At 39.8% G+C, this 72,089-nt stretch overlaps 1 protein-coding gene and 1 pseudogene across 1 annotated transcript; both read right to left on the minus strand.

The window, feature by feature from the left end:
* Positions 1-15,656: 15,656 nt before the first annotated feature.
* LOC145065048 (5S ribosomal RNA) lies at positions 15,657-15,774 on the minus strand (annotated as a pseudogene).
* A 4,268-nt stretch (positions 15,775-20,042) lies between these two features.
* LOC145061865 (MADS-box transcription factor 23-like) lies at positions 20,043-39,030 on the minus strand. Its single transcript, XM_079009444.1, has 9 exons — positions 38,922-39,030; positions 38,441-38,664; positions 24,052-24,130; positions 21,283-21,344; positions 21,014-21,113; positions 20,892-20,933; positions 20,727-20,810; positions 20,504-20,628; positions 20,043-20,413 (listed from the first exon to the last, which is right to left on the minus strand). Exons 2-9 carry the CDS (start codon positions 38,620-38,622, stop codon positions 20,407-20,409), a joined length of 681 nt encoding a protein of 226 aa, XP_078865570.1. The 5' UTR covers positions 38,623-38,664; positions 38,922-39,030; the 3' UTR covers positions 20,043-20,406.
* Positions 39,031-72,089: the final 33,059 nt, after the last annotated feature.

The raw sequence follows: 72,089 nt of genomic DNA on the forward strand, positions 1-72,089 counted from the left end.
GATCTCATGATTCGATTTAAAAACATTCACTCATATCTCTATGTAGATCATGATTTTAAAAAGCATTAAGTCCTATGGTTTTGTTAAAAATGCCCTAACACGCGTCTATGTTAAGTTTAAGCGAAATAACGAAACCGCACATTTATATTCAAATGATATCACAAATAAAGCTTCTCTCGAAGTCAATATTGCATGTAAATATGAAATTCAAACCAAGCAAGATAACCCTAATTGACGTTGATCAAGTGCTAGCCAAAATCAAAATTACTCGTCAAAATTCATATTTTTTAAATAAGCACACATTTGAATATGTCATTGAATTTCAACAAAATTGGGTTAAACAAAATCAACTACATTAAAATTATCATCTCACCCTAGTCAACCAAACCCCACTAAATTACTACTCCATTAAACAAAAATTGATAATATGAAAATAAAAGCTAAACATGTTTGTTCACTAATTATCTGATTAAAACAAACGAAACGAAGTGCCTAATTGCATATGAAAATAAATGAAAAGCATAAAAAATAAAAACAATAATAATAATCAAGGAAGAAAGCATCGGATCACGTTTGCTTATGAATGTTGTAGCACGGTCTCATCATCTACTGGTTTAACTTTGAATTGGTGCCCCTCATATTTAGCTTTAGAAGCAAGGATGACGAGAGATGATCGCTGCTACTTTCTGCCATAGGGTTTCTTAGCATAGGTTTTCTTCTTTCGTCGTATCCTCCGTTTTTGTTGAAGAGTAACCTAGATTGTTAGTTGGCATGTTAATGTCGGTTAAATATGTAAGTTACTGTTAGTATTATAAGTTAGTTCTGTTAAGAATGGTAGTTACATGTGAACCATTGTATTGGTTCATGAAACGTTGTGATGGGTGGGTTACACCCAACTGTTTCTGGTATTGTATATATATTAGTCATATGTATTAGTATGGGTGTTGTACATATTGATCATATTAATAAAAAGTCAAATTTGGTGTGTATCTTATCTTCTATTTGAAATCCTTATCTTTATCCCCAACAGTTTTTTCTCTAAAGCACACGTAAATAACCATATATATATAAAGCATAAGTACAATCTTGCCCCTCCAACTTTCATCTATTGTGTAGCCTTAACCCAAAAGCCTTCAACTTTTCAACCTGGTACAACTTTAGCCCTTGATCTTTCAACTTTAATTCAACTATTACTTTTAGCTTTTGATTTTCGTTCAGAAAACTAACTTCAACTTCAACGTCTATTATGAGTAGGAAAACGACCGATTCAGCAAAAACTCAAAACTTCAAACTTTTAGATAATTGTGTCTAGTTTCCGAAACGTCTTGAATCGCCTAAATCGGAGTCCCGAGGAGCCGGATATGATGAAAACACTGAGACGTGGTCAATCTGCCAAACATCTTTTATTCACCTTAATTTGCTCGTGATGAATTTATCTTCTTTCGAATCCGTAAATTCCTTGCCGAAACCATTTGGACATTATAATATGAGTCCAAATCCCACCAAGACTCGTTTAATAAGTGGTGGGTACCTAATAAGCTTAGGCAATCTTGTATTCACAAGATAAAATCCGTTAATTCCTTTTAGATTTTTGAACTTCATAAGAGGAAGTCCAACTCCCACCAAGACCCGTAGACTAAGCGGTGGGGAACCCATGAGACACAGGTTGCACTTGCAATAACAAGTAAAATGAATACCTCAATTCCGATGCAAAGCACAATGTGCTATATTATGGATTTCGTGCAAGAAAACCATCTCCCACCAACCTGTAGAATAGGAGGAGGGGACCTAAGAAGCTTAGGTGAACTTGTAAAAACAAGTTAATGAGCCGTTAATTCCTTTAAGAACTTTGGACTTCATAAGAAGAAGACCAACTCCCATCATCCAATAGAATAAGAGATGAGGAACCCATGCAAGACAGGTCAAAAACCCAACTGAATGGGCACAAAAATACCAACCGGGAAACATTAGGTCTATTATATTCATTAACATAAATTTATCTTTTTAAGCTCAAAAAATGATGTAAATTGTAAAATTCGGGGGCAATAAGTAAGTTTTTAGTTCATTTAGTGATCGACAAACGAGCACTAAACAGGTATACTGGAGATCTTGGATGAGAGGCTGGGAGCCTTCCGTACCGAGATGATGGCTTTTATGGGAGCGCGTACTTTGACATTTCGAGAGTTCAGGGCTTGCGGGGCACCAGATTATCATGGGGCTAGGGACCCCATTGCTAGCAGCAGATGGTTGGCTGATGTTGCCAACGCTTTCCGTACGATCCGGTGTCCCGAGGCGGACAAAGTCAGACTCGCCTCCTGTTTACTGAAGGACAGAGCGAGGGATTGGGGGGAACAGATTGGTCATGCTTTGGGGGATGATGTCGCGTTGGACGCGATGACATGGAGTGATTTTTCAGATAGGTTCAGGGCTGAGTTTTCACCGATTATTGAGGTGCAGCAGTTGGCACGGGAGTTTTGGGATTTGACACAGACCACTGAGACTATAGCGGAGATCACCGCCAAGTTCAGGGAGAGGGCCCTTCTTGTACCGCAGTATGTCGCGGAAGAGGAGATGAAGAAGGCCCGATATCACGAGATGTTGAGGGCTGACATCAGGGAGTCCGTGAGCAGGTCTGGCTGTAAGATGCTGGAAGATATGATTTCTCGGGCTAGAGAGAGGGAAATTGATTTGGAACAGATCCGGAAGAGGAAGCTGGATAAGGTTCAGGTAGCCACAGGTTCAGGCAAAAGGCCCAAGCGACCAGATTCGAGATCGAGGGATTATCAGGACCGCAGCCGGTGCAGGAAGTGTGGCAAGGCGCACGGGGGCACGTGCAGGAGTGGTAGCGGTGGTGAGTCTGGCTGTTTCAAGTGCGGTCGGACTGGTCATTTTAGCAGGGATTGTACTGTTACCACCACACAGGGATCAGACTTGATATGTTTTCACTGCAATCAGCAGGGCCACAAGAAGGCTCAGTGCCCCAGTTTGCTTCCGGCCGGACGGGTGGTGGCACTTGTCCCTGCAACTTTTAGGATCACAGACGGCCGTCAGGGCCGTCCAGAGACGCCTGCGGTAGGAGGTAGGGCTTTTTCAGATCACTACCTTGGAGACTTGAGCAGCGTCGGACATTGCAGGTATGCGACTTCCATTTTCAGTTTTTATTTATGCATGATTATATTGTTATGGTTCTGCATCATTATCGGTATGAGTATTTTAATTTTGTGCGGCTTGCTTGCGATTGAGTTATATGCCATCTACATACCTTGGATATTTTAATGGTAGTTAGAGGATGTGTTTTATTGGAGAAGGTTACTAGGATGCAGTAATTGTAGCATGCCTGGGAGGGACTCGGTATGTCTCGTTAGATCGGAGCTGTATAGTTTTAGAGATGGACTGGTTAGATCCCTAGCTATGGTAAGCTTGGGTCCCTCAGCAGATTGATTATGGAATGGTAGCAAGGATTGGGATTCTTTACGAGCATTGAGCGGCGAGGTGTAAGAAGGATCGAAGTGGGGGAGAACCCTCCGAGTGTACAAGGGTAAGAGCACGCAGATCCAAGATGAGTGCACGACCTCTGAGGAGGAAATGAAGTAGCACCGTGATTGATGGATTGAGGAGCTCAGCGTTGGGAGTTTGAGAAACTCCCCATCAGTTAGTGCGTGTAATGGTGATGGTTAAGGCTTGGTTGGGAATTCAGGATGGAGGATCGCCTGCAGGACTCCAGTGAGTCAGAATGAAGATCTTAAGGACAGATAGCATGGAATGCTTTCGTGTTAGTAGACACTGGCAGAGGAAGCATGTAGAGCATGGTAGAGTGGCGGGAGAGCCGCAACTTTCTCCAGCATCAGTCCGTGGTGGAAAGTGTTGTAAGACTACGGGGCAGCCGTAACATTCACTAGCAGTCAGTGGAGGGAGTGTTGTAAGACTACGGGGCAGCCGTAGCATTCACTAGCAGTCCGTGGTGGAAGGTGTTGTAAGACTGGGGGTAAGCTGTAGCATTCCCTAGCAGCTAGTTAGCGGAGTATGGGCGGAGGCCCGTATCTCCTAGTTAGCGGAGTTGGGGCGAGGCCTTTATCTCCTAGTGACCAAGTTAGGGATCAGGAATAGGTAATGGTTGAGGATAGTAGGGAGCTTGCCTGTATAGCCATAGAGAGGTGAGACCTTGGGAGAGGCCGCTCCAGGATGTAGTTGGGTGAGACCCGTGGGCGAGGACCGTATGAGAGTAGTAGTATAGGTGAGACCTGAGAGTAGGGTTGCTTAGTAGCATAGTCTGGTGAGACCCGTGGGTGAGGCTCGTGAGTTTTAATAGTACAGGTGGGACCTGGTAAGGACCTTAGGGTCAAGTTGGGGGATCGAGGATCCCTGGACTTCTAGCGCCAGAGTGGCAGAGTAGGGGGCAATATTAGATAGCCTAAGTTTCTTCGGAAGTTGCTAGGAGCGATTAGGAGGTTGTGTTGAGGCTAGCGACCGGTGGGAGCCGGTAATCCAGATATTGATAGATCAGTAGGGACCAGGGTGGTATCGGTTCATCCGGAAGGCAAATAAGGGACAATAGAGATTTTCAGTCAGTGGCAGTGGAGTTAAGAAGTGGATACTGGCTGTAATGACCCGTACTGGAAGTAGCGGGGGTGATGGAGTTAGTGAAGGATATGACCTTCACAGTGACAAAAGAAGTAGTTAGTTATGGAACGTTGCCTTGGAAAGGCCAGAAATCGCACAAGGAAAGAAAGGGGGTGAACCCCCAGGGTGTTCAACATAAGTACTCAGGGAGTATCAGAAGGTTGTCAATTGAGTAAGTTGTATTTCCAGGATGACCAGGATAAGGGTGAACCTGGGGATACTATTCGTAAGGACTAAGGGTCGTCAGGATGACCGGGCGGAAGGCCAGCGAAGGTAGGCAGCTGGTGTTGGATTAATAAGTAGAGTATAGAAAGCAGATTGCAGGGCGATTGGCCGTAGAGAAACTTCGAGGACGAAGTTTAGTTTAAGTGGGGGAGAGTTGTAACACCCAAAATCAGAAAGACCAAGAAAGGAAAGAAAACCCTAAGTCAAGGGGGTCAACTCGTCGAGTCCAAGGAGGAACTCGATGAGTTCGAGCGGGTTCCGGGTCAAGGAGTAAGTGACTGACTCGGCGAGTCCGGTCTGAAGAGGGAAACTCTAAATCCGGGACTTTGTGCACTATTTAAGCACCTCATTCTCTTCCTTAGGGTTCCTTTACAACTCCTCTCATCCAGAACATCGAACCCTAGCCACCATATCCGCTTTTGAGCAATGATCTAGCCTTGGTGTTGCGATTTGAAGCTTGGAATAGAAGGAAGTTCATAGTGGTGCAAGAGGAAGCCTTGGATCCAGAGTTGGTGTGGCTTTTCAGAGCATTTGAAGGTAAGAAGTCATTAACTTCACTCCTTTGCTCATAGTTTCCTTTTTGTCATGAGATTTGGGGCTTTTATGCCATGTTCTAGAGCTAATTGGAGTTAGAAGTCCAGATCTGAAGTTGCTACTTCAGATCTAAGTGTATTCTGGCCTAGAGAGTCATAAAGAATCAGTCTTAGGGGTGTAGGTGAAGCATGGTTGTCTTAAACCCGAGTATGGAGTGTTTTGGGCCTAGATCTCCTTAGCTACACGTAAAGTTTGCAACTTTACGTGAGGAATAGGCCTTGGAAGAGTGGATCTACAGTTGGAGTCCCTGCATGACTTAAAAAGCCTATGAATGTATGAAGGACTGAATAGACTCGATGAGTCCTTCGAGTGGACTCGGCAAGTAGTATGAAGATTAGGAGGAACTCGACGAGTTGGATGAACAACTCGGCGAGTCTATTTAAGTTTGAATTGGACTCAGCGATTCTGTTCTTGGACTCGGCGAGTCAGGTTGCGAAATCCCAGACCCTTCGAGTTAAGACTCGAATCAGTGAGTCGGGTGGAGACTCAGTGAGTTGGACAAGACAGGACTCGGAAATCGGTGGACTCGGTGAGTCATGGGCTGACTCGACGAGTCGAGTTGCCAATGGAAAGACTCTGAGCATATGAACTCGGCGAGTCAGTAGGCAGACTCGGCGAGTAGGGTTGACCTGGAAGGTTGAATTTGACCAGGACTTTGACTTTGACCAGAGTTGACTTAGTTGACTTTTGGGGGACAGTTAGACTAAGTGTTATATTGATATTGATAGCTCAGGGAGCTAGTGGAGCCGCAGTTCAGAAGAGTTGTCGGGCAACAACAGAAAGGTCAGCAAGTTCAGCAAGTGCAGGTGAGTTTCCCCTTGTGTGAATGGGTCTACGGCCACAATGCTGACCCATGTAGTTATGAGTAGGAAGAACCGAGGGTTAGCCCTAGGCACAGTATCCTAGTATGATATTCAGGACGAGGTCCAGTGTAGCGGGCGGGTGCCCAAGGAACGGATTGCATTATAGTTATACTTGTTGTCTGTGTGATACATGTATGTGCCTAGTAGAAGGGTGAGTATGGGCGAGGTTCCGTATCTCACCAGCAGCAGAGTATGGACGATGTTCCATATCTCATTAGCAGCAGAGTAGGGGCGAGGCCCAGGTCTGGGAAAGGGTGAGTGTGGGTCTGGCCCGTATCTCACTATCAGTAGGAGCGTGGACGGGGTCCCATGACTCATCAGTTGCAGGACATGTGCGAGGCCCAAGATAGGCGAGGCCTTGAGAATAGGATTCGGTAGTATATGTTTAGTTTATGTATTGTGATATGTTATATGTTAGTATATATTGGCGGGCGAGGCCCAGTGACAGGCGAGGCCTAAGCGAAACATATATGTATCTAAGCGGGGCTCGAAGCCAGGCAAGGCCTGGAGCGGCGGGGACGTTGTAGCGGGCGAGGCCCGAGGTAGGTGGCGAGGCCCAGAATAGTGGGCGTGGCCCAGTATGTGCTGTGTGTGGTTATGTATGGTATGTGGTAGGGTGGGGAGCTCACTAAGCTTCGTGCTTACGGTTTTCAGTTTTGGTTTCAGGTACTTCCGGTAGCGGAAGGAAGAGTTTGGGATGATCGCATGGCACACACCATAGATTAGACAGCCTGGGATGTTTTACTCTGATAATGAACATATGTTTTGGAAATTAATACTTTGATTATGCTATTGGTTGATAATTCTGTTATAAGTACTGTTTTATAAAAGAAATTTTTAGTCTTGAATTTTGGAACGTTACACTTCGGTACACAGCCTCTTGGTGTAGTCTCTTTCTCCGCCACTAACATGTCTCAACAACCATTCATTGGACAACAAAACTTTTATGGACACTAAAGCTTAACTGGACAACCAACTTTTCAGCAACAAATGAATTCTCTAGCTTTTGGCGGTCATGCAAACTCTCCATAATTCACTGATCTGTCTTCCGTGTTCTAGTCTATGTTAGTTCAACAACCTCTGGATAACAACTTCTAGATGGACTCGGGTGCAGGTTCATATATGTCATTCACCCAAGGTAATTTGCTATCTCTAACACCATGTAAATCTAAATAAATTATTGTTTGTAATGGTGCTATACTTCCCGTTAGTCACATAGGGCAAACATTTTTTCTAAACTCCCACAACCGTATGTTCTTAAATAATGTTCTTGTTTCTCCTCATATGGTTAAGAATCTTATCTTTTTTTGTCGTTTCACTATTGATAATTATGTTTCTGTTGAGTTTGACCCTCTTGGTTTTTCCATGAAGGATCTAAAAACACGCACTCTCCTTCAAAGGTGTAATAGTATTGGTGAATTGTACCATGTCCTTCCCTCGACTACTGCTACTACTTTTGCTGTTGTGTCTCTACCCACCTAGCATCAACGACTAGGCCATCCCGGATCTCCTGTCTTAAATTTTTTACAGTCTCATCATTTTATTTCTAGTTCTACGAATAAATTACCCATGTGCCATGCTTTTCAACTTGGGAAACATTGTCGTTTGCCTTTTTCTTCTTTGTAAACTAAAACAACTCATGTGTTTGAGTTGATCCATTCAGATTTATGGAAATCTCCAGTAACTAGTATGAATGGATTTAAATATTATGTTTAATTCTTAAACGATTTCTGTCATTTTATATGGGTTTTTCCTTTACGTTCCAAATCTGATGTTTATAGTGTATTTTTCAATTTTCGTGCTTACGTTCAAACTCAATTTAAAACTGACATTCAACTATTTCAATGCGATAACGGTCGTGCATTCAATAATAAATTTATACTAAATTACTTTCAAACAAACAACACCAAAGTTCGTTTTTCTTGTCCATATACGTCTCGTCAACATCATTCACACTTTCTTATTTCAAGCCTCCCCACCTCCCATGTTTTGGACAAAAGCTCTACTCACCGCCATTCATACTATCAATCTCCTTCCGGCTACCCAAACAATTCTTCTATGATTCAACACAAGTTGTCTCAACGCTCTTCTGCTTGTGTTTATCTCGGCCCCTCCATAGACCATCGGGGTTACAAATGTCTTGATCTAATCATTCAACGTATCATTATCTCTCGACATGTAGTTTTTGATGAAGAACACTTTCTATTTTCTGATTTTCATACTGCTCCAACTGATTCTAATTATGACTTGTTCACTCCTGATGATTCTCCTTCCTTTGTCTCTATTCCTATGGTTAGTAGTTCTTCCCTTTCTCTTGTCATCGAATCGGTAACAGTTAATTCCTTGACATCTACCAGCTCTCCTCTTGCTGCTTCTTCCTTTCCTTCTCTCAACCATCCCTCTCATGCATCTTCTTCTCCTCCTGCTCCCAATGATCCATCGCCAATAGCTCCTACTAGTCATCACATGACTACCAGATCTTGCACTGACTTTCTAAAGCCTCGCCGAATTTTCAATCTTTCCATTGCCTCTAATATGTCTCCTATTCCTCGATCCCCCGTGCAAGCCATGTATGATCCTAACTGGAAATCGGCCATGGATAGTGAAATGTCAGTGCTTAAATCCAATCATACATGGGAGCTTGTTCCTGCTCCTCCTCATGCAAATATCGTTGGATGTTGTTGGCTTTATCGTCACAAATTTGACAGTCACTGTAAACATGATCGTTACAAAGGACGACTTGTTGCACAAGGTTTTTCACAACATCCCGTTTTATACTTTCATGATAATTTTAGTCTTGTAGTTAAACCTGCCATCATTCATGTAACATCCCCCTCTGGCACGTATCACAATATTGTCCGCTTTGGGCCACTCGGCACGAGGACTTCCCAGGGGGTCACCCATCCTGGTACTACTCCCGCCCGAGCACGCTTAACTGCAGAGTTCTTATGGGATCTGCTGCCCTCACGACTTTAAAACGCGTTGTGACAAGGAAGGTATCCACACCCCTTTATAAGGAAATGTTTCGTTCTCCTTCCAAGCCGATGTGGGATCAGATCTAACCCACTTTCACCCCTCATTATAGGGTTCGACGTCCCCGTCGAACACATCGACCTGTGCCCTAGCTCTGATACCAATTGTAACAACGCAAATTTTCAAACAAATTTTTCATTTAAAATAAAGTGATTTTACTCAACCAATAGCATTTATTCCATGTTTCATATCAAATACATATATAAAATCCCCAAGATCTCAAATAGCAGCAGTGTGTATGCATCATGCCGGCGCCTTCCCACGGTCCTCGCTAGTACCTGAAACACATACATAACAACTTGTAAGCATAAATGCTTAGTGAGTTCCCCAGTATACGACTTACACATATACGCCTTTCCAGGCCCTGACCTTCCGGTCCACAATACATTGCCTTCCGGCCCGTAACATAATCGCCTTCCGGCCCATAACATATTGCCTTCCAGCCCGTAACATATTGCCTTCCGGCCCATAACATATTGCCTTCCGGCCCGTAACATATTGCCTTCCGGCCCATAACATATTGCCTTCCGACCCATAACGTTTACGACACATAGTACATTTAATCTAGCACACATAGCACATATATCATACATCATACCTGACCTTTCTGTCACATAACATATCGTCTTCCGGCCCGTATAAACATACATATCATGCATAGCAACTACCTTTCTATTTATAGCATAAATAACACATATCATATTCGACCTTCCGGTCTCACAGTCAAACCCTTCCGGGTGTAGTATAGTGAGAAGACTCACCTCATGGTAATGAAAACTATCAACTCTTGAAACCACTCGCACTCGATCCGCCGATCTGCAGACTCCCTATAATACCATATACCCTTATTAATACTCTTATCATCCAAGACAACTGACCCTAAGAAATTACATGCAGGTCAACTCTGGTCAACGGTCAACTTGACCGGACTCGTCGAGTGCAAAGGCGACTCGACGAGTCTAGACGTCCTCCCCAACTTTCCCTGTTGTTCCCTTTCTACTCGTCGAGTATCCCCCTTGACTCGACGAGATCCACGTGGAAGAATCGCGGGGCCACCCTGACTCCACTCGCCGAGTCTGAAGAACAACTCGGCGAGTCCCAGTAAATCTTCAAGCTACTCGCCGAGTCTGATCATTGGACTCGGCGAGTCCATGCCATGCAGACGAGCAACTGCTTCCTGAAATACGTATGGTCCCGAGATATACAATCATGGGACTTTCTGGACTTCTAAACATCTTATTACTGGGGTATAAACGTCTGGGTAACAACATAATAACCAATCTAATCACTAAATGGGTTTCATAAACCCTAGATTCGTATACACATCAAAATAACAGAAATGGTCCGAGTATTACTTGAAAACGCACTCTCTGTGTCCCCAAACCTCAGGACTCGATCCTCCTTGATATTCCTTTGGCCAAACTCTTCTTCTTCTTGCCTAACAAGTTCCTCCAAGTTCCAATAGCTTTCTCTCCTGCTCTAGACGTCCACAACGATTAGGGTTCTTCTCAATCGGCCAAAAGACGGACAATGACGGCCTAAGAGGCGTTATATACGATCCAAAACCAAACGGCTAGGGTTTCTGCTGAACAGCGTCGACTCGCCGAGTCCATATCTGGACTCGTCGAGTCCAGTCGCGAACCCGTGACCAAGTCTGCGGTCCTACTCGGCGAGTCTGGCTCCAACTCGCCGAGTCCCTTCCTAAAATGCCCTCAAAAATAGTTTTAAAGCAATACCTGAAATTCCGGGCTGTTACAACTCTCCCCCACTAGAACTAGACTTCGCCCTCGAAGTCTTACTCTGCGAATAACTCCGGATGTTGCTCCCGCATCTCACGTTCCGGCTCCCAAGTCATCTCCGATCCCTTCCGGTGTTGCCACTGAACCAACACCAGAGGTACCTCCTTGTTTCGCAGAACCTTGATCTTCCGATCCCTGATAGCTACTGGTCTCTCGGCGTAATTCAGACTCGCATCCACCTGAATATCCTCTAACGGAACCACTGCCGATTCATCGGCTATACACTTCCTCAACTGTGATACGTGAAAGGTATTGTGAATCTGTCCCAACTCTGCCAACTTCTCCGCTGATGAACTCTCGCTAATGGCAAGGAAGTGTGCACTCTTCGTCAATCTATCCACAATCACCCAAATTGCATCGACTCCCCTGGCAGTTCTCGGCAATTTGGTGATGAAATCCATAGTAATCTGTTCCCACTTCCACTCGGGAATCTCCAAGGGCTGCAACTTACCATGCGGTCTCTGGTGCTCGGCCTTAACCCTACGGCAGGTCAAACACCTCTCAACGAACCATGCGATGTCTCTCTTCATACAAGGCCACCAATATTCCTTCCTCAAGTCCAAATACATCTTCGTAGCACCGGGATGGATCGAGAATTTCGATCTATGAGCCTCCTCCATCAAAGTAGTACGCGTACCGCCCACGAATGGTACCCAAATCCGACCTTGGAACGTCAGAAGTCCTCATCCATCCTTAACGAACTCTGAAATTGACCCAACGACCCGCTCTTTCTTCTGCATCTCGGGTCTCACAACCTCGGCTTGCGCCCCACGAATAGCATCCAATACCGGAGTCATCACCGTCAGTCTCAGACATACATCTCGCAATGGAGTGCTCTCCGCCCTACGACTCAATGCATCGGCTACCACATTAGCCTTGCCTGGGTGATATAGGATCTCACAGTCATAATCCTTAACCACGTCCAACCATCTCCTCTGACGCATATTTAGGTTGGGTTGATCCATCAAATACTTCAAAATCTTATGGTCCGTGTATATAGTACAACGAACCCCATACAGGCATTGACGCCAAATCTTGAGAGCGAACACTACTGCCCCCAACTCCAAGTCATGCGTGGGATATCTCGCCTCGTGAGGCTTTAATTGCCTCGATGCATAAGCTATCACATGGCCCCTCTGCATCAACACTGCACCCAGCCCCGAAATCGATGCGTCGCAATATACAACAAAATCTTCCATCCCTTCCGGGAGGGCTAATACCGGGGCTTCGCACAGTCTCTGGCGTAGTGTCTCGAAGGAACTCTGTTGCTCGGGTCCCCATGAGAATGTAACACCCTTCCGGGTCAATCTGGTGAGCGGTACTGCGATCTTGGAGAAGTCCCTAATAAACCTCCGATAGTACCCCGCCAACCCAAGGAAACTCCTGATCTCGGAAGGTGACTTCGGTGCTTCCCAACTCATCACTGCTTCCACCTTGGCCGGATCGACCAATATCCCTGACTGATTAACAACATGTCCAAGAAATTGGACCTCCCGCAACCAGAAGTCACATTTGGAGAATTTTGCATATAGCTTCTCCGACCTCAGTACCTCAAGGACCTCTCTCAAATGTCCCTCATGCTGCTCTCTAGTTCGCGAACACACTAGGATGTCGTCGATAAATACAATCACAGACCGATCCAGCATCAGCCTGCATACCCTGTTCATGAGGTCCATGAACACTGCCGGGGCATTGGTGAGCCCGAAAGGCATCACCACGAACTCATAATGCCCATACCGCGTCCTGAATGCTGTCTTCTGAACGTCCTCATCCCGTACTCTTACCTGATGGTACCCTGATCTCAAATCGATCTTGGAAAACCAAGATGCCCCTTGCAACTGATCGAATAGATCATCGATCCTCGGTAACGGATAGCGGTTCTTGACCGTCACCTTGTTCAACTCCCGGTAATCAATACACATCCAGTGTGAACCATCCTTCTTCTTGACGAACAGAATCGGTGCTCCCCACGGCGAGCTACTCGGGCGAATAAATCCCTTCCCCAGCAACTCCTGGAGTTGCGAGGACAACTCTTGCATCTCTGGAGGTGCAAGACGATAAGGCACCTTCGCAATAGGCGCAGCCCCCGGAATCAGATCGATACCAAACTCCACTTGCCTCGCAGGAGGTACTCCCGGCAACTCCTCGGGAAAAACATCTGGAAACTCACGCACCACTGGAACCTCCTCCACTATCCTCGGTCTCTCGGAAGCCTCCCGCGTATTCATCACATACGCCACAAAACCTTTACATCCTTGCTGTAGGCATTGCCTCGCCCTAGCGGCCGAACAAAAAGCTGATCCTGAACGGGTACCCTCGCCGTATACCGTAAGAACTCCCCCACTAGGGTCTCGTATAGTCACCAGCTGGCGCTCACAGTCGATGACAGCGCTGAATCGGCTCAACCAGTCCATGCCCACGATGACACAGACATCCCCCATCGCAATAGGAATTAGATCAATCGGAAACGCAACCCCGAAAATCTCTAGTACGCATCCCCGAAGAACCTCCGTGGCACAAACCACCCTCTCGGCCGCTATAGAAACGCTCAGAGGCCGACTTAACGGCTCACGACTAATGCTGATATGCTGACTAAAAGCTAAAGATACAAAGGATCTACTCGCACCCGAATCAAATAACACTAGAGCAGGCATAGAGTTCACAAGAAAAGTACCTACACATACATTAACATAAGCATAACATTTCGACTTTAAAGTAAATACGTGAATTACAACATACCTGCCACAACATCGGGCGCAGCGCGGACCTCCTCCGCAGTCAGCTGAAAGGCTCTCCCGCGAGCCCTCGGGGCCTCGACCTTCGTCGGTCGGGTCTCAGTAGTCCTGGTAGTCGGTGTAGATCCCTAACGAAGTTGCGGGCATTCGGCCTTCCGATGGCCTGTCTGGTTGCAGTGAAAGCAAACCATAAACCCCTTAGGGCAATCCCTGGCAATGTGTCCCTCCTTACCACACTTGTAACAACCACCAGCTCGACACGCCCCCTCATGACTCTTGCCGCACTTTCCGCAAGTGCGGCCCTTCGGTCCTCCCATCCTTGAATCAGCGGACTTGATCCGCTTGGCTGCCGGCTGAGACTGAGCCGGCCGCCGATCCACCTGCCGAGACTCGGCCTCCTCCCTGGCCTGGGTCTCCAACTCGATCTCGCGCTTCCTGGCGTTCGCCTGAAGCTCAGTGAAAGTACAATAGGTGGAGTTTGACACAAACTCCCGGATATCCCTCCTCAAAACGCCTAAATACCGGCTCATCCGTGACTGCTCCGAAGACACCAGCTCTGGGCAGAACATCGCCCTCTCGTGAAACTTCCGTGTGACCACCGCAACGGAATCAGTACCCTGCTTAAGGGTCAAGAACTCCTGAATCAACCGTTCCCTCTCCACTGGGGGAACATACTCGTCCCTGAACATCTCAGTAAACCTCTCCCATGTCACCGCTGTAATCTCCGCCAGAGTGAAGTTCGCTGTCACGAACATCCACCAATCCTTCGCTCCCAGACGGAGCTGGTTCAAGGCGAACCGTACCCTCAGATGCTCCGGGCATGAGCAAGTGTAGAAGCATCCCTCAATGTCGGCGATCCACCTCATCGCAGCAATCGGGTCCTGCGTCCCATCGAACTCAGGGGGTTTCGTGTTGCTGAATTCCCGGAACAACAACGAATCGCCCCCTTGCGGCCTGGCAGCGGCCACAGCTGCGGTAGCGGCAGCGGCTGCAGCATCAGTCAGTGCGGCGTACCGCTCCTCGAACGTCTCCATCAATGTGGTCTTAATAGACCCAAACATCTCCGGGATCTCGGCCCGGATCGCTGCAGCTACCTCCTCCTGGATCATCTGACGAATATCCTCGTCACTCACGGTGCTCGAACTCGCCCCATGACGTGTGATAACCATGATGTCTCTGAAATACAACATAAAATTATCAGAGACTCCATCAAGTACTATTGTACTCGATAACGCAACCCTACTCAGTCTCCGATATCCAGGGATTCTTACTTGGGTCTTCCACCGACCCGGTGCCTTCGGTAGTACGGGCCCAATACTACCGACCACACCGTATCAGTATTCGTCCCAAATCTTCCTCCCCAAACCCCGAATAATGAGTACTCTACTTCTAGTATGCACTATCTACTTGCACGCTACCGAATATCTCATATAAGTAATCTCCCTAGACTAAGGCATCACAAAACAGGCCATTCTAGTCCTATCATGTATACCTAGTCTTCTAGCATGCATAACAATTCATAATTCAGTGCATAACATAACATTGTAAGGTATTCTAGGGATCTTTACCGTTCGGGCGCTGGCTGATCGTACACACTGCTCCGTTCTTGTTTACCACTTTACCATTTATAAAAATTTTATGTCTTTATTATTTTTAAAAGATTTTTCCTCAAATCCTCGGTTTGAGTTCAGTTACACCCGAAGGTACACCCGAATCCCTCAAACCAAGGCTCTGATACCATTTGTAACATCTCCCTCTGGCACGTATCACAATATTGTCCGCTTTGGGCCACTCGGCACGAGGACTTCCCAGGGGGTCACCCATCCTGGTACTACTCCCGCCCGAGCACGCTTAACTGCAGAGTTCTTATGGGATCTGCTGCCCTCACGGCTATAAAACGCGTTGTGACAAGGAAGGTATCCACACCCCTTTATAAGGAAATGTTTCGTTCTCCTTCCAAGCCGATGTGGGATCAGATCTAACCCACTTAGTTGTAACAGCCCGGAATTTCAGTTATTGCTTTAAAACTATTTTTGAGGGCATTTTAGGAAGGGACTCGGCGAGTTGGAGCCAGACTCGCCGAGTAGGACCGCAGACTTGGTCGCGGGTTCGCGACTGGACTCGACGAGTCCAGATATGGACTCGGCGAGTCGACGCTGTTCAGCAGAAACCCTAGCCGTTTGGTTTTGGATCGTATATAACGCCTCTTAGGCCGTCATTGTCCGTCTTTTGGCCGATTGAGAAGAACCCTAATCGTTGTGGACGTCTAGAGCAGGAGAGAAAGCTATTGGAACTTGGAGGAACTTGTTAGGCAAGAAGAAGAAGAGTTTGGCCAAAGGAATATCAAGGAGGATCGAGTCCTGAGGTTTGGGGACACAGAGAGTGCGTTTTCAGGTAATACTCGGACCATTTCTGTTATTTTGATGTGTATACGAATCTAGGGTTTATGAAACCCATTTAGTGATTAGATGGGTTATTATGTTGTTACCCAGACGTTTATACCCCAGTAATAAGATGTTTAGAAGTCCAGAAAGTCCCATGATTGTATATCTCGGGACCATACGTATTTCAGGAAGCAGTTGCTCGTCTGCATGGCATGGACTCGCCGAGTCCAATGATCAGACTCGACGAGTAGCTTGAAGATTTACTGGGACTCGCCGAGTTGTTCTTCAGACTCGGCGAGTGGAGTCGGGATGGCCCCGCGATTCTTCCACGTGGATCTCGTCGAGTCAAGGGGGATACTCGACGAGTAGAAAGGGAACAACAGGGAAAGTTGGGGAGGACGTCTAGACTCGTCGAGTCGCCTTTGCACTCGACGAGTCCGGTCAAGTTGACCGTTGACCAGAGTTGACCTGCATGTAATTTCTTAGGGTCAGTTGTCTTGGATGATAAGAGTATTAATATGGGTATATGGTATTATAGGGAGTCTGCAGATCGGCGGATCGAGTGCGAGTGGTTTCAAGAGTTGATAGTTTTCATTACCACGAGGTGAGTCTTCTCACTATACTACACCCGGAAGGGTTTGACTGTGAGACCGGAAGGTCGAATATGATATGTGTTATTTATGCTATAAATAGAAAGGTAGTTGCTATGCATGATATGTATGTTTATACGGGCCGGAAGACGATATGTTATGTGACAGAAAGGTCAGGTATGATGTATGATATATGTGCTATGTGTGCTAGATTAAATGTACTATGTGTCGTAAACGTTATGGGCCGGAAGGCAATATGTTATGGGCCGGAAGGCAATATGTTACGGGCCGGAAGGCAATATGTTATGGGCCGGAAGGCAATATGTTACAGGGCCGGAAGGCAATATGTTATGGGCCGGAAGGCGATTATGTTACGGGCCGGAAGGCAATGTATTATGGACCGGAAGGTCAGGGCCTGGAAAGGCGTATATGTGTAAGTCGTATACTGGGGAACTCACTAAGCATTTATGCTTACAAGTTGTTATGTATGTGTTTCAGGTACTAGCGAGGACCGTGGGAAGGCGCCGACATGATGCATACACACTGCTGCTATTTGAGATCTTGGGGATTTTATATATGTATTTGATATGAAACATGGACTAAATGCTATTGGTTGAGTAAAATCACTTTATTTTAAATGAAAATTTTGTTTGAAAATTTGCGTTGTTACAATTCACACGCTTCTTAGCATTGCCATCTCTAGAATGTGGCCCATCCATCAACTAGATGTCAAAAATGCATTTTTTCACGGTGATCTCTCCGAGGAGGTCTACATGAAACAATCCCCCAGTTATGTTCACCCTTCTTTTCCTAATCATGTATGTCGTCTTCGCAAAGCTCTATATGGGCTCAAACAAGCACCACATGCCTGAACAGTTTCCTGTTTTCATCACCTCCATTGGATTTTGCAGCAGCCGCTCCGACTATTCCTTATTCACTTATAAACAGGGCACAAATCAGATCTATCTTATTCTTTATGTTGATGACATCATTCTTACTGCATTCTCCCCTTCTCTTATCACTCGAGTTATTGATCATCTTCTAAATTTTCCATGACTGATCTTGGTTCTCTCTTTTTCTTCCTTGGCATTGCCGCTTCTCGCACTTCCGAGGGAATGTTCGTTTCTTAAAGTACTTTCGCTAAGGAAATTCTATCTCGTGCCGACATGTCTTCTTGCAATCCATGTCGCACCCCAACCGACACTAATCCCATACTTTCCCCTGAAGGTGATTCTGTTTCCGGTCCTACTCTTTATAGGAGCCTTGTTGGTGCCTTACAGTATCTGACTTCCACGCGTCTAGATATTGCTTATGTTGTTCAGTAATTTTGTTTATTCATGCATGGTCCTTGTGAACCTCATCTTCTTTCCCTCTAACGCATTCTACATTATCTTCAAGGCACTCTTTCATATGATCTTTTTTATGCATCCAACTTCATTCAATAGTTTGGTGTCTTATACTGATGCTGACTAGGTTGGCTGTCCTCAAACTCGTCTATCTACTTCTAGATTATGCGTTTACTTAGGTGACAATCTTATATGTTGGTCTTCTAAACGTCAGCATATTGTCTTCCGCTTAAGTGTAGAGGCTGAGTATCAGGCGGTAGCTAATGTCGTTCTTGAAGCTGCATGGCTGCGAAATCATCTTCTTGAGTTGTGTTGCCCATTAACTAAGGCTATGATTGTGTTTTGTGACAATGTCAGTGCCATATACCTAGCTTCTAACCCAGTTCAGCACAAACGTACCAAACATGTAGAAATTGATTTGCTTTTTGTTAGGGAACATGTTACGGTTAGCCATGTGCGTGTCTTGCATGTGCCATCAGCACATCAGTTTGAAGATATATTTACAAAAGGACTCCCTGCACAACTATTCCTCGACTTTCGAAACATTATGAACATTTTTGAACCCCGAACTAAAACTGTGGGTGTGTGTTAAGCTATTGTTTATTGTTCTTTATATACTTTTGTATAGTATATGGGTCCCAATGTAAACTATTGTATTATATATTCATATTCTGGAATATAATGAAAACTCTACAAGGGATTTTACCAAATTTAACACTAAGAACCCTAACTTCGAGATTCTCCAACAAACTCATTTCATAAATCGTTTTTGAAGCTTCTCAACACACTTGACTTTTAGATTTAGATTCAAGATTTCCACATTTGTAGTTTCATTCCTTAACTTCTTTGATTTCCCTAATAATCTGCTTCTTCCCCAACTTCTTTTACAAATTTGGTGTTGATTTTGGTTTCAGATTTTAGGTTGATTTAGTTTCAGATTTCAAAAAATTGGTGTTGATTTCATTTGGGTCTAAGTAGATTATGGTTTTAGTATCACGTTTCAAATTATGGTTCTAGTATTTGGGGGTTGCAAGAGTTGTCGGTGGTGGCTGTAGGAGGTTCCGGTGGTGGTTTCAAGAGGTACCAGTTTGATTTTGCAATTGTGTACTGCTCGATTTCTTCAAGAACCACTTGAAGTGTTGGATTTTGATTTTATATTTCAGGTTTTGGTTGCATGTTTCAGGATTGTTTGACTTTGATTTACGATTTCTGCAAGGATTGGTTGTTTTTTATTTTTGCAAGAACCTCTTAGAGTTGTCTAATTTTGATTTTCAATTGTGTAAAAGAAGCTATTGATTTTAGTTTGGATTTGGATACAAGTTTCAAGACACAAGAAATGGAGTAAACAAAAGGTGGGCGGTGGTGGAAGAGGAAGGAGAGGGGGATGGCGATAAGTAAAATAAAAATTAAATGAAAAGGGTAAAACAGTCATTTGATGTTAATCAGAGACGTACGATTGAGAAAAAAATATTTGATGTTAATCAGAGACGTACGATTGAGAAAAAAATATTATACGGATGGTGAGTTCATTTTTTAAAATAATGACTAAATGCGTAATTTAACACTTGAATGAGGGATGAATCTTGTAATTTACTCAGGATTGTAAAAATTGTCGGACATTTTTACACTTCTAGATATTTGTTTGTTTGGAAGGAAACTTATAAAGAGTTTCCGCCTCTTCATGCTCTCCTTTTGTATCTTTTTTTTTTGTTTTGACTTTTGAGCTCACACATAATTAGAAAACATGATTGACAATAAAATGGGCTCATGAAGCTTTTGAAAAAGTAAAAATAAGAAATGTATGATGCCATTATATTTAGGAACAAAGGGGCCATGCATATTAATATCAACAGAAACAACAAAGAAATCATGTATCCAAAACATGCCAAGTAATTTGTCCATGAAAATAACTTGGATGACACTTTTGGTTTTCTGGACAATACAGAGTACACACATACTTAATTTAAAGACATCATATTTTAGAACATCTTAAATCATACTCCTCACATTTTATATTATTGAAACTATACATTCGGAATTCGTAGAATACATTGACGACCTATGCATGATTGAATCTTTTTACAATGTTGGTGGAGCTTTACAGCAGAATACAGCATATGTCGATTCGTGGTCCCTAGGTGCACCTTCTATTGCTCAAGTCTCTTGTACATTTGTTATAAAAACAATTTCATGGTCCCTACCAGATATGTCGATTCGTTATAACCTGTTACACATTTCAATATCTTATATTACATGCTTAAAAATGAATATTTGGGTTCAATGGAATTTTGTTCATTCTTTGCATGGTTCTTACCTTAGTTTCATGGCTTCTGCTGTTATGTCATCCTTCTGTGTTCCATTTAAGTTGTTATCAATGCTTAAGGAAAAGGAGGTGTTGTAGTGTTTGTTTACTTCATTCGTACTCCACAATCCATAAATCTGGATTGATGAACTTATACTTAGGCTTGCTTATTGGACCTGATATTTTCAGTGGTAAATAAGAATTTAATTATCTTGTTTTCGATCTATTCCAGTACCTTCTTTTGCAATTCTGCTTTCTCTTGATTCTCGAGGTTTACTTTGTTGTGTAGTTCTTTATTTTCTTGAACCATAAGATTCTCCTGCAATAGTAGTATTGGTGAAAGACTGTAATTTCATGCACAAATCATAATCTAAAGGAACTTCTTGTTTTACTTTTGTACCTTTCGGTGTAATTCTTTGATTTCTTCTGTGAAAATTTGTTCCTGCAGTAAAATTTAGGCATGCTTAGCATTATTGATGACTTAATAGTTGATATAGTGAACTTTTTGAATGAGAGAACTACCTTTTTCATACGAACACTTTTTAAACTTGTTTCCAATTGGTTTTCCAGATTTTGTAGTTCTTTGACACTCAAGCCAGAAATCCTTTCTCCAGAAAGCTGCCTGTTAAGGTAAATATTATTTCACTGGCGAAAGAACATATCCTCCATTCGAATTTTACTAAAAATATAAATAATAGAAACCACTCCTATGATATAAAAGTAAAACAATCTTATGACTCTTCTTTATCGAGTCCTCATGTGTATCTTGTAATTGAGTGAGCAAGTAATACCTGTTGCTATGCTGCAAGCATTGTAATTGTTGTCTCAACCGAGCTGCTTCCCCTTGCCAAAACTAGTGATGGAAAAAATATGTTTGAAGTATTCTTTATAATGCATGCATAGTTGTTGACATGCTGGATTAAAGCTTCTAGAACGGAACTTTCGATTAAACCCATGTATTGAGAAAAAGTAAATGAAATAAAAGCTTGTAAAACTATTACCCAGTTCAAAACTTGACTTATATACCACCCATACTTTCATGATACAATATCATGTGAATTGTAGTGCTTTTGGTAAGTAGCTTAGTTCAATATGCGAAAGGAGTAAGAATATTGGGAGAAATTTGAGGCATTTGATTTAGTTGTAAGTACAATGCCTTAAAAGAGAAGTGTTTACATTTATGGTTTCGACTGGGTAAATAGTACTACCAATTACCTTGAATGTTCATATGTTAATATATGTTATGTAAAGGGAATTGATAATTCCACTTCAAATTTTTATCTATCCAAATAATAAAAATACATATTCCCTTTTATGCCCTTTTAGAAACAATAACCAACGCCCTTTACTTTGACTTTGCCACTATTTTTAATCTTGATTTTTATACATTTTATTTGAAACCTATAATTTCCAACGTGATCTTAGTTGGTTTTACTTAAACTTATATATATATATATATATATATATATATATATATATATATATATATATATATATATATATATATATATATATATATATATATATATATATAAAAGATATACATATATATATATATATAATTTTAATAACATATAATAAAATAATAATTAAACTAAAACAAAAAATAATGAAACTAAAAAAAATAAAACAAATTAAGATCACGATGGGACGAAATCATTTCCAAATAAAATGTATGAAATTCAGAATTAGAAACAGTAGCAAAATTAAAATGAAGTTCAACGAGCGTTATGTTTTCAAAGGGGCATAAAAGGAAAAATATATTTTTAAATTATAAGGGGAATTATCAGCTCCTTTATGTAAATGGTGAAAAATGAGTTAAACACGGTTGAGTAATTGCGTAATGGTTTATATAGAAAGTTATAGAGTTATAGGAAGTAATATTGTTGATGTTTCTTAAGTAATTAATGTTATTTCTAATAAGAAATTTTTTTAGGTCTACCCAGATTGAGATTTGGTTGTTACACCTAGATCACTCAGACTATTAAAATAGCCATTTTGTGTTGCTGCAAGTTCTATCTATATTTTAACTCCCATGTCTATCGTCATGTATGTGCTCAGTTTTGACCTAGTTAAGTGAAAGGATATTCCATAGGAAGTCCAATATTTACACATAGAAACATTGTGTCAAAATTGTAAGACTTTCTTTATAAACTTAACATTGGAACTTAGAAACTTTGTATCAATAGGGGAGAGTGCCTTTACTATGATGGCATACATGATGTGAGACTAATAATCTAGGATTGGAAGTACTTGTTTATGGTGTAGTTTCTGATATGGCCAAGTTATCACAGCTTTAGTCTTTCCTTTCTTCTAGCTGCTCACTTTGTGAAAGTTGTAGAACAAAATTATAACAAGAATTGCGTGTTCATGGTGATTTCAAGGTGGCAGTTGCACAAAGTTTGAAATTCGGTTCGACTCTCAGAGGTTAAATGCTTTTAGTCAGAAAGTAGATGCATTAGGCATAAGGAGGAAAAATAGGGTAGGAGGTTTTGAAGGTAGATACGTAGTATATAATGCATTATTCTTGGTGATGACACAACTTGGAAGCCTAGTGTATTTTACGCTAAAAAAATACGCACTGAACAAAGCTTTATCAGGTATTTGACTGGCGATTACCAACTAATTAAGTGTTATTCTTGTTTCACCTAGGCACCTTTTAAGTTTCTTTGAAGAGGTTTTACCACTCAAGTTTTTTTGTTACACACCAATGAATTCTGAACACCGAGTTTACATACTATCGGTTCCTCCTGTTAAACCTAATTAAAGATGTTTTGCATTTTCTTTTTTATGACATGAAAATTCCACATAATCCTAAACAAAACCAACCTAGCAGTTTATGCTAACAAGTCATCCCTTCTGTTAAAGAACAAAAATTAAACTTGGTTATTGTTTAATGAAACTATTTTAAATATTTTGCCACGTACGTTGTTGCCATGTCATTTCCAAGTCATTAGTCGAATAAGTAAACAAGTTAGAATTTACATAATTTCACATATAAGGAACAGAAATGAAATATGAGGGGTGAAACATTTTCAAAGAAAGTTTGAGATACCTAGGTGGAAGGAATCTGAATTTTTGTTACTATTTCATGACTACATATCTTTAAGAATCTTAAAATGTTTAAGGACTAGTGTTTAATGCTCATGGACTATCTTGTTTAATGGGATATGAGAAGAGAAATTTGTCATTTTTAATACATACATAGCTAGTTATGCACATTCTTTAATACATACATAGCTAGTTATGCACACTCGTATTTTTGAAAGGTTTGAAGAATTAATTCTTGACAGGTGAAAATTGAAAGTGTCGATGAAAGTTGTCGGGGTTAACTAGCTTCTATTTTGGTTATGAGTGATTAATCATTTTATGAACTGGATGTCAAGAATGTCACTAACAAGTAGTATTTTGAGTGGGAGGTTTGACTAAAATACTATGCTTAGTAGTTATGGCTTAAAGTTTTGGTTATAGAAAGTAAATTGAAAGAGAGAAAAACAAATTAAGCTATTTTTTCTATATCAATGCAGTTGTAACAATTAAGGGAATTTGAAGAATGGTACCTCAACTTCCATAGTGGGATTCAATATATGATGATGTTCATCCTTTGCTTTGTTGTATCGTTCAGTTATCTTTGTCATGCTGATAACCAAAATCAAACATCAGTATCTTATCAATTTTTTTGAAATCATGTCAGAATTAATCTTACAAAACAATGCTTGTAACATAATGGGAATTCAATGGAATATATTTAAATTTGTCTGATCAAGCGATAACCACCTTCCTCAACCGGTTCATATTTCACTGAACTGATCAAGGTGACCGTAAAAGTTGTCTATGCAACATCCTTCAATGAAGGTGAATCAATTCCTTCTTGATTTTGATGGTGAATAATAGTACCTTTCCCTTTTTTGAAAGCATGTTAGAATCTTACAAAATAGGTCCCGATCATAGTACGTTTCCTTTTTTGGATGGAAGTTAAAAAAACATAACTGATTTTGAGAGAGAATTCTTGCTCTTTTATTCATTGCTTATGTTCCAATAATTAAAGTTAGATATTGGCATATAAGCTTTAACATAAGAAACCAAGGGGCTGGACTTTGGTTTAAAAATTATTTTAGAAGAGTTGCATCTTTCAAAGAATAAGAATCTCAATAAATTGTGTTGGTAATGTGTTTGGTTGGTAGGAGATAAAATGTAATTCAATGATAGAAATTGAATAGATTATAATTTTCTTATGATGAATTTTTATTTTTATTTTTATGTATTTAATATACATATAATTGTGTATTTTGGTATTTTTAATAAAAAATGGAATAGGAATTGAATTCATACACTTTCCCTATGAATGGTAAAATCCATCAAACATGGAATTTGGAGAAATATATTGGAAATGAATCCGTCTATTTGGCATTTGGAAACTGAATATGCCAAGGAATAGAACTTTGAATAGCAATTACTTCAGATTTCATTTGGATCCATTAACCGAACATGCACTGAGTTGTAACATTATGAACAACTAGAAATACCACACATCATAAAAGAAAGTAAAAAGCTTTGACTACTAAGTTAAAACCTTGGAATTTATATAATTATATTAGGAGTTGTTTGATACCTTTTTGGTCTATCTATATCCCTATCATTTGGATCCTTATACTCAAGATCCAAATAAGGGAAGTGACGATTTGGTTTAGTCTTTTTGGGGTTTCACGATCTGAAACTCCTTATATTCAAGACCATATCTTTTGGTTTTGTTCTTGTTTGGCAGTGTAGGAGTAATTGAGGTCCGCTTTGCAGTAGATTCTTCACTGTATATGAAATAATTCTCTTATGTTCCTAGTTGTTGTATTTCATACTCAAGCTAACTTAGTGGGTGTGAACGAGTCATCATGGTGGTGCTTCTAGTTGTTACATGATTATGATGTAAGTGTCATGTGAGCCTTTTTTTATTATTTTTTTTTATCTCAGCCTAATAATTCCTCTTTGTTACTTGGTTGATGGCTTCATTCAATGTTTTGGGTTTGCATATATAATCATGTTTCTTTAACAATCACGGGTTTCAATTTACTCCTATGCAAGTTCCAACAAGGGCTTGCATACATCCGTTAACTCAATTTACAAGCAAACTCCTTTTGGTAAACTCACTACAACTTTAGATAGAGCTTCATCAAAATCTTCACAATTTATATGTTCTAAACAAGCATATAACTTCTCTTCAAAGATCTCTGGTTCATTGGTGGCATTCTACTATGTTATTCATAGGATTATCTACGAAGTATTCATGACACCCTAACATTGAGATCTTTTGGAAGAGAATATACATAGGCCGCCATCACCTCCTCTTAGCGTGAACAAATTAGTCGTCTATATATGGTTGTTTCTATTGTCTTCTTTTGTTGAAAACAAATCTTTTTGAAGACTTTTGATGGTTTATTTCAAATGGCACAACTTATCTCTTATGTGTAAATCAAGTTGATGCATTCCCTCTTCAACTTGACTTTTGTTATTTTAGTAAATCTAAATATCTATATGTTAACTTGAAAAACTAACTTTGTACCCAAACAAACTTGAGAAACAAACTATTTCACATGTAAGATGATAAATTGTGAAAAATGAGTGAGTAGCATTACCTAAGGTTCTAAAAAGATCGTCATGGCTTCGCCATGACACGTCATAGCTCCAAGGCTTGTACATGACACAAATCTTTAACAAAATGTCACCTTAAGTCATATATGTATATAAAAATGGATAATAGTAGAGTGTGTGTGTGTATATATATATATATATATATATATATAATTGCCGCCTTAAGTCATGTCTTACAAGCGACATGGTTCATCACAACTTGTAAAAGCTTGAGGCTTGATATTGCCGCCAAGTCAAACTTAAAGTTATTTAGACCTTGGGATTACCAAACATAAAAAAAATTAACGAAAAAACATTAAAATCATTAAATTGGGGTATTTCTTATTGTTAGTGTATGTATATAACCATAAAATATCAACGTCCTTTTGTAGATGTCCACTTGATCTTATTATGATCACACAATAACGATCATAGTTATGGTGTAATCATTTTTTAATGAAAATGACATCCTATAAATGACATCCTATAATGAGTTACGAGGAACATACAACTAAAGACTAAAGGATGGGAAACATTAGGAGTAGGAAATCCCAAACCTAGCCCTTGGTGACTCAGTCTATGCATTTCCTAAGGGAAATAATGCATAGTTCACGCATTGGCTAGGAACAACCCATCATGGGTTAACGTTAAATATCACATGTTTAAGGGATGTGATTCTCTTTTTCCTTAATAGTCGTCTTAGAAAAACCTCCAAGGTATAAAGGGATCCATAGGGTTTTGAAGTCATTCTTCCAAGGTGCTAAAGTTTTTCCATTGAAGATGTTCGATTTTAAGTTTTTAATACCATGGTACCCAAATCGCACTTTCATGTTTCTACCTAGAGGAGCAAGTATGGTCCTAGACTTCCTTGCAATTAAGAACTCCAAAATTATGAGATAACCTCAATATAAATGTTATTAGTACCTTTTTCTTATGTGATAATATATGCTACATTTTAGATTGGATGCTCTATTAACGAGCAACAGTTAGTATAATAAACGATTTAAACTGGATGCTACATTTTAGATTGGACACACACACACGCACACTCTCTCTCTCACTCACTCTCTCTTTATGTGTGTTTGTGTTCCCTGTGGTCTTTCTAAATTATGAAAACCACCTCTTGTTACCATCGACAATTATCTCCTGTTACGGTTGGCACCTCTTGCAACCACCATTGGTCACCACCAAATCTGATATTAAAACTAGAATCTGAATCTCAAACCCAAATCTGGTACTAGAACCAGAATCTAAAACCTATAATTAAAACCAAATCTTAATCTAAAACCTTTGATTATAATTCATTTTTTAGATGAATCTCTTAAACCCAAAATCAGTCATTAAATCCCACCGGTGATGTAAAATCTAGAGTGGCTGAGATTTAGATCAAAACCCTATATTCGTTGTCTACTTTTTCAGCTCTAGCAACCACTACTTGTCACCATCCAAGAAGACATAAAAGTTGTCGAATTATAAATCCTCAAATGGAATGTAGATCTGATATCTAGATATAAAAGGGTTGGTGATGGCAATCACATATTTGAACATAGTTGTTTTCAAAAATATAGATCTCTATCTCTATCTCTTTTTCCCTCTTTCTTGTTATTACACCAACACGTACACACACAAACACACACACACACACGCACACACACAAACAAACACACACACACACACATATATATATATATATATATATATATATATATATATTCTCTACTCTGGTGAGTTTATTATCTTTGGCGATGACGATTAGTGGTTTAACTATGTTGATCCGACAATAATTGTGATGTTGATAGTTTTTGGGAGCTGGTCCTAAAGATAAATGGGATGAAGATAGATTAGGTTAGATTTTTAGGGTAGGTGGGTGGGGCAGGGGTAGGGTGGAATCCAGTTTGTTTTAAATACAAAATACGTTATTATTAAAAATAAAAATAAAAGACTAAGGGTAATATAGTAATTCTATGCAGAGTAAAAAGATAAAACACGTAAATTTAAAATAACGAGGGATGAAACATACAAGTTGGAAATAAACGAGGGATGATCCCTAGCAAGCGTTCAAGGCATGTGAAGCACTTAAATGGCAGCCAATAATGGCTAACAAAGATAAGGACTAACCGTGCAAGGAAATGACAACCTAGGGACGATCTTAATTAATTTTTGAAAATAGGGACTGAACGTATCTTTTGGCACCTGCACAAGGGACGATTTGTGTAATTTACTCTAATTTTTATTACTTATAATTTTTAGAAAATGAAATGTGTCTTTTATTACTGTCATCTCTCTTCTAGTCCTCATTCTCAACCTTTAGAAACCACATCTTGCAACCACCAAACCTAAATAAAAAGACACCTAAAATTGGTTCCTAAAATCAAAATCAAACCTGAGAATGGTTCTTTGAAATCCTAATTGAAATTAAAATCATACGGATGGTGATGGTTGTTCTAGATCCTGCTCGTTATAATCCAGCGTCTGTCTTCTCCGACAAGAAAATTTCAGTTTCAGTTTATAAAAAAAAAGCCCAAAACTTAAGGTAGATATAAACCAGCCCAAAAAAATGAAATTGAGCATCAAAACTTTAGATTCAAAGAATCAAATAAGAGAGGAAAAAAGGGTTCCTGCATAGGTAGATGTGGTGAAATGGAATCCCAACTTAATTCAATATTCACCGGTGAGCTGATTTTTGAAATCCAAACTTTCAAAACCTGTTTTTTTTAAACACATGGTCCAAACCCTAGTTTCTGAAATTTACAGGTGATCGGCTAAGTCGAATAGGGAAGGGAAGTAAAGTAGGAAAATAAAAGAGGTATGACAGCTACTTTGGTGATGTGGCGGTTTCTTTAGATTTACATATAGATCTATGGGTGATGGTTTGAGTTTTAGATTTACATGGGTGGTCTGACAGTTCCTACAATGATAAGGGTTCAATAGGTTTCATCGATGATACTGATCCGAGTACGGTGGTGCTCTTTAGGGTTTACAAAATGGGGTTAAGGAAGAGGCTGAAACAAATGTGATATGTACATGAGTTTAAGTTTTAAGGTGATGGTAGGATGAATGTGGGTGGGTATCAGTAGGATTAATTTTTTAAGTTAATAAATAAATAAGGACAAACAAGCCTTTTTATAGCTATATAACGAAATCAGAGACACAACATGTAATTTATAACAATAGAAAGTATGGTCCGAGTTACTTTTTTTAAAATAGGGACTAAACACCAATTTTACTACCTACATCATGGATGATTGATTAGTGAAATTTACTCAAGTATATAAAATTTTCTAATTTTAAGGAATATCACGTTTGGAAACTTGGATCATTAAAGCGGTAAAAATAAAAAAGAAACATATTGTTCAAGACAGTAACTAAAGTGGCAACCATTTTAGTAAGTTTTTTTACTAGTATTCTATTTCTACTTAAGATGTAAGCAGTTGGTTACGAGCTTAATACCCACTGATGGAATTTGTGAAGTTGTTGAAGTCGATGAGTTTCAAGACAGTAACATCATGAACGATTGATTAGTAAAATTACTCTAGTAGCCTATACTTTTGTGACTAAATGGATCTAGTCAAGCTATGAACATACATAAAATATTAAATTAGTTCAATTTGTTACTTACCATGCCATTGAATAAGTATCAATTTGTAAGTTCAAGTGTTGAACAGGATAAAATTGATTAATATTTCATATTCCTCATGCATGTTGGATTTATAATTTATGATGCATAAAGTACTAGTATGAATGCAACAAACAAATAACAAGAAAATTTAGATGATCGTCACCTGATAACTATGATACAATTCAAAGAACATAATAAGAGTTAAATACATGTCATGGTATAAAGTGTTAATAAGGACCGACATGTAATGAATGGGTTACACAAATGCAATCTACCAAACTATCAAAAAATAATTTCTTGTTAGATATTATGTCCTTGGTCGATCAAGGGTGTTAGAGATTTTATGCTAGTGATGTATGAAGTCTGTAAAGTCACTACAATGCTATATCTTGCTCAAGTGGGATACTTTTAGTATGTGTACACAATGATAGCATAAGGATGTCACTACTATACATCAACTTGATCCTAATACGTACACACCATTGAGAGTGTATGGTAAGATGATCTTTTTTAAAGAACAACATATTATAAAAAACTTATGACGCACATAAATACTAGAGTACGAGACAACCTACGAGTGGGAATGACTGGTGATAGAAAAACAATGAGGTTCTATTTTCTAAAACCAATTGGTGATAGAAATGATTACCTATTGCCTTAGGTGATAGAATTTAGTTTCTCTTTTTATCGATGTAGGATTGGGTTTGCACCCCAACAATCCTTTCCTCCCCTCCCCTCCCCCCCCCCCCCCAACCAAGTTCTTTCTTTGGTCTCCCCTCAATGACTATTCATCAGATCCAATCCTTTTTTATGCCGCTAATACTCTCGGTACACGTTGATTATCTTACTTGGGCCACCAGGAAGACTTTCGAGACAAAGCTTTAGGATCAACTCTGTTGGACCGAGAATTATTAAGGATAACACCACATGCACTGACCACATCATCTAGGTTATGATCATAGCTCTAATATCATTTGTAAGGATTGTTAGTAGCCTAAACATGCTCAACATAGAAGAATAACAAGGTTTTATTTTCTAAAACCAATTCGTTATATAAGGGATTACCTATTGCCTTATATGCTAGAATCTAGTTTCTCTTTTGGGATATATACAGTAAAGTCCTAATATTTTCATCGATTTGACAAGAAAGTCCTAAACTTTATTTTTTTGACAGTAAAGTCCAAATTACCGGCAGTTTTTGACACTTTTACCCTTTTTTCCCGGTTAGCCGGTAATTAGGATTTTTTTGCCAAAAAAAATAAAGTTTAGGATTTTCTTGTCAAATCGTCAATTAGGACTTTACTGTCAAAAAAAATAAAGTTTAGGACTTTTTTGTCAAATCGTTGAAAATATTGGGACTTTAGTGTATATATAATTTTTTTGGTTAGAAATTTAATGGTATGATACTCTTTAAGCATAAGAGTTATTGAAACCTTCTCTAATCAGCTAGATCCTATTGAAATCATTTACGTTTGCTTCTTGTTAAATCGTTTTTTTAATCTCAACGAACCGACATTGAAAAAAATTGAGATAATCAAGAAAGAAAGAAAGAACCAGGGTTGTGTTGCTTTTTGTAGTCTCAAAAATGGAGAAATTAGAAACCTAAAAAAACAAAATTGCCCTAGCTTTATACAAACACAAACAACACATGCCTAGTCAAAAGGGTGTGAATGTGGAGAAGGGAAAGAAAACAATTTCGTTTTTTTTTCGGTTTCTTATTTCTCCATTTTTGAGACTGCAAAAAGCCAACACAACCTTGGTTCTTTCTTTCTGTCTTGATTATCTCAATTTTTTTCAATGTCGGTTTGTTGAGATTAAAAAAATAATTTAACAAGAAGCAAACGTAAAGGATTTCAATAGGATCTAGCTGATTAGAGAATGTTTCAATAACTCTTATGCTTAAAGAGTATCATACCATTAAATTTCTAACAAAAAAAATTATGTATTCACTAAAGTCCCAATATTTTGAACGATTTGACAAAAAAGTCCTAAAGTTTATTTTTTTGACAGTAAAGTCCTAATTGACGATTTGACAAGAAAGTCCTAAACTTTATTTTGTTGACAAAAAAGTCCTAATTACCGGCTAACCGGGGAAAAATGGTAAAAGTGTCAAAAACTGCCGGTAATTTGGACTTTACTGTCAAAAAAATAAAGTTTAGGACTTTCTTGTCAAATCGATGAAAATATTGGGACTTTACTGTATATATCCCTTCTCTTTTTACCGATATGGGATTGGGTTTGCATCCTAACAAAATATTGTGTAGTCCATGGATGGTTGATGCAAACCGATCTTGGGTGAGCCCATTTAAGGGATGTAACCCTTTCTTTAATAGTTATTTTGGAAGAATACCAAGGTTTAAAGGGTTTATAGTTTTCTAAAGACTTTATTTTAACATGAAAAAGTTGTTCCATTTAATATCTTTGATCTTGAGTTTAAAGTGACTATAATAACACCCATATGACACTAATGTGTTAGTATTTGATAAAGGGGATCAAATAACAATTTATCCATTCTTGGAATATAAGCCTACAAAATCTAAACAAAACCTTGTTGTAAACTATTATTTAGTACCTCATTTTATTATTGATTCCAAACACTTATATTGTCCATTGGACAATCCCATGAAAGGAAAAAGTTTTTGTTGTAAATTTTTATTCCTCATCATGATGTTAGTGTAATTACTAATATGACATCTAACATTTTTGTTCGGTCTTCAAAATAGGGGTGTTAACTTATTTTCATCAAATGATTTAGGGTGTGTTTGTCAAAAATAGTAGGTAGCGGGTAGATGGTAGCTTCTAGTTGGTAGCATTTTGTTAAATGCTACACGAAGTAGCATTTGGATTTGGAGTGTTTTGTTTAAACTAAACGCTGGAAGCTTGTAGTGTCAAACGAGACTTTATGTTCAAAATTGAGCGTTTTGTTAAATGCTAGAAACTGGAAGCTCTCAAACACTCCTAAGTGATCTGTGTCGAACACGTTGTTAGAGTAGAAAATATCCGATCTAGTTTTCTCATGGGTGTTATTCCTAACTAATCAAATCTACTTCATTGTTTATTTCACTATGTTCAACTAAAGCTAAACTGATTGAATTGACTCAGCTTTTTCCATTTAAATTTTATCATGGATTATCCATTATTTATTTAATTTCAATCCAATATCCTATCATTTTCCATTATATATATATATATATATATATATATATATATATATATATATATATATATATATATATGAGTGTGTGTATGTGTTTACGTGTGTATGTGTATACAAACCAATATTGAAAATAAGTATTAGGAGGGCAATAGGGAGTACGATATTTGGATTTCCTTCTACTAGTCCTTGATCCCATAATTATACAAGGGTGACCTTTGGATATTGTGGTGACACTTTGGTGTGTATGTATTAATAAATTGAGTAAATTACACGAATGGTCCCTGTGGTTTAGGGTAATTTTCACATTTGGTCCCTAACTTAATTTTTTAACTCGGAAGGTCCCTACTGTTTGTTTTTGTTACGTACTTAGTCCTTACTATTTGTTTTTGTTAAATGTTTGGTTTCTGTGTTACCTAAAAAGTAACTTATTTAAATAGAGAAAAATAGTGGGGTAGGTAAGGTAAGGTGAGTGGGTGGGATTGGGAGTGTGTTTATTTAAATAAATTAAAAATCAAGAGTAAAAGTCTTTTTAGGTAAGACAGAGACCAAGTGCATAACAAAAACAAACAGTAGGGGCCTTCCTAGTTAAAAAAAGAAGTTAGTGATCAAACGCGTAAATTACCCTAAACATAAGGACCATTCGTGCAATTTACTCTATTAAATTTATATTATTGGAATATTGGATAATAATTGGATTTGACCGATTTGGTTTGTCAAAGACAATTCAAACTTGAAAGGACGTGGGGTTTGGGAGTAGGCCTGTCAAAAAAACCCGAAATCCGTTCTACCCACCCGACCCGTTCCGAATTCGGGTAGAATGGATCGGGTAACGGGTAACGGGTATGAACATTCGGGTAATAGGTTAACCCGATAATAATATAGGTCGGGTTTTAAGTATGAATATTTATTTTCATGTATACCCGAATACTCGAATTCGTTTTTTAAATAATAGCAAATATACAATGCAGTCACGTACGCACACTTTAAATAAAACAAAACCCTTCATTTCCTTCTTATGAACGATGACTTGACAGTCGACGCAAACTTGCAAAGGGAATACAACGTTGAAGCTGAAGTCTTGAACCGTCGTCACAATTCTCAGTTTCTCACTATCGCACAGAATGAAATTAAAAAAGTACATAACATATTATAATGATTTGTATTGTTATTATATATGTACTTGTTAATTGTATGGAGTATTTTCCTACCCAATTCTTTATTAAACCAACCAACATGTAAATAAAAAAAAAAAAAATTATCAATAAGTGTCATTTAGGAAATTTTCGGGTATACCCGATAATTACCTGACCCAACCTCAAACCCGAATACCCGAAACCCGAATTACAATATAGGTCGGGTATCGGGTATCGGGTATTATTTTCTTAAGGAAATACCCGTTCTACCCGACCCGTTGTAACTAAAACCCGAAAATTTTACGCGTTCGACACCCTTATTTAGGAGTATGTGCATATGTATTACCTTGCTTTGAAATTTTTGATATATTATTGATGTCTTTGAGGCTGTTTAACAATGATTTTTTTTTTTTAAATATGTTTTCACCAATATTAAATTTGGACAAATATTTTGATTTTTTGAAAACCTTTTGGAAGTTTGACTTCGAGTTTGGATTGTTAAGTTGTCCCTTAACCTTCTGAATTAATGACAGGAATGCTGACTAAGATTTCCAAACTTAACCTATGTGTTTCTAAACATATGAAGGTTAAAAAAATTTAGTTAAATATTAAATTAATTTTTTTTTTTTTAACTTTTGGATATTTTAGAAGTTGTAGTTAATATTTAATATGTATGTAATTTTTTAAATGTTAAGAAAGTTTCTATTTGGGACCTTTATTCTGCAAATTGTTTTCTAAAAATGATGCCCATACAAAAGGGTGTCTTAGTTATATTCATGAGAAATTCCATACTAATCGAGATAGTTCTTGATTACTTATATCTAGAGTTGCACATAAACAATCTTGATTGTGCACTCTATAATAGAGTAATACATAATAATTCCAGTTGTAGATGCAGGCCGGAGTTATCTAAAATGGGAAGCTCTTTGTTGAACTTATCATAATACACAATATTGTAACTCTCAGTCATATATTATAACAATATTGTTACCTTGATAAACTAATGGCAAAAGGAATGACTCATGATAATCAACACTTTTTCACTTCTTGATTCTTGATGTCGTCAAAACAAGTGAAGTTAGCATTCTTAAAGTAAATACAAAAGCCAATATGTTTTTGGTAACCATACCTTGTATGAAGTGTATGTAGTTTTCAATGCTAGTAGCTTATTCTGATGTGTAAATAATTTCAGTATTTGGATATTAGAATAGTAAGCAGTTTCGGGGTGTGTTTGGCAAAAGTAGTTATTAGCTAGAAACGTGTAGCGGGTAGCTGGTAGCGTGTAGCTGGTGGCTGGTAGTGGGAAGCTGTAGCTTTTATTTGTTATATGAATGTTTGGCAAAAGTAGCTGGAAGCTTTTGAAATATATAAAATTACATAAAAGGACAATTGATTAAAAATAAAGGTGTGTTTGGCAAAAATAGCTATTAGCTGGAAACGAGTAGCGAGTAGCTGGTAGCGTGTAGCTGGTAGCTGGTAGTGGGAAGCTGTAGCTTTTATTTGTTATATGAATATTTGGCAAAAGTAGCTGGAAGCTTTTGAAATATATAAAATTACATAAAAGGATAATTGATTAAAAATAATATATATATATATATATATATATATATATATATATATATATATATATATATATATATTTAAGGGTAATTATGGAAATTGATTTCAAAAGCTCCGGAGCGTTTTGTTAAAAGCTACATGAAGTAGCTTTTAGAATCGGAGCGTTTTGTTAAAAACTAAAAGCTAAACGCTCGTACTGCCGAACGAATTTTTTTGCTTAAACTAAAGAGTTTTTTCAAAAACTAAAAGCTAAAAGCTCCCAAACGCTTTCAAAAGCTCCGTGCCAAACACGTCCTTGGTTTAAATTATTATATGATTAATTTAAGCAAACATTACTATGTTATATATTAGCATCTTTAATTCACGAATAACAAGTGGTTATGCTAAATTCAGATACTAAATCATTTTTTTTGGCAATAAATATGAATGGTTAACATTCATGCGGATAGATATGTGTCTTGATGAGAGCCAAATTCGCATGAATTCACCCAACCTCTAGATATCACTTCATAAATTAGTGTTTTTTGGTGAATCAAGAAAACGATTGTATCTATATATCCTTTGATATGATATATATTTTGGTTTCTGAGTAAGTGGGTCATTATATATTGAAGTTGTTAAATATTCCTCTAAATAAGACATTATAAATGATACTATCAGCTTGTTGTGAAACTTGATGATGAACGTCTTTAAGCAAGTGGTGATTGGAATTTCTACTTGTGGGAGTGTGATATTGTTGCTCCTTATTGAATTAAACACACATGACTATATAAGATTGTCGCTACATCCATACAACATTAAAATAATGGTAAACTAAGTTTGAATATCTTATTCGATTTCATAGATCGAGAAAGCTATATTAAACTTATATGAGAAAGACTTGATACATTTATCATGTTCAATGATATCAAAACAAAGAGAAACTAAGAAGGGAACTCATTTAACATTACAAGTTGATATATGTGATTTGTAGATACAAACACTCATGCATGATTAAGGAGAGTAATGTGTTGTTTTATAATTAGCATTGTCTGTATAGTTGATTGCTTATGTATTTTGCATAAGTTGGAATCTATTAGATCCCATATGCAATTAACAAAGAATTCATAGCATTGTTAATTATACATAAACATATGGATCATATATGAAGAACATTTAAACACATGAAATAAATAGTATATTTATAAGTGATATTTTATAAACAAGGAAAAATAAATAAAATGGTGTATTATTTAAAGCCGTGACTGATTAATTAAAATGTTATAGTTTTACAAACTTAATGGCTTTAAAGGCTTTTGAAAACGCTCACTCATTAATGTTGGTGTTTAACGAAGGTGGTTAAGGCTTTTAAGATAACACTATTAAAAATCCTAAACTTGCCTCATCCTTTTTACCTGGCTATATATGGCGGTGCCCCCTTCCCCTCCTCTTGGTGTGATCATCGTCCAAATAAGGAACAAACAAATTAAGAACAAGGAAGAAAGGTGTCTTGCTTTGTTGGTTGGAGTAGCTATTCGGGATAAAGTATCTATCATATAAATGTATAGCCTTAATTTTACTATTTTGTGTCCTAGCTATTTCATTGCTTTCTTGTAATGTGTTGTAGTTTACTTCTCACTAGGCGGTTTTTTTTTTAATAATGTTACCGCCATTATAAAAAATAAGATTTTAACTACTACGATATGTAGCTTTTTGTGAAATTTGCCAAAGGTCAGATCATTAGCTAGCATTACATAGGATGGATTCTTCCGTGTGAGATAGCTAGTCGATCTTGACATGCACAACTTGCACTCTTTAGCTTGAATCTAAATACGGAGAGGATCATTTAGCATTAGTTACTTTTACATAGCTGTATCGGAAAAAAAAACGAATAACCATCCAAATCAAAAGGAGCTTGATTTATTAGGTTCAACCGTTCAAGTTGGGTAATTTCATTTTCAATCAATAGACTAGTTCAGTTTTAGATAATATTTTTTCACTATTTATAGCAAATTGAGTAAGCCATTTGATTAATTTTAAGCTCCTTTATTTCTATAGCTTAATATTTATATTTCTCAACCTTAACGTACTGCCCGAAGATAGTGATGCTTAAACTACATACATGTGGTGGGGTTTGACACACATAATCATGAATATATGTGCGAAATGTACTTTGCAAATTGTCTTTGTTAAGAAAAATATGCTTTAAAATACTACACTGATGTTTCAGTTGATGTGTAATTAAGTGTGCATCCATTTTATCTAAGTGTAGAATTAAAATTAAATTCGATTTATCCGGGATAAACCAAAGTGAATATCTCAAAACCAAATAACCTTAAACATGTTAAATCAAAAATTATGTGGTTCGTTTGGGGTTAATTTAACTATATCTTGAAAACAATTTAACCAAACTGAATAAATTAAAGAGAAACCTACGAAACCGACCATAAGTGCCTCTATGCATTTAATGAATATTCTTACCCTCACCAATATGTATTTCCTTAATAACCTCTATTCTATTCTCTCGCAACACCAGAAAGAATGATATATATTGGGTTAATTTCGTACATCATAGATTATGTTCTAACAACATAAAGGCCAGGATATATATTTCTTGCAAACCATCCACAAACATCATTCGTGCTATTCTACATCTCCATATGAAAATAACTTCTACGTCTGATCGATTGATTGTTTACTTGTAGGAAATCACCAAGAACGCTAACCTAAATCATATATCTTGAAGACACACACTATTTTTTTACTTATTTTTGTAGATTAATCAATGCATATACTGGCTAATTGGTTTAACAGTTTTACTTAAAGAACATGAGAGAAAGCATATATAAATTAAGGTTAAGGGTGAAAGTTAGCAAAACCTTGAGCTAGAATATTCATGGAGTCTCCCAGTGTTAGAGAAGATAACGAGTCCAACTTCAGCATCACAAAGAATCGCCAACTCCTTTGCCTTCTTCAACAATCCACGGCTCCTTTTCGAGAAAGTCACTTGCCTGCTAGCCGAATTATCGATCCTCCGGATTTGAATCTTTCCTCTCCCCATACTTAATTATTAGGGTTTTGTTGACTCACTTTCGGCCTTAATCTGAAATGATACATATTATGCTAAAAAGTCAGCGATCGTATATGAACACAAAGAAAGATGAATAATCGATCATGATACAGCAACAGATAGTGCATACAGATTGGTATACTACGAGGGTTTTCCAGAATTAGAAACCTTTTCGAGGGAATCGATCAAAGGTTATAAGTTGTTTAAATTGTAGAAATTTTATAGACGTTAATAGAAAAAGGACAAGAAATGAAGAAAGTAAGATTACAGTTTATAGATGGAAAGCTTACTAATTTGAGGCTAGTACGATGAAAACTCAAAGAAGAAAGAGTCAAGTGCTCTAGATGCCTTCTTGAAGCAGTAACCTTTTCAGTAGTTATGGAAAAATGTACCCTTTCCCAGAAAAACTAAAATAGAAAGAATAAGTTTTGGGACATTATTCGTATAATATATCTTTACTCATAATTGACCACCTTCGTATATACTTGAAGGGTTCTTTTTTTTTTTTTTTTTTTCATCATTAGGTTTATAATATAGGGATTTTCTAATATGTGCCTAAGGGGCATATATAATAAGAATTAAATATTACAAATATCACTATAATTAAATGTTAAATTTATTTATTATAGAGATTATTAATGTATTTCACATTTAATTATGTCAATATTTCTTATAATAAATGAATTTCACATTTAACTATGATAATATTTTTAATATTTAATGATTTTTATATGCTCATTATATATTCGGGTAATGAAAACAAAATTTCAACTTTTGTTTATGATATGAAGATAAAGGAATCTTTGTTACAATCCTTTCCGCTCCTCATTTCCTTAATAATATGAGCTTCTTTCATCATAAAAAATATGTTTAGTTTATATTAAAAAAAAAAGTAGATTCTTTTATTGATTATTATATATGTATTATGTTTATATAATAATATTAGAAAAGTGGTTTTCAGGGTTGGTGAAAACCAAAACCCTTCTCTACACAAGAAAACAATGAGCGCACAAGGCGGTTTTCCTGTACTTGTTCCGAGTACGATAAAATAACCAAACTCCCAAGCGTTTTAGGACACGTGTCAGCTGACCGATTAACCGCAGAGAGCTACTGAGCCTACCTTAAACTTAACGAATTAAACAAAGTTTGTGGCTAGGATGTGTGCTGTCACATGACACTGTCAGAAATATGTTTAGTTTATAAATTAACAAAGTTTAATGGGTAGACTTTTGATGCGATTTTGAATATATGGATCGTTGACACGTGGTGTAATGAGATTCTTTTAGATTTCTTAATATATCTATTCTAATAAATAAAAGTTTTTTTTAGCACGTGTTTTTTTTTCATTCATTTAAGTACATAGTATTTTCTAGATTTTTTTAAAATTTCTATTTTCCACTTGTCATTTTATTGTATTTTTTATTTTATTAAATTAAAATTTCACATTTAATGTGTAAGGTAATATATATGTAAAGTATTTATTAGAAAGAGTTTATATATATAATGTATTCAATACATTAAAGTCTCATTAATTTTAATAATTCAAATTTTTCTCATTTTTCTTATAAATTCAAACTTTTCAAATTATTAAAATTTTATATTTATTTTTTTTAATTAAACCCATGTAATACATGGGCCTCACACCTAGTTTTAGAGTAAATTATGTGTTTGGCGCAAATACGAAGTTTTAGTACAATTTTATGGTTGTAGAATTCATTATGGTTGATCCTTTTGTTGTTACCCACTGTCCATCTTTGCTAATCATAGGTAAAATGATAATTGTATCCCTTGTTCTTTTGGTAATATTATTATTTTCTCGAAAATAAGGATCATTCATGTAATTAAGTTTAAAAGGGAATAAGAACCCTAATTATTGAATCAGCCGCCATCGTGCTCAGGACTCAATTGCTCATGCTTTCTCATTGCTACCACCGATCCACCTTCATAAGATCAACATTATCATCGGTGGCTCAAAAACTACCAACGGCTTCTCTCGCATCACTTCCTCTACCTATCACTAAACCTCATTCAACGTGCTTCTCCAAGAACCACAAAATCTCATTGATTCTTCTTCTCATTGTACCCTCTAATGGTTCCCAAAAGTTAATACGCCACAACGTCGCAACAACCATATCACCTCATCCCCTATAGCGTGACGGATCCCAAATAATATTTTATTTTCAACCACCAAAAGTAGGGTTGTTGATGGATTGTTAATCGAACCACAATCTTATTTCAGAAGGTTAACATAAGTGATCGACTCATTAGTTTCTTAAACCTAAATCTGAACCGAAAAACCCGGTTAGCCGGTTTTCCATTAACCTGTTTTTTTCGTTCATCTATCCTGATAATCTATTAACCATTTACATATTAATTTGTTCCAAAACTAAAAATACTCTATTTTAATATTCAAAATAAATATATAATCTTACATATACAGTTTTTGAGAGGCCGAAACAAAAAGAATTAAACTTAAGATTCAAGCAAACATTGAATCACATAAGTATAGTTACAAATTTTGAAGAACCATTAAAATATTAGATAATAATATTAATTGTTTTTAAAATTTAATATTTGTATTACTTAATACACTACAAGAATAACCGGCGTTAGCAGCGACGCCTTTACCGGCGACGGGTACTTTTAGCGGCGACAAACAACAAACGCGTTTTTGTCGCCGCTAAAAGTCCAGGTCGCCGCTAAAGGCTTATTTTGACGATCCGCGTCATTTCAATCTCATCCATCGATTTAAAAGATGATCCGGCGACTAGGATGCCATAAGAAATCCCGTGTTGTTTTCCCTCTGGTGTGTCGCCGCTAAAGAGTCTTCGTCGCCGCTAAAGGCTTATTTTGGCGATCCGCGTCATTTCAATCTCATACGTCGATTTAAGAGATGATCCAACGACGTAGAAAACCCTGCGTTGTTTTCCCTCCCATGCGTCGCCGCTAAAGGTCGTCGACCATAAAACCCCTCTCTGCTCCATTTTTCTGTGTTCTCCCTTCTTGCTCACCATTGTCGTCGAACTCATCGGAATTTCACAAAGAACTTCGCAATTTCACCCATCTTTGCTCCATTTTTCTCCTTTTTCCTTTTCACTTCTCCTTACTAAGTTTCTAGCATTGATGTGTATTTTGTGTTTGTACATATGGATGTGTATTTGTATGTATATGTGTATTTTGAATGTATTTTATGTATGTATATGTGCTTTTGTATGTACAATCATATATATATATATATATATATATATATATATATATATATATATATATATATATATATATATATATATATATATATGTATATGTATTTTTATGTATATGTATGTGTATGTATTTTCGTATGTATATGTGTATTATGTATTTCCGTATGTATATGTGTATTTGTATGAATAAAAATATATATTAATAACAGCAACGCATTTAGTGGCGACGGAGAGCATTAGCAGCGACGCAACTTTAGCGGCGACGAATGGAGCATTAGCGGCGACCAATGGAGCATCAGCGGTGAGCCAACAGCGACGACCCTTTAGCGGCGACATGTTGGACCTTTAGCGGCGACGCCTGTCGCCGGTAATACTCTTATTTCTTGTAGTGATAGTCAAATTTTAATATGATAATGATAACATAGATTGTTTCTTACTTTCAATAAGAAAAGGGCCCCATGTTTCAAATGCGTCCGAAAGGTTTTTTTAGATCTTTTTGTTTGGAATTCATGTTTCTTGTAATGTCCTGATTTTCAACCTAAATTTTTCATTTTTTTTTATTAAAATATATCAGAGTATGATTACATTGTGTGAAAACATGTTGTGAATGCACATGTGTACAACCAGACCTTGATATTCTTACGAGTTAATGGAGTACCTGGAAAACATTTATAATCAACTGGGTAAGCATTAAGCTTAGTGAGATTCCAAAAATACTATATACCAAAATACATATACAATGCATACACATAATGACCTTCATCATAAAGTTGATCCGCCCTTGGCCTTCAGCACGAAGCTGGTCCACCCCTTTTCGCCTACAACAAATAGCTGGTTCGCACTTTGGCCTTTAGAATAATGCTAGTCCGCCGGAGTCTATTAGCCTTCAGTTCGAGGCTGGTCCACCCTCAACCTCCCACATAATACATCAACACATATAAACAATAGAGCAGACAATAATCAAATACTACAGACAACTAACTGAACTAGCCTAATGGCATACTACAGGGCAACAATATCCTAAAAACAAAGGATATATAATGGATCACATAGTATAGCGAGAAAACTCATTTGGACAGTTACTCAGACGATTAACAACTATCTGGGTGATTCTACTAGTGATCCAACTGGCACGTAACACGCTTAACAAGTATTAACATACAATACTATAATTTATTAATCCCTTTGCCAATCTGGTAATAAAATCTAGATCTTTCACTAATCCAAATGAGACAACAAGAGTTCTATAAAATAAGGATCAAACAGTTCAGACAGTTAGGAGGCATAACTATTTCGCCGTATAGCCTTTCTAAAATCCAACAACCAAGCCAACATGACCATTCTAGACATCTCTCCCGTAAGTAGATCAATTAGTATATGACTTGAATTATTGATAAATCTTAATTATAGATTCATAACAATGACTATGAATATAAATATAAGTTACACTTTAAGCGTAGTAAGTGTAGCCTAACTTATATGAAATTTTTAGCGAAAACCAGAAATTGCATGAGCAGAATCTCAACCCGAAAGCTCTTTTCTGTCGGGCTCCTACATACTCCAGAGCCTAGCTAAATTGCTCTAAGGCTTAGAAATATCGGACTCGAGGTGGGAGGGGTGTCCAGAGATTTTCTGGAGTGAATAAAGGGTGAGGAATGAAACAAAACACATGCAATCCAATTATTGCAGTAAAGCGCGCCATGCCCACCTACTAGGAATACCGCACATTATGGTCAGGGGGTTGGGTGGGCCGCCTGTTACCACATGTCGCGTTCTTGTCCGTTCATGTGCGGTAAATTCGCATATATTTTAAAACTCATATATCTCTTATACGATCTCCATTTTGATGGTCTTTATAACCACGCGTAGCTATCGATGAGTACTACAACTTTCATTTAGACCCCGTTAGCTAATTCTCAATTGGTCATCAATTTAACAGTTTATGAAGATTATACTGCTAATAACCGTGTAAAATTCATAAGTACCTCATACGGACTACGTTCTCCATTGTCTTTATATTAGCAGTGTCATATCGACGAGATCTTCAATTCTCGTTTAGATTTTTTTTCCTCACAATTGACTGATCTTAATCTCGGTTTTTGTGTCGCACACTGCTGCGATGAAACTTTGAAAAATCATAATTTCCTCATATGAAGTCAGATTTGGATGTTATCTATACGGACCTTCTTGTTTTTACGACTACTACAACTTCTGTTTAGAGTGATTAGGTTAATAAGTAATCTATATATGATTCGTATTTTACGACACACATAGTCGTGTCGGTTTAATCACGAAACTTTAAAAAAGCATATCTTTGTAACACCTGGTTTGGATTGGAAAGGATTTAGGCATGGACTTGGCGAGTTGGGAGTTCAACTCGTTCAGTAGGGTCGTGAGATCATGAAACGCGGAACGAGACCGACTCGGCGAGTCCAAGCTATTTAAAGAAAACCCTAAATTTTGGGTTTTCCCCCTATATAAATGTCATTATCCGCCCCAGTAGCCTCCCTTAGCACCATAGAAGAATGTTACGGCCGCAAACCCTCTTATAAGTGAAGCAAGATCAATTGGGAGTGTATCCTTGAGATTTTGGGGAGGATTCCAAGCTTGAAGAAGAAGTATAAAGAGGAAAACACTAGATCTAGCATCTAGTTCGTCTTGGGCATTGATTTAAGGTATGAATCTGTTACCTTAAGAATAAATTCTATTTGAGAGTTGTGACCATCTTTGAGGACATGGAAGCAAGCTTAGATCTGGACCTATCACAAGGATATGGTTCAAGATCTGGACCTTCTTAGGCCCCAAATATCATAAAGTTGCATCTTTTATTGAACTCATTCCCTCTCCATGCATAAGAACCTTGTTTAAATGTTCGTTTTGGTGTTATGGCCATGTGAGGCTATGCATGCTCGTAAAGTTTGCAACTTTACGTGATATCTTCACTAGGAGAGTATGGATCTGAAGTTTGAAACCATAAATCCCACTGGAAAGAACCGATTACGTGAGAACTCGTAGAGTCCCTCTGGTGACTCGACGAGTCGAGAGGGTTCACGGCCAAGGGTTTACGGCTAAGGGTTCACGGACAAGGGTTCACGGCCAAGGGTTCACGGCCAAGGGTTCATGGCCAAGGGTGTACGGTTGGTGGTTTACGGCCGTGAACATCAAGGAACTCGACGAGTCCCTCGGGTGACTCGGCGAGTCGGTGAGTGAAGTAAGGAACCCAACGAGTGACTGATTGTTATAACACCGAATTTTCGAAAATAAATTTTTCATTTAAAATCGTTTATCTCTTTAACACTTTTCACAAAAATATCCATTTTGTTTAATTTACAAAAACATAACTCCATTTTCACTTGCATGATAAACCAGGATCCTCAAAACATGACTCTTTCTCTGGTGTGTACAATCGAGTCGGTGTCGTCCCGTGATACTGTGATAACCTGAAACACATAACACAAAACACTGTAAGCACGAAGCTTAGTGAGTTCCCCAAAATACCACTCTAACACATATTAGCCACTCGAGGCCATAACTCTGTTGACCCTCCGGTCAATGTGTCTTAGTGGGACCCTCCAGTCCCAGCTCTCTATGGGCCCTCTGGCCCTAACTCTGTGGACCCAAGGGTCCTAACTCTGTGGACCCAAGGGTCCTAACTCTGAATCATGCATATCACATCTCACAATAAATCTCAACATATAAATAGCATACAAATATACTGGCACATAATACGAAAAAAAACCACATATAGCACATATTAGCCACTCGAGGCTATAACTCTATGGGCCCTTGGGCCCTAACTCTGGACCCTCTGGTCCTAACTCTGTGGACCATCTGGTCCTATCTCTAATATACACACAACATAAATCACATTGAAATAATGCGGTGCCACACGTCACATACAATAACTATGTTACCACTCTAGGTTAAGTATAGTGAGAAGACTCACCTGGCAAGCAGAAAGTGGATATCCGCACACTTGGATCTGGAACTCGCCACCGCCTAACACATAAGGCAAATACTCTCATGAATATAACTCTCGAGACTAGAATCAACCCTCTCTTGGCACCCTCTTAAGGTTAAAAGACCATTTTACCCCTCTCTTGGCCCAAAGGCCACATTGCTGACCAAACCCTAAAAGTCAACAAAAGTCAACGGTCAACTTTGACCGGACTCGGTGAGTGCACTAGGGCGACTCGACGAGTCTATACGTGTCCACTGACTCCCTTGGATCCTCTCTTGACACGTCGAGTGCTTCCCTAACTCGACGAGTTCCACCTGGCATGAATCGCGGGACCACCACGACTCAACTCGTCGAGTCTCAAGAACAACTCGGCGAGTTCAGGCTTAACTCAGCCCCACCCCTTGACTCTCCCTGAGTCACTGAGTCGGCCCCTCAACTCGGCAAGACCACTTGCTGAGTGGTTACGGGCAAGCTTCATGCTACTCGCCGAGTCTGTTCTTCAGACTCGGCGAGTCCATGCCATGCATAAACTCAAAATCACTTCTGAGGTCATATCTGTTCCATACAATCATAGATCTGGCCTCCCCAGGCATGATAATCACGTAAAGTCCAAACCTTGGTGCTCAAACAACAACTATTTGCTCATAAATGATGTTTTAGCCCCATATTTCACAGCTCTAGGTCAATACTCTCATGAACCCTCATAAAGCTTAAGGAATAAAGCTTCTTTGGACCTTTATGGATCTCTTCTCAAGCCTCATCACAAATAGGGACGAAATGGACATCAAGTCTAACCAACAAAGGGCTCAAGAAACCCTAAACCCCCATGTTCAACATAACAACAGAAAAAGGGAGCCAAATATACCTCCAAGATGATGCTCTGAGCTCCAAAATCGAAAGATGTCCACCTCCCTTGCCTTATCTTAGCTAGAAGCTCCTTTGCCTTGCCAAAAAAAGCTTCAAGGGTCAACAATGGCCTCTTCTCTCTCCCAAAACGCTCAAATATCTTTAGGGTTTCTCTCTAGGGGTTGGTGGCCGCAAATGAAGGCCATAAACCCCTTTAAATAGGTCTCCAACCCTGGAAATTAGGGTTTCATTAAACAGCGTGGACTCGCCGAGTCCGGACGCGAACCCGCGTACAAAACCGTGATCCTACTCGGCGAGTTTGGACTCCAACTCGCCGAGTCTCCTCACAATCACCCAAAAATAAAGAATAAAATAATACTTGGGAATCCGGGGTGTTACAATTCTCCCCCACTAGAATTAGACTTCGCCCTCGAAGTCTCGCTCTGCAAATAACTCCGGATGCTGCTCACGCATCTCACGCTCTGGCTCCCAAGTTAACTCTGACCCTTTCCGATGCTGCCACTGGATCTGCACCAGTGGCAACTATTTATTCGTCAGAACCTTAATCTTTCGATCCCTGACTGCCACTGGTCTCTCATCATAATTCAGGCTCGCATCCACCTGAATATCCTCTAGTGGCACTACTACTGACTCGGCGGCTACGTACTTTCGCAACTGCGACACGTGGAAAGTGTCGTGAATCTGACCCAACTCTGTTGGCAACTCCAAACGATAGGCTACCCCGCCTACCCTCGCGACCACCTTGAATGGACCAATATATCGGGGTTCCAACTTGCCCCTCTTCCTAAATCGAATCACTCCTTTCCAAGGAGAGACCTTCAGGAGCACATGGTCGCCAATCTGGAACTCGAGCTCGGATGAAGCTTGTCCGCATAACTCTTCTGACGACTCTGAACAGTCAATAACCTCCGCCTGACCTGCTGAATCTGCGCAGTCGTCTGCAGCCCAATCTCCGTACTACCCATAACACGTTGCCCGACCTCTCCCCAGCAAATGGGGGTCCGACACCTCCTCCCATACAACAGATCAAAGGGTGGCATACCAATGCTCGAATGATGGCTGTCGATATGGGAAAACTCAACCAAGGGTAAATACGTGCCACAACTCCCTCCGAAATCTAATACACATGCCCGAAGCATGTCTTCGAGCGTCTGAATCGTTTGCTCGCTCTGAAGTGTCCTCAGACATCACCATGATAAGCTCTAGCTCATTTCTCATATCCCTCTTCGAGACTGAGCACCAAGTCAGCTTTTGAATCCATAGCTGAGCCTCCAAAGGTCACCCATATCATGATCCAAATATCCCACTAACTTCCTCCCCGTGACCACTATCCTGGCCCAGTGACACGCAAGTCACGAAATTCTCTTTTCCTTATGAAAAAAATACAATCCAACTGAGGATCGTCTCAACTCTGATCTCTGGTGTCTGCTGCGCATATCCCTTGCGCATCTCGCCGAATCTCCCGACAGAGACGGAGACCCCAGTCTCACCCCTGGTTCAACAACCAGGCTCCAAAAACTCACTACTAGGGCTACTCAAGCCCAAAACTCTTCCACATCATACACTGATCGAAGAACACTCCATCATCACATTCTCTTCCCATCTAGTGAGTACTATGGCTCCGCGCAACATCATGATGACCTCTCAATGACTAGCGAGTACTACGGCTCCCCGCAGTATCACAACACTCTCTGACTAGTGAGTACTACGGCTCCCCGTAGTATCACAACACCCTCTGACTAGTGAGTACTACGGCTCCCCGCAGTATCACAACACTCTCTGACTAGTGAGTACTACGGCTCCCCGCAGTATCACAACACCCTCTGACTAGTTAGTACTACGGCTCCCCGCAGTATCACAACACTCTCTGACTAGCGAGTACTACGGCTCCCCACAGTATCACAACACCCTCTGACTAGTGGGTACTACGGCTCCCCGTAGTATCACAACACCCTCTGACTAGTGAGTACTACAGCTCCCCGCAGTATCACAACACTCTCTACCTCCACTAACTCATGCTCCGCAGACTATCATAGGTAGCTACCCATACTTGACCCGAATATGCATCACAGACTCTGGAGGCAATCGACATAACAAAATGCCTACCCTTGCGGAGATCCACTCTCTTAAATAATCCCTCTGGATGCCAATACTCGAAGGGCTCCCACTAGAACCGTGGATACATGATGCACCACTAGTCGTCTCAAACTCAAGATTCTAAATAACTTTGAAATCGGGACATAATACTCGGGTACCACGGAACACCATTACAGAACATCACCATGTCCTGCCTCAACCAATGATCTCCTATCCCCAGCACCATACAGATACAACAATACCTTTCCTCTGATCTCCATAAATAATTCTCCACTTTACCCAATACGCAACTTCAGTGTATCCAAACACTCAATCGGAATACAAAAGAAAGCGCTAATGCTTCAGAACACGCTGACGATCCTCCGAAACCCTTTTCCCCTCCTTGATTACCCATGACCCTGATCCCATGAATTCGAGCCGCAGGTTTCGGTGTCCAACCCCTAACCGCTATTGCACAAATCTCTGGTTCCCTCAAAAACCCGGTTCTCCCCCACTCAGGGTTCGAACCATCACCAATTGACGCATCAACACTCTACCCCACATACGGTTTTCTCCAGAAACATCGCACTTACGCTTGGAAGGTGCCATTAACACCCAATGATCTCCCCACGTAGAGATCAAGAAACCTCAAATACCCTAATCTTCGAAGAAATTCTCAGGAACTTCTCATCATGACCGCCTCTATCCATCCGAAGCCTCATACCCTCCTAATACTGAACCTCCCAACTGTCCAGTACTATCACTGACTCTTAGACTGAGACAATAAATCATCATACTCCTCATCCTCGACTTCTCAACCCCCGTTCCAACACGTGAATCTTCACGAGAACAAGGACTCCACCTCCATGCTCAAGACCCATCATAGACAGAAGAGCCACCGCTCTGATATACTCGACTGGATTACCCGTTGATACCGCTACCACACGCCCTACTATACTCAATGTAATGTGGTCCTTGACCATCTTAGTCCCCACTGACTACCTGCTCATGGTAGATAACTTCCTCATAGCAGACACGCTGCCTAATACTTTGGTGGAAAACATTGACATCAATGTCAACCTGTAGGGTTTACTCCTAAACCCAAAACTGAAATCTCACGCCTCTCCTTCTCCCACAGGAAACATAAATAACACCTAACAAGTCACAGAAGGTGACATCTCCTCCTTCGGATGATTGTTCACTCAGTCCGCAATGCCTTCTCTACCAAGGTACTCTGAAATGCTCCCGAACTCCCTCTCAAGGGATGCCTCTTCGGACTCAATCATGGCCCTTAGGCCTAAAACCCATCGCGTCCAAATTCCACTACTCAATCCTGATCAGATAACCGGAGGATCGCTAGCATCATTTGCTAGGAACCATGGTATTCAGCCCCTGATGTCTCTTCTCAATCTGCTACAATGCATGGTACACGAACCATAACACCACTCCCCATTCTGCTCTGATGTGTGGTACTCGAACCATAACATCTCTCCTCAATCGGCTTCGATGTATGGTACTCGAACCATAACATCTCTCCTCAATCGGCTTCGATGTATGGTACTCGAACCATAACATCATTCCTCAATCTGCTCCAATGTATGGTTCTTGAACCATAACATCACTCCTCAATCTGCTCTGATGTATGGTACTCGAACCATAACATCACTCCTCAATCTGCTCCGATGTATGGTACTTGAACCATAACATCACTCCCCATTCTGCTCTGATGTATGGTACTCGAACCATAACATCACTCCTCAATCTGCTTCGATGTATGGTACTCGAACCATAACATCATTCCTCAATCTGCTCCGATATATGGTACTCGAACCATAACATCACTCCTCAATCTGCTCCGATGTATGGTACTCGAACCATAACATCACTCCTTAATCTGCTCCGATGTATTGTACTCGAACCATAACATCATTCCTCAATCTGCTCCTTAGAACCTCCAGGATACCCCCTGTATCGAGTATGGGTCCTCTGCTTTCGGTAGTACGGGCCCATACTACCTGCCACATCTACCCATACTTTCCACACGGACCAATCCAGAGCTCCTAAATAGCTGCTCAACCTTCTCGCTTACTAATCCCGCCACGCGTGCGCGCTCCTCAGCGAAATACTCTACTCCGCCAGCGTACTCATATGGATAAGGTCACTCCCTAGGCTCTTCCTTAGTCCTCCCACTTCTCCGCCATCAGCTGCTGAAGAACTCCTAATGATGCCAGTCATCTACCTCTTGAATATCGTCATATTCATTTGGTAGTTGACTCCCATCATCGAGAGTTCCACAAAGCACGAAGCAAGCAGCATTCGGGCATCGAAGAATACATAGACTTACTCTGGGTGGTAACTCTGCTTGCTCTGCTCTTCCTCAAAAGTACCACCGAACTCTGCAACTCTACCCCTCGCGGGTTCTAACTATTCTTTTGATAAGCACCACAACTCTCATCTAGGCGTCTCTCCTAGATTACTCCTCTACTCAACTCCCCTAAAAGGATTTCAACTGAATATTCTCACTCACACTCAAAAGCACATCACATATAACAACAACTCCTAGGCTAAGGCATCACAAATCAGGCCACTCTAGTCCTAAGATATGAAGTACCTAGCCTATCTCTAGCATGTATAATATCTCATAAAGTGCATCATGAATATCTCATAACACAAATGTAATTGTATTTTGGGAAATCACCGTTCGGGCTCTGGCTGATTGTACACACTGCTCTTTCTCGCTTTCTCTTTGAACTCTTATTCACCTTTAGGAAATCATTTCTTTGAAAATTTTTCTTACTCCCTCAGTTTGAGTCCAGATTTACCCGAAGGTGCATCCGAATCCCTCAAACCAAGGCTCTGATACCAACTTGTAACACCGAAATTTTCGAAAATAAAATTTTCATTTAAAATCGTTTATCTCTTTAACACTTTTCACAAAAATCTCCATTTTGTTTAATTTACAAAAACATAACTCCATTTTCACTTGCATGATAAACCAGGATCCTCAAAATATGACTCTTTCTCTGGTGTGTACAATCGAGCCGGTGCCGTCCCGTGATACTGTGATAACCTGAAACACATAACACAAAACAGTGTAAGCATGAAGCCTAGTGAGTTCCCCAAAATACCACTCTAACACATATTAGCCACTCGAGGCCATAACTCTGTTGACCCTCCGGTCAGTGTGTCTCAGTGGGACCCTCCAGTCCCAGCTCTCTGTGGGCCCTCCGGCCCTAACTCTTTGGACCCAAGGGTCCTAACTCTGAATCATGCATATTGCATCTCACAATAAATCTCAACATATAAATAGCATACAAATATACTGGCACATAATACGAAAAACACCACATATAGCACATATTAGCCACTCGAGGCTATAACTCTATGGGCCCTTGGGCCCTAACTCTGCGGACCCTCTGGTCCTAACTCTATGGACCATCTGGTCCTATCTCTAATATACACACAACATAAATCACATAGAAGTAATGCGGTGCCACACGTCACATACAATAACTCTGTCACATAACTCTGTTACCACTCTAGGTAAAGTATAGTGAGAAGACTCACCTGGCAAGTAGAAAGCAGATATCCCCACACTTGGATCTCGAACTCGCCACCGCCTAACACATAAGGCAAATACTCTCATGAATATAACTCTCGAGACTAGAATCAACCCTCTCTTGGCACCCTCTTAAGGTTAAAAGACCATTTTACCCCTCTCTTAGCCCAAAGGCCACATCGCTGACCAAACCCTAAAAGTCAACAAAAGTCAACGATCAACTTTGACCAGACTCGGCGAGTGCACTATGGCGACTCGACGAGTCTATACGTGTCCACTGAATCCCCTGGATCCTCTCTTAATACGTCGAGTGCTTCCCTAACTCAATGAGTTCCACCTGGCATGAATCGCATGACCACCACGACTCAACTCGCCGAGTCTCCAGAGCAACTTGGCGAGTTTTCCAAGATTGATCTGCGCTCATGGTGCCACCAGAAGAGGGTCAGGGATGAGTATGTGTAGAAGACAACCTTCCGGACTCAATATGGGCACTATGAGTTTGTGGTGATGCCTTTTGGGCTCACCAATGGCCCGATTATGTTCATGGACCTCATGAACCGTGTGTGTAGGCCGATGTTAGACCGATCAGTGATAGTGTTTATTGATGATATCCTGGTCTACTCCAAGATCCAGGAGTAGCATGAGGGGCACTTGCGATATGTGTTGGATATCCTAAGGAGGGAGAGCTTGTATGCAAAGTTCTATAAGTGCTATTTCTGGTTGCGTGAGGTGCAGTTTCTGGGGCACCTTTTCAAACAAAACGGTATTTTGTTCAATCCCGCCAAGGTGGAGGCCATGATGAGATGGGAGGTTCCAAAGTCTCCATCAGAGATTCAGAGCTTCCTCGGTTTAGCAGGAAATTATCAAAGATTCATTCCGGATTTCTCCAACATAGCGGTACCCTGACCCGACTGACGAAGAAGGATACTGTATTTCACTGAGGGCCCAAGCAACGGGCATCGTTCGAGACTTTGAGGAAGAAGTTGTTGCGAGGCGCCGATCTTTGCTCTGTTAGAGGACATTGAGGATTTCATAGTGTATTGCAACGCGTCTATCTCGAGTTTGGGCGTAATGTTGATGCAGAGAGGGAACACCATTGCTTACGCCTCTAGGCAGTTGAAGCCTCACGAAGCGAATTACCCGACGCATGACCTGGAGTTAGGGGCGGTTGTTTTTTCCCTCAAGATTTGGCAACATTACCTCAATGGGGTCCGTTGTACCATTTACACGAATCACAAGAGCTTGAGGTACTTGTTGGACCAGCCAAATCTGAACATGAGACATCGACGGTGGTTGGACGTGGTGAATGATTACGATTGTGAGATCCTCTACCACCCGGGCAAGGCCAATGGTGTGGCCGATGCACTTAGCCGCAAGGCATTCGCGGCCTTGATCAGAGACATCTGCCTGAGGATGAAAGTAGTGGCTCTGCTTTTGTAGCGGATTCGGGAGGCTCAGCAGGAGGCTATGAAGGAGGAGCACTGAAAGAGTGAGCGTATCGTTTGTCAGATTTCCTCCTTCGACTATGATAGCCGCGGTGTAACGCCGCGATTCTCAGGTATTGTTTAAATATGAATTTCTTTGATTTTGAGGTCTACTCGACGAGTTGGTTGTCCTACTCGCTGAGTAGCATCGGGTTGGGGACGCGTATTTAGTTGCCTACTCGCTGAGTCCATGAAGGGACTCGACGAGTAGGAGCTGGCAGATGAAACCCTAAATCCCGGGTTTTTGCACCATATTTAAGGAAGCATAAGCCTCCTATGGCCTCTTTGCAGTCCGTTATGAGCTCAAATAATCCTGATTCGTGTGGTGCTTCATTCTTGTGTGTCTAAATGTTTGGAGAGGAGGTCTTTTGAGAAGAAGAGCTTGGAGGACAAAAGGCTAGGGGAAAGGAAGTGTGGGAAATCATAAATCTACCATAGATAGCATCATTTGGAGGTATCAAGTCGTCACCTTTACTTCATTTTCCTTCTAGACCTCTTTTGGTTGAGATTTAAGGTTTTTATGGTTTGGTTGAGATGATAATGTGGGATATGAGCTACATCTGAAGTAGTAACTTCAGATCCGGACCCTTCTTGGGTTCTTGAGTCATAAAGCTCCGAATTTGGTCATGTATGAAGCCTCTTTGAGTATGAAACCCCATTGTGAGCTTGGATTTGACATTTCGAGCCTTTGTAGCTATGCATGCACGTAAAGTTTGCAACTTTACGTGAAAAGCATGCCTTAGAAGCTTGGATATGTAATTTGGAGCCACTGCATGGCTTAAAAGAGTTTTTATGGCTTAAGGACTGAAGGAACTCGGTGAGTTGCAAGGTTGACTCGGCGAGTCTCGTGAAGATGAGCCTGGACCCGATGAGTTGGATGAACAACACGACGAGTCCGATGAAGATTGTTGTAGACTCGACAAGTTGGATGAACAACTCGGCGAGTCGGTTGAGGTTTCCCCAATTTATGTATGCGTGTGTAACCGTCGAGTTGCAAGAAGGAAACTTGACGAGTGGATTTAAGGTTTTGATCATAAACCGAAGGAACTCGACGAGTCACTCCGGTGACTCGGCGAGTGGGCAAGTACTTCAAGGAACTCGGTGAGTAGCCGAGGGTACTCGGCGAGTTAGGGTCAACATGGACTGTTGACCTTGACTAATGACTTTGACTTTGATCAGGGTTTGATTAGTTGGTTTATGGGATACCTTGAAAGGTTGGGAACTTATGGGTATGATTATATTATGGTAATAGTGTTGGATTAGTGTCTAAGGCTGTAACTATATTTGGTAATTACTTGACCCGATTGTGCATGGTCCTTTTAGGTTGCCTTCACCATAGCAACTTGACAGGAAGATTTGTTAAGAGATAAGAGATATTATTGAGAATAGTATATTAAAGGAATAATAATGTTATTTGATTAATATACATCATATATTAATTGAGAATTAATTTGGTGACTTAAAGAGGTTAATTGAATAAAGGGGCATAAACTGTCAAATGTGTGATAGTTGTGTTTTGGGCTATGTATGCTTATGGATATAAGGGTGGACAAATTTTAGGGTTAGGAGACCATAAAATCGTCCAAGCCTAATATCTAGGAGGATCTTAAATTGCTTAGGGCCTAAGTTATTCAATTAGGGTTAAGGGTGAAACCCTAGTAGCTCATAGTATAAATAGATCCCTTGGGTGAGGGAAATCGGCACTCATGCAAGGAAAGAAACCCTAGAGCCGATTTCTCATCCTCCTCCTCCTCTCTCTCTCAAGATCATTCTCTTGCTAGTTGGTGTTTGTAAGCCATTAGAGGAGTGACAATTGTGACTCTAAGCTCCAAGAAGAAGAAGTATCAAGTAAGTAATCCAAGGTATTGTTCTAGATCCCAATTCATATGATTAGATTCAATTGCTTACATTAGATCTTGAATTGTAAGTCTTGGATACAATGCATGTTCAATTAGAGAAACCTAGATCCAAGCAATTAGGGTTTACATGTGCACATAGGAAAGTTCTTATGGCTCAAACCCATCAGTGGTATCAGAGCTTTGATTGACTTCTATTGAATTGATGCATTGGTTGGTTGCTTGTTGCTTGAAAATTCGATTTTTGTGATTCTGCCTGATGAACTCGGCGAGTTCCACAGTGGACTTGGCGAGTAGCTCCAACTCGGCGAGTCCATAGAGGAACTCGGCGAGTTCGAGCATCAGAAGGAGGTACTTTCGGGATTTCATGTTGTTTTACTTGAGGATACTTGCCTTAACTATTTTGGGTCATTAAAATCCGATTTTAATCAAATATATGAGTATATTCTTGACCAAACAAAAGATAGTTACCAATTGGTTGAATAATAATTTCCTTATATGATAATAATTTATTATTTGAATTGAATTGGTGAATTGTCTTGCAAGTAACATTGAATAAGATCAAATTGAGATAATCTATTTAGTTAATTTATATTATTTGCTCTTTGATCCTTATGGTTTTGAAAAGTTTAAAACTTGTCCTCAAGTTTTGAAGTTTAAGTTTTGTGATTAAAAGTTTAATTTGAATAATTTAAATTTCAAACCCTAGAATTTTACAAGTTTAAAATTCAACACTATACTAATATATTATTACAAGCTTAATATATATATATATATATATATATATATATATATATATATATATATATGTATGATTTATAGGTTGGTGCCTATAAAATGGCGCTTAAGGGGTGTACACTCACACCCACGGCTTGCTTGACCGGTGGAGGGTCGTTAGCCGAACGTGTAGGATAGGGCAAACCTCCTCTCATTAATAAGAATAATGAATCTATATAAAGTAACCAAACATGTTTCATAAAATTCCCAATCTTAGTTACTTTAGAAAAAGTGAATTGATGCGATCCCATGAAATTACACTTTACACCCTTGCTTAGAAGTTAGTGGAGTGTGTGTGGTTAACCGGCACACTAATTGGTTCTAAGAAAAGGTGGCAAAGGGTGAATCATTGTTTGTCATAGTTTGATGGAGCGTGTGTGGTTTACCGGCACATCGAATAGGTGATTGTAACAGTGAAGGCACCATGTAGATTTGCATGGTTATTCACACCCGCTTTGTGATCCTCGGTATCCCAGTCACAAACTAGAGGGGCATATCGAGATTTAAACATGCCATTGAAAGGTACAATGAATCTCAAAGAAAACTAGGAATTCTTAATACATTTAAAACTTAAGCTTATGTTTTTCATGGTGAAGAATTAGTGAATCGTCATTCACTTACCTCCAAATTATTTGCATGTTGGATCACGGCATCCCTTTTCTAATGTGTAAATAATGTTGTTGGGTCCTAGCCCTAAATTTTCATTTTGGGTCATAATTAGGGACTTAATTCTAATCAACTTTGTTTCTTTCTATTTGTAGATGTCTAACGCAAACAACGCTGCTGCTAGCTCATTCACGCTAATGAGCCTTTGTCAAAAAGTGACTTTTGATGGATCGAACTTTAGCGAATGGATAAGATACATTCGCACGATAGTGCGTTACGAGGACAAGGAGTATGTTCTCGATGAGAAGCTCGAGAAGATCAATCCAGAAACTGCTACTCCCGAAGAAATGGCTGTCTTTGAGACCCATGAGCGTGATGCAACGAAAGTCCATTGCATCATGATAGCCAAAATGAACTCCGAATTCCAAAAGTCCTATGAGGACATGTATCCCTATGAGATGCATCTAGACTTGATGGAGAGATATCACCAAAGCGCGAGGCAAGAGCGCTATGAGATCATAACAAATATGATCACTGCTAAAATGGGAAGTGGAGAGTCTCTAACCGTGCACTTGCAAAAGATGCAAAGGTATGTCGATCGTCTTCGCAAGTTGAATGTCAACTTTGGGGAAGATTTGGCTATCGACATTGTTCTTCACTCCTTTCCCTCATGCTACAACCAATTCAGGATGACCTACCACATGAACAAGGAAGAGGTCACCCTAAGCAAAATCCAAGGGCTCCTAAGGACTGCTGAGAGCAACCTCAAGGACAAGTCTGTTGCACCAACTCCCAATCCACCTGCTGCTCCTGTTTTGGCTATTGGGCAGGGAAGGTGCAAGAAGAGGAAGGCTTCTTTGAAGAACCACCGCAAGGGAAAGTCCCAAGATGGTTCCTCTTCTAGTGGGACCAAGGTTGATCCTGCTAAGCCCAACCCAAACCCAAAGGAGGCCGAGTGCCATCATTTCCACAAAATAGGGCATTGGAAGAGAAGTTGCCCGGAATATCTGCAAGCCATCAAGGATGGGAAGATCAAGCCATCTTTCGCAGGTATTTACACAATTAAATCTAATGATTCATCTCATGCTATTTCTTGGGCTCTTGATACAGGGTGTGGTTACCACATTTGCTCTGATTTGCAGGGATTAGGAAGAAATAGGGATGTGGAGCTTGGAAGAATAAACCTAATCATGAGGAACAGAAGATCATCACCTGTTACCAAGATTGGAGTGTATTCTCTAGTGCTTAGAAATGGATTCAATTTAGATTTAAATAATTGTTGCTACTCGCCAGATATGGCAAGAAACATCATTTCTTTTCATGTTTTATTTAGACAAGGATTTAGATATTCGTTTAATAATGAGAATGGTTCGATTTATGCTTATCTAAATGGTGTTTTATATTTTGAAGCAATGCCTTGTAATGGAATTTATGAAACTGTTATGGTTGTAGATAACCTAGGAAATGATGTGTTGTGTATTCTTCCAATAGTATGGATAGAGCATCCTTGTGGCATTGTCGTCTTGGACATGTCAACAAGAAGCGCATAGCCCAACTCCAAAAGGATGGAGTGTTGGAGTCATTCGACCTTAGGGAAGATGACACGTGCGAATCTTGTTTATTTGGAAAGATGACCAAGTCACCCTTCACTGGCACTTGTGAGAGGGGTGAGGGTTTATTGGATATCATACATACCGACGTGTGTGGGCCCTTTAGATCCATCACAAAGGATGGGAACCGCTTCTACGTGACTTTCACCGATGATTATAGCAGATATGGGTATATTTATTTAATAAAGAACAAGTCAGAAACGTTTGAAAATCAAGATGCTTCGATCCGATCAAGGAGGAGAGTACCTAAGTCTTGAATTCCACGACTATCTCAAGGAATGCGGAATAGTTTCACAATTTACGCCACCTAGGACACTACAGTTGAATGGTGTAGCAGAAAGGCGCAATCAAACCCTATTCGACATGGTTCGTTCTATGATGAGTCGTGCTTCACTACCTATCTTATTCTGGGGGTATGCCTTAGAGACTTCCGCCCATATCCTTAACCGAGTCCCTACAAAGAAGGTTGCCAAAACACCTCATGAGATGTGGACATGGAAAGCTCCCTCGTTGGCACATATCAAGGTTTGGGGCTGTGAAGTTTTTGTAAGACGAGAAACTCATGACAACCTTGAACCTCATAGCGAGCGGTGTATTTTCATCGGCTACCCGTAGAAATCCTTTGGATATCTCTTCTATAGACCGAGTGACAATGTTGTCTTCGTTGCGAGGAGAGGGGTTTTCTGAGAGCAAGAACTCATAAGCCAAGGGGACAGTGGGAGGCAAATCAATCTTGAAGAGATTCAAGAGTCGAGCAATGAAGTAACCTCTAACGTTGGCGCTCAACCCAAGGAGGAAACTCCGGTTGAACCGATTAACGAGTCCTTACCTCTTAGACGTTCTGAAAGAGTTAGAGTTCAACCCCAGTTTTATGGTTTTCATATTACTACAAAGGGGACACGTATATTAGTGATGGTACACTAATAAATCTAGATGAACCTAATAGCTATAAGGAAGTCATGGTAGGACCAGAGTCTGTAAAATGGAAAGAGTGGATGGACAGTGAGATTCAGTCCATGTATGACAACCAAGTTTGGAATTTAGTTGACAATATGCCCGGACGTAAGACGGTTGGGTGCAAATGGATCTTCAAGAAGAAGACCGACATGGATGGGAATGTGCACACATATAAGGAACGATTGGTGGCGAAGGGCTTTACTCAAACTCCCAGAGTTGACTATGATGAGACCTTGTCACCAGTTACTAAGATATTAGGGTGATGCTAGCCATTGCTGCATTTCATGATTATGAGATATGGCAGATGGATGTCAAGACCTCTTTCCTTAATGAGAAGTTGGCTGAGGATGTTTACATGGCTCAGCCAGAGGGTTTTGTCAATCCGAAGCATCCCAATAGAGTGTGCAAGCTTGAGAAGTCCATTTATGGACTTAAGCAAGCATCTCGCAGATGGAATCTTTGCTTCGATGAGAAAGTCAAAGAGTTTGGATTTGTACGAAGTGAAGATGAATCATGTGTATATGTCAAGGCCAGTGGGAGTATAGTTAGCTTCCTCGTTTTGTATGGTGATGACATACTGCTCATAGGAAACGACGTCCCGACTTTGTAGGAGGTTAAGTCCTGGATTGGGAAGTGATTAGCTATGAAGGACCTCGGAGAGGCTTCCTATATTTTGGTAATAAGGATAGTGAGAGAACGAAGTAAGAGACTAATAGGACTTAGTCATAATACTTACTTGGATAAGGTACTAAAACACTTTAGTATGGAAAACTCGAAGAAGAGAGAACTACCAATACATAGTAATGCCAAATTGAGCAAGACTCAAAGTCCGAGTACAAAAGTCGAGGTAGCTGAGATGAGCCGAGTAGCCTACGCTTCCGCAGTTGGCTCAATCCTGTACGCTATGACTTGTACTCGTCCTGATGTGGCCTTTTCTTTGAGCATGGTCAGTAGATATCAAGGGAACCCGGGCAGAGCTTATTGGATTGCGGTCAAGAATATACTTAAGTACCTTCGGAGGACCAAGGAATGGTTCTTGGTCCTCAGAGGGAGTGATGACTTAAAGGTGCGAGGGTATTGTGACGCAAGCTTCCAGACCGACAGGGACAACTACCGTTCGCAGTCGGGCTGGGTCTTTACTCTTAATGGAGGAGTAGTGACTTGGAAAAGTTCTAAACAAGAAACCGTAGCTGATTCAACGTGCGAATCAGAGTACATTGCGGTGAGCGAAGCGTCAAAGGAGGCGATGTGGTTGAAGAACTTCATTGGTGATCTTGGAGTTGTGACTACCATAAAGGAGCCTATGGAAATTTTCTGTGATAATGAAGGAGCAGTTGCCTTGACCAAGGAACCGAGGGATCATGGTAGATCTCGGCACATCAACATAAAATATCACTTTATTAGACATCGAGTAGAAGAAGGACACCTCGTAGTAAAGAGGGTATCATCAGAGGATAACCCAGCAGATCCGCTTACAAAGGGACTGAGCAGGGTTAAGCATTTGCAGCATGCTAGGAGCATTGGGCTGAAAGACGATATTAGTTTAGATTAGATAGTTTTGGAAACATGTAATAGATAAATGTAATTGACATTTGATGATTAAATAAAGGAGTATTATTTATAAGTAAAGCTACTGTCTTATGTTAATTGTTTAACTATTGTTTCACTTTGCATGTTTTGACTTCCTGGATAATTGAGTTATTAAGAATAATCGAATTATTCGAATGGTCCACAATCGTTCATATGTTGGAAGTAGGTATGAATGAAGATTGTCATGAATTGGTGTGTAGATTGTCTAAAAGGTATTAGACATAGCAAAAGTTTGCTACAACGTTCATGAGTGGTTAAGTTTTGAGAATTGGAATAAACCCACGCTTGCTGGAATGAGACACAAGTGATCGCAAGACGATACTATCATATGGTCTTAAAACCAAGATATATGGTTTATTGTTTATTAATTAGTTGTGCATTGATAATGCGATACCGCATCAGTAAATTGATGTCATAAAACACATTGTTGTGTATGATTGATTAGTAAATAATAAATGCATATAAGTGGAAGTTTATCTGTTACTTTTATCCTAAGAGGGTAAAAGCGATATCAAGGCCCCTCGATGATTTGATTTGACTTATGTGCCGGGCCCGGTCAGGACTGAATTGATGTGTTCAATTAAGTTCTATGTCAAATGAATCTGAGATCGAGAAACCAACTATTGGACAATAAGTTCCATAAGATTGTCCGCATAATATCTAAATAGAGGACTGTACGATCCCATATCTAAAGGACAGGATACTAATAAGATCAAAGTTTGACAGCATCTTTGAGAGCTACGATTGCTAATCGGATTGTGTTTGCATATATAGTTACTAGAATTATCCAAGTGGGAGACTGTTGGATTAGTGTCTAAGGCTGTAACTATATTTGGTAAGTACTTGACCTGATTGTGCATGGTCCTTTTCAATTGCCTTCACTTTAGCAACTTGACAGGATGATTTGTTAAGAGAGAAGAGATATTATTGAGAATAATATATTACAGGAATAATAATTTTATTTGATTAATGTAAGTCATATATTAATTGAGAATTAATTTGGTGACTTAAAGAGGTTAATTAAATAAAGGGGCATAAACTGTCAAATCTGTGATAGTTGTGTTTTGGGCTATGTATCCTTATGGATATAAGGGTAGACGGATTTTAGGGTTAGGAGACCATAAAATCATCCAAGCCTAATATCTAGGAGGATCTTGGATTTCTTAGGGCCTAATTTATTCAATTAGGGTTAAGGGTGAAACCCTAGTAGCTCATAGTATAAATAGATCCCTTGGGTGAGGGAAATTGGCACTCATGCAAGGCAAGAAACCCTAGAGCCGATTTCTCACCCTCCTCTCTCTCTCTCAAGATCATTCTCTTGCTAGTTGGTGTTTGTAAGCCATTATAGGAGTGACAATTATGACTCTAAGCTCCAAGAAGAAGAAGTATCAAGCAAGTAATCCAAGGTATTGCTCTAGATCCCAATTAATATGATTAGATTCAATTGCTTACATTAGATCTAGAATTGTAAGTCTTGGATACAATGCATGTTCAATTAAAGAAACCTAGATCCAATCAATTAGGGTTTGCATGTGCACATAGGAAAGTTCTTATGGCTCAAACCCATCAAATAGGTGGTGGAGTTTTTGACAGTGATCCGAGAGTTGGAGTTCATCTACCAAGTCGACATCTGCAAGGTGAGTTATCTTCACTATACCAATAGGGTCTAAGGTAGAAAGGCTGGCCCTTTAGTTGTTATTGTTATGGTATGCTACATATGGTTATGATCTGTTAGATCGGAATCAGGATAGATAGTTTGTTATGCTCTTATGATCAGTAGGGATTGGTATGTTAGTGACCTGCTATGATTGATGATCAGTGAGATAGATATGTTGATGTTTGTATATGATAGTATATGCTAGTTATGCGCACATGGTTATTTGCTTGTTTTTTGGGTTGAGGTGGTCCTGCTTTGTGCTGAAGGCCAACACACCCTATGAGCGGTCCGGGGAGACTGTAAGCCCATGTGGCAGTCCAATTATGCCGAAGGCTCGGGACAGATTCAGATAGACTGTAGTCCCTACAGGACGGTCCAGTGAGGCCGATGGCCTAGTATGCATTTTGTTGTGTGTCTGTTGTTGATATGGTATTATCGGTGTGGTATTGGTATTTTGGTGGTAGCTCGCTAAGCCCTCGGGCTTATAGTTTTCAGTTTATTGTTTCAGGTACTTCAGGAGATCATGGCAAGGCGAAGGCATGACCGTACTGCTCCTCATCCTAATGATCTAGTTATTGGGACACTTTGATGAATAATGATCGAAAACATTTTTGTAAACAAATACTATTTGGTATTATTTGTAATTGGAAAAGTTTAAATTTGGCGTAAAATTTATGGGTGTTACAAGTTGGTATCAGAGCCTTGGTTTGAGTGAATTGGGGGAAACACATGTGTGAACCCAGTCTCAAATCAAGGGAAATTTTCGGAATAAATTCTAAAATGGTTTTCAAAATAAAGGATGGAGGATGCAGAGGGTACGATCAGTCGGAGGCTATAAGTAAACCCCAAAATACCATACAGTTATTTGATATTATGATATGATAGATCAGCATGCTAGTGCTAGGCTAGGAATCTTCAGGAATCGCATGATTGACTTGCCTGATTATATGATACCTACTAGCCTAGGGTTTCTTGTATATGGAATTGACATCATAATTGTAGGTGTTTAGTGTATACATCACGGTTGTGCATAATCAAGATCTTATAGCCTGAGAATGTCTGATTCGAACTTAGTGTGGGATTGGATATTCGAAAGTCTATCGGGTCCAGCGCTATGTGTGGCTAAGCATACACTAGTGCTACAGGGTTGGTGAAAGTTTCATGAATGTGAGAGTTGTGGAAAGCTGTGAGACCAGCGGCGAGATAGTCGATATTCCCCTAAGAGTGAGGGTTGAGCGCATATTATGTTGGTGATAGTATTAGGGCGTTGTGGAAATACTTTAGACAAATATGGGTAGGTGCGGAAGGTAGTATGGGCCCGTACTACTTGAAGCACATGACCCATACACGTAGCAAGGAAGTTACAACCCCTAGGGTTGTGGAAATTGGCCTCCCGATATATGTTGTTTATCTAACGTCTTGGTTATATTTTCAGTATGGTGGTGACGAGACATTTTACTATAGGATCCGGATCAGGATCAGGATCGGGAGACAGAGGTTCGGAGGTGCCGGTAGCACCTGAGCTCGTGGTACAGATAGGGACAGAGGAGTTGGATGCCAGGATCCAGGAGATTCTGCACGATGAGATTGTTGTAGCGTTTCGAGCGCAGTTGCCAGAGATGTTTGGGTTGATTAAGATCGTGATGGTTGAGTACTTTGATGAGCGATATGCAGCTCTAGGAGAGACAGCTGCCGCTGCAGCCACTTCGGATGTAACTGTGACAGGGGTTAGAGGAGGAGCCGACAGGGCTTTCCAGTACCGGGACTTCAATAACACGAAGCCCCCGACATTTGATGGTACACAGGATGCGATCGGGGCTATGAAGTGGTTATCTGATATGGATGGCTGTTTCTTCACGTGTTCATGTCCTGCTGACCAGAAGGTCAGGTGTGCCCTGAACATGCTGAGGCTTGGGGCAAAGGACTGGTGGAGATTGATGACAGGGTCGTACACTGATGATCAGCGAGCTGCTGTTACTTGGGAGCAGTTTCAGGATATGTTCCGCACCCGCTACGTTCCATGTGTTGAGTGGGAGCGGCATGCTCAGCAGTTTTTGACATTGAGGCAGGATGGGGAGTCAGTGATGTAGATCACTCATATGTTCACGGAGAGGGCTATGTTTTGCCTAGAGTTTGCTTCAGAGCAGTCTCAGATAACTCGTTATCTGAGTACGCTCATGACTGATATTCGACAATTTATTGCTACGCAACGTTGTGAGACTTTCTTGGATCTTCAGGAAGCCGCGACGCGGCGTGAGTTGGAGTTAGAGTTGCAGTTGAAGGAGCAACGTCAGGTTCCGACACAGTCTCAGCCGGCACCTAAGCGGTCAAAGACCGCTGATACTCGGACCGGGGTTCAGCTGAGCCGCACTTGTGGAAAGTGTGGCAGGAGTCATTCTGGGGTTTCTCGAGCAGGAGGTGGTTGCCACAAATGTGGCAAGGAGAGGCACTATGCCAGGGACTGTCGCCATTCCGCCCCTCCAACAGATATGGGGATTTGTTACCAATGTCATCAAGTTGGTCACGTGAAGACCAACTGCCCGCAGCTTGCCGCTAAGCCGGTGCAGGGATCCACACCGGCTACTTTGAGGATTGGGGATGGGAGTCCGGTCAAGGTGGAGCCTCCGAAGGCTTAGGGGCGCGCCTTCCAGCTCACGGTCGAGGAGGCCAAGGCAGCACCAGATGTGGTTGCTGGTATGTTTCTATTTTTCTGTTTCCGTTATTGTATCTGTGTGTGACAACCGTCAAATTCTGGTCAATCCAAAGTCAAATAAAGTCAACAAGTCAAACCGGTCAACCCAACTAACCCTTGTGTACTATGGCTTACGTTATGTAATTACTAAAGAACTCGCTATTCTAATGAGAGATCATAAATCGAAAAGTATGTACGTCTAGATCTCCTTAACCTAAAACAGTGGTAAGTGACGAGCCAAACCGATAAAACAATGTTACATACTCATCGGGAGTGTGTAAGATCTTTAAACAAGGCTTAACAAGGTTTACGGACCTTGCAATGCGAACCCGGACACCCAAAAAGGTCACAAACAAAACCACTCTCAATCGTTTTCACTCTATCTCTTCTTATCGAGAATCTCTCCCAAATCTCTCCAAGAATGTCAAATCTCTCCCAAATCTCTCTAAGTATGTGAAATCTCTCCAAGAATGTCAAATCTCTCCCAAATCTCTCTAAGTATGTGAAATCTCTCCAAGAATGTCAAATCTCTCCCAAATCTCTCTAAGTATGTGAAATCTCTCCAAGAATGTCAAATCTCTCCCAAATCTCTCTAAGTATGAGAAATCTCTCCCAAATATCTCCTTGTAGGAGAAATCTCTCCAAGAATGTCAAATCTCTCCCAAATCTCTCTAAGTATGTGAAATCTCTCCAAGAATGTCAAATCTCTCCCAAATCTCTCTAAGTATGTGAAATCTCTCCGAGAATGTCAAATCTCTCTGAAATCTCTCTAAGTATGAGATATCTCTACCAAATATCTCCTTGTAGGAGAAATTTCTCCAAGAATGTCAAATCTCTCCCAAATCTCTCTAAGTATGAGAAATCTCTCCCAAATATCTTCTTGTAGGAGAAATCTCTCCAAGAATGTCAAATCTCTCCCAAATCTCTCTCAAAATCTCTCTCAACTTTCTATAATCACTCGGGGCATCCCGACCCTCGAATTTGGCGAAAACAGCCCAAAAACGGAAGTCTACGCGAAAAACGGACTTAAGGAGCCGAAACCCCTCTTAGGACCCGAAAGTCCTCTTAGGACCCGAAAGTCCTCTTAGGAACCAAAACCAAGAAGACCCGAACCCGAAGGTCCACTCAGGGCCGAACCTCGCTTAGAGGAACCGAACCCGAAGGGTCCTCTCGGGCCCGAACCTCGCATGCCATACCCGAACCCAAACCCTCGGTCCCTTTCGCTTCATGGTAGTTCGCTTCTGACTGCTTCGGACCGAGCCCCTCGCCTTCGCTTCTCGCTTCTGGTTCGCCCCATCTCGCTTCCGGCTTGGCATCAGCAAGGACCGAACCTCGGCCAGGACCGAGAGGTCTCGCTGGGAAGCCTCTTTTCTCCCGGTTTTCGTCTAAATTTGCGTTTTAGGCCCGTTTTTAATTGTTTTAACACGGGATTTTCACCCAAAACTTTATTTTAACATATAAGGACCCATAATTATTAATTTATCACGTTTTTAAGGATAAAACCTTATCCAAAAGAGTGGGTGAAGTACAAAGGTGGAGTGTTGACTTTCCTTTATTTTATGACACAAGCAACCTCCATTACCCACTCTATGTCACTATTCCCCATCAGCCCTTACCTAGTCACTTCATTGTACTTTTCCCACCGTTTTTCAACCCCACAATTGGTCAAAGGCTAGAAAAGCCTCCTCTCTCCTCACTTCTCTCATTTTGTCTCCTTTCACCAAGAAGATCAAACTCTTTTCTCTCTCACTTCCTCTCTCTAGAATTCGTGATTCAAGGGCTGATCTTGGGTTTTTCCTCCACATTTGGTAAGCATAATCCCTTATCCTTATGATTATTTCACTTCTTTCTACTCAAATCATGGATATCTTACACAAACTCCATCATAATTGTGTTAGATCTTCGAATCTTCAAGTGATTCTTCAAGTGTTCTTGGGTTGAACACTCATCTTCTTCAACACTTATCTTCTAAAATCACTCAAGGTGAGTTCATACCCCTACATTTTCATGTTTTCTCAAGTTTTTAGGGGGGGAATACAAGTTAAAACACCAATAACATAACTAAACTTTTCTAACAGCCTTCATCAGAAAAGTTCAACTCCATTCATGGACTGTTTTGGACAACTTAAACATTTTAGTTTTCAAAACTGTTTTAGGTGCAAGTAGTTCCACTTTTTAGCTTTAAAATGACTACTTGCACATCTCCACACGATTTTTCTACAATTTATGGTGATTTTTACAAAACAGCCTGTCTTTTCAAACACAAATCCGGACCAGTCTGTGAATATGAGCATTTTAATACAAGTTAAAGGCTTCCAAAAATCACGATAACAATTATGAGTAAACTATACACAGTTTAGGAACTCTCAGAATTTACGGATCTAGTTTTTGACTCCGTATGATTTTTCTATGAATTTTCTAAAACATAATAGAAATGGAAATACTAGAAAAATGTTTTCAATTTCATATACACCTTGTAACTTGTTGAGCAAGGTGTGTACCTTCATGTGATGATGTGTTATTACCATATATGTCATCTTGTCTTATTATATAGACATAAATCAGAAAACAAATGGATTCTTACCTCCATAAGTATGGTAAATATATAAATGATATTACAAGGCTATATCCATTAAAATACAAACATTGGTAAACTATGACAAGTAAGGCTTATGCTCACTACCCACACAAATACTTAATAAACTATAATAGGTATAGTTTAGGGTTATTTTACATAACAAACACATTATTAAAGGTGTCACACATACAAAAGAGTATTACCACTATGAATAATTATGATAAACTATAATAAGTATAGTTAAGCCATTATACCCCCACAAACGAACATGCAAGTTATAATCGGTATAGTTATGGCATATATATATTACAGACAAAGTGATAACCTATAATAGGTATAGTTTATGTTTCATCTACACGACGAACTTAATTACAAGAAAGGAATTCACCATCACCACCACTTTTGATAAGCTATAATATGCACAGTTCATGTTCACTACCACTATCACTAGTTGATGAACTATGATATGTATAGGTTATATTCACCAGCACCACCACTTTTGATAAGCTATAATATGCATAGTTCATGTTCGCTACCACTCTCACTAGTTGATGAACTATGATATGTATAGTTTATGTTCACAGTCACTATTACTATTTCGTACACTAGACTAGGATTGGTTCCGGTTTTTGGGTTTAAGTCCACATTCACTTTCGCATTGTTAGTTTTCAGCTATAATTTCTAAGTGTATATGCTAGAGTTATATAGAATCTAGTCGTGATTGGCTTAGAATTGGTGGTTCCGCCTTATTTCCTGTTCCTCGTTTGGTTGTGGGCCTAGGGCAGACCCATTACATTCGACGTTTTATCTAACTTTAATTTTATATAACTTATATACACAAGGAAATTATAGAAGGAATCTATAGGGAATTCTAGGATGCACTATTTCATAACATAGAAGCTTACATTTCACATTTTGAGGAAAAGTACCGGGTTTTCATATGAATGGGTACATTCCAAAGTACCGGGTTCACATAGAATAGTTATTTTGGTATTAAAACTATATTTCATCTAGAATTGTTAGACTTCAACCATGATCGCTGAGTGTATATGCTTGAGTCATATAAGAATTTAGTCTCGATTGGCTTAGAATTGGTGGGGTCCGCCTCATCTCCTGTTCCTCGTTGGGTTGAGGACCTAGGTCAGACCCACTATATTCAACGTTTTATCTAACTTAAATCTTATATAACTTATATACGCTAGACGATTATAAGGGAAATCTATTGGTCATTCTAGGGTTCATTAACGCATCATATAGAAATATTCTGTTCATACTTAATAAAGAAAATATTGGATTTTCTGGAAATCAAACTCTATCGATTTTACAAGGAAAACGGTTTCTATTTCAAACAAAACTCTTATGAACTCACCAAATTAATTGTTGACACTTTTTCAAAACTACTTGTATTCTCAGGAAATCAGTGAAACAGGAAAACTTCAGCGCTTTGAGGATGGGACGTTAAACCGTCAACAATTTATTTTTGTCATCATAATGTAATTGATTTTGAAACATGTAGACATATACTTTGGTGTAACTTTTTCAATTATATTTATGATGATTGTATTTACTTTGAGCACTATTATACACGTTGTTGTGATACTGTACATGAAGTCCTCCACCCCCGGACATTTCCGCCATCCTTGGTTTGGGGGTGTGACAGATTGGTATCAGAGCATTGTTTATAGTGAACTCAGTATATCGAACCACTTAAGATATACAAACTATAAATGAATTGGGACTAAGGTCTCTGATTTAAAGTTTTCAAAGCAACTATACTTTTAGAAATAAATAATTTCTCGGTAAAGATAGCAGCATGTGTACACACACTAGGGTCAGTATCATGGTGGGATGGGACAAAAGTGGTGATTGTTGAACAGTACGAGTAGGCTTGGGGATGTATAGTCAGGTCTGGGAATGGCATAGCTTGATCAACTATGTCTCACCCAGAAGTGATTAGCATATGCCCAGGAATGGTCGTAGGTGTTGCAACAAGTCTAAAAACTTACCAACACTACCACAATGAAATACCATAGGGGTATTTGGTGTTATTATAATTACTTATCTGAGAACTAAATAGATTTTTATCAATAGGTCAATAATTGCCTAATGGATACATTAAAATTATATGTATCCAGGACGTCATAGACTTAGAATCTGTGGATCTTTGCTTTACTTCCTGTTCTCGTTGGATTGGGGATTTAGAGTTAGGATTGCTTATTCGAAGGTCTATCCTGTCCCAAATACATATGACTAGTATGTCCTAAACAAGGTATTGAAGTACCTGATAAAGATCATCTTAAAAATTGTCTAATTAGTACGTCTACTTAATTATTCCTTATATTCCCATTTCTCACAAAGATATCATGGCTGGATTCCATCCCCACGACGACCCGTACTACCCCAACCACGACAAAGCTGGATGGTCTGGAGAGGAGCCAGGAAATGATTACCCAATCCCTATGGATGGTCACCAAGCTGAAGGCTTTGCTGACGGTTCTGACTCCGAACCTAAAATGGAGAACCTACCCCCGATGACCCTTGTTCCGAATCCTAACCCTCGTCCGGTTTTTCAAGGCCCGACGCCTCCTTAGGTAGAGTGCTTGGAAACCTGGAGCGAAGAGCAAGACCAACCTAGGCTGTTTAATGGAGACATTCGAATCCTCCAGAATCTGGAGACTAGACTATTCAAGGGAACTGTAGCATTGTCCAAAAACTTTCCTTACGTTAATGAGATGTAGACCTATTTTCCTCGAACCCTATACACTAAATTATGTTAAGTAAATTGAATCGCATTAAAATTCATTGGGATCTTTCCACGTATTATATAGCCCTATATTACAAACAATTTACATATGGTAACTCCAAGAAATTCTTAATGTATACCAAGTGATTTTAGGAGGGGATCAGGCACGAAACAAAACACAAGTTACATTTGAGTCACTGCCACTAAATTCATTCATAGGGGCCTTGTTATGAATTACATACAAAAAATATATACTTTTAAGTCAGAACATAATACAGACAAGTCTGGCTTGATAACTTCTGACTTGTCACTACTATTAGAAACTTATCATCTGTTCGTCTCTACCAACTTATGACAGGACTATGCCGCCAAAGAAAAAGTCCAGACCTTCCAACAGCACGGCACCAACACCACCTCTACCACTACCTCCGCAGTTTGATCCCATAATGTTTCAAGCTGCAGTAACAGTAGTCGTGGCAGCTGCAATGTCACAAATTGGTGCAAATGGTACTGGTGGTGCGGGATCTGGAGCCACAAACTCTAACCACGGGGACAGTACAGGACGCACAAAGGAATGCACTTACAAGGACTTCACAAATGGCAAACCCAATTCTTTCGATGGAAGTGGGGGCGTTATCACACTAATTTAATGGTTCGAGAGAACTGAAGCAATCTTCGAAATCCGTGCTTGCCCCGAAGCGAGCAAGGTCAAGTACGCGGCATTCACCTTCATCGGAAGAGCTCTCACTTGGTGGAACGACAGGGTTAAGTCGCTTACGCTTATAGTGCCTAACTCGTTAAGTTGGGAGGACCTAAAGAAGATGATGCTGAAAGAATATTGCTCAAGAGGCGAAGTGCAAAAGCTGGAGCAAGAATTGTGGAATCTCAGAATGGCAGGCTCTGACCTTACAACTTACACCAACCGATTCTGTGATCTAGCACTCCTCTGTCCCGCTATGGTCACCCCGGAAGACAAAAAGTTGGAGCGATACCTCTGGGGATTGTCCCCCGAAATTCAAGATAGCGTGCTGGCCTCAAGACCAACTACCTTCGACAGCGCCAAGGAGTTGGCACAAAAACTCATCGACCATCATGCCAGTCATAACACTACGACAACCACACAAATTTTTGTTGTTCATGCTGCCACAACCCTCACCATGCCAACCCCCAGAAAACAATACGCTGGAACCCTTCCGAAATGTAACAAGTGTAGCTTCCATCACACTGGGGCTTGTAGAGAAT

The sequence above is a fragment of the Lactuca serriola genome, chromosome 7 (assembly GCF_051521515.1).
Source record: "Lactuca serriola cultivar US96UC23 chromosome 7, Lser_US96UC23_V15, whole genome shotgun sequence".
NCBI classification, from domain to species: Eukaryota; Viridiplantae; Streptophyta; class Magnoliopsida; order Asterales; family Asteraceae; genus Lactuca; species Lactuca serriola.

Bases quoted from the DNA above. Each gene is read 5' to 3' on its own strand.
- LOC145061865 (XM_079009444.1), bottom strand. From the start codon at position 38,622: ATGGGGAGAGGAAAGATTCAAATCCGGAGGATCGATAATTCGGCTAGC. The intron at 20,934-21,013 runs GTAGTTCTCTCA...ATTTTACTGCAG, and splicing joins AAAGTGTTCGTATGAAAAAG to GAACAAATTTTCACAGAAGA. The intron at 20,811-20,891 runs GTACAAAAGTAA...CTACTATTGCAG, and splicing joins TCAAAGAATTACACCGAAAG to GAGAATCTTATGGTTCAAGA.